Source organism: Rutidosis leptorrhynchoides, chromosome 3 (genome assembly GCF_046630445.1).
Source record: "Rutidosis leptorrhynchoides isolate AG116_Rl617_1_P2 chromosome 3, CSIRO_AGI_Rlap_v1, whole genome shotgun sequence".
Taxonomy (NCBI): Eukaryota; Viridiplantae; Streptophyta; class Magnoliopsida; order Asterales; family Asteraceae; genus Rutidosis; species Rutidosis leptorrhynchoides.
Window position 1 is genome coordinate 65,243,247 of NC_092335.1, and position 72,089 is coordinate 65,315,335.

The 72,089-nt window shown below is 33.8% G+C and overlaps 1 protein-coding gene and 1 pseudogene across 1 annotated transcript; both read right to left on the reverse strand.

Moving 5' to 3' along the window:
- Positions 1-5,330: 5,330 nt before the first annotated feature.
- Positions 5,331-6,167, reverse strand: LOC139900043 (F-box/kelch-repeat protein At3g06240-like). The gene has a single exon (XM_071882854.1). It carries the CDS (start codon positions 6,165-6,167, stop codon positions 5,331-5,333), a length of 837 nt encoding a protein of 278 aa, XP_071738955.1.
- Positions 6,168-7,826: 1,659 nt separating this feature from the next.
- LOC139900044 (serine/threonine-protein kinase PBS1-like) lies at positions 7,827-51,250 on the reverse strand (annotated as a pseudogene).
- Positions 51,251-72,089: the final 20,839 nt, after the last annotated feature.

Consider the following 72,089-nt stretch of genomic DNA (forward strand, 5'->3'; position numbering starts at 1 on the left):
TTATTCACCACCTTACGTCGTCGTCTGGCTTCTGCTGCCGCCGCCGTAGCAGCGGAGCCACCAGCTTCCACCTGAACTCCGGTAACGTTCATCTGCATTTGCATTCCGTATCCCATACGACAACCAAACTCGTCGTTCCGCTCCATACTATTCCCTTTTAATGAGTAAAACGTTACAAAAATGTGAGAGTAGCACTAGCGGTGTGATTTGGCTGTAAATAAAATAAATGGTCTTTCTATTTTTAGCAATAAGTCGGTGAAACATTGTAAATGGTGATGACGCATCCATTAAATTACTTAATTATATATTTTGTGTTAGTAGTGGCCGGGGTTCGAACCGTGCCACCTCATAGTCACAACTGTTGAGTGAGTCAGGTATGCTCTTCATATTATGAAATTGGTACCCGATTGTGAACCGTTCGAAGTTACCGGTTATCAACTTTTTAGTCAACACAAAAAAAACAAAGCTCATAAAAAAATTTGAGTCGAATTTTGAAGAAATCAAAACAACGAAGAAGGTGACGAGTGAAAAAAAATGGTAGTTGTGGGGATTCAATTTAATTACGTTACTTAAGTAAAATTTGATTTAAATTTTAATAACTTTTTAGTAACGTTGAAGACGACCGGAAAGTAGTAGTCAACGGCGGAGGGAGGAAGGGGCGATGGGATTTCTATTCACGTTTCTTGGTGCGCCATATTTGTGGGCCAGGGGGTGACGTCAGCAAAGTTACAATACGGAAATTCAGCTTCTGCCACGTCATATTCCTTCAGTTTGATTACTTGGCACTGTCGGGACCTTTTTATTTCTTCCTGCCTAAAATAAAATTTAGAAAGTCAAACTTTGGTCTATTTAAAACTAAAGAATTGCTATTTTAGAAAAGGGACCTTAGAAATGTCGGTGATATGCATGCTACTTCTCTTTTGTCGATTTTCTATTTATAAAATTAAAAATGGTTGTAGCTAACTTAAATCGTTTGTTATGATAATTCTAAAGTGATAAGATTTTATTTATGGATAGTATGATCGTGACCTGATAATGTTGATCAAAATTTAAATGCAATGATAAAAGGTTTGGAAGAGATTCTTTAAAAAACAAGTCCATCTTGATTTGCGTTCGTCTCTACTTTAACTCAAGCCCATCTTGATCCTTAGACTTGCAAACCATTTTCCAAGAACTCTTCTTTTGACCCCATAAAGTCTTTTAACAATTTCTCAATTTCTTGAATAACGACTTGATAACACATATACATATGCTCAAAATATTTGAATCGAAGCTAAAACAGAACTAATCAACATTTATCATTTTGCATATAAAACATTCTTGATTCTCAAGTAGTTGACTTTGCCTTTGACTTTATCAATTAAGAACTTAGAATCATTTAGGTAATAAAGGAACATTCCAACGAAAAGTAGTGTTTCCAATAAAGGATTAATGTATTATTTTAAAGGTTTGAAATGTTATCTAAAAAAAATTCAAAAGTTGATTTACTTTGTCAACTATACCATTCATCAGCTTTAAAGTTGATTCGTCTTGTCAACTATATCATTCATCAGCTTTAAAGTTGATTCGTCTTGTGAACTATACTATTTATCATTTTTAAAGATAATTCGTCTTGTCAACTATATCATCTTTTAACTTGGAAGTTGATTCGTCTATTGAACTGTACCATTTTTTTTTTTTTTTTAATTTTAAGGTTAATTCACATTGTTAATTATACCATTCAACCACTTTAAAGTTGACCCGTCTTTATTCAAACCTACCGTAAACTTTAAAGTGGATTCAACTATACCATACATTAGCTTTCAAGTAGATTTGTAATGTAAGAGTTATTGTATATTTATATTGTACATGTATATATAAAAGATAAAAGTTGACATTAAAACTACTTGAATTATAACTATCTCAAATTTTCACCCAATTTTTACAACTTCAAATTTTTTCCCAAAGTTAACATAATGAATTCACAAAAAGAAACTGTTAAGGTACGGAGTATTTCTTAGACATGGTGTTAATTTGAGCGTTGATAGTATCTACAAGTTAATTACATACGTTGAAAAATTTTCAATCTAGATATGCATCTTAAATATCTAAAAAAAGAGAGTCACGATATAGTTTATCCTACAAATTACCACAATACGATATGCCAGTGGAAATTACTAGTGATGATGAGCTTTCAAGTAGTTAGAGGTGGTGGAAGAATAGATGCAGAAGCCCCTCTATTCGCTGAAAATAAGTCAGAGTTGTTTCTAACCAATGAGCCCGAATGTCCTCCGGTCCCACCAACAGAAGACAACACAGCAGGTTTTGATGGCGGTTTGGGAAGCTCATGAAGTTCGGTGCTGGGTGATAATAGAGGCGGAGGTGAACGTATTTGAGAAATTTCGGTAGTGGATACAAATTCCCGGAAAGTGCTTTAGTTGGTAGCAATGGACCAGAGTATGCTTGTCTTTTATCATATCCACTACCGAAAGGAACGGGTACTGAACAGAGAAATCGGGGGTGTTACCGTCTTTTATTGTAGATTGGGTTTTAACGGTAGATGTAGATGTTGAAACGTTATCGTTAGCAAAATCTTTTTCGTGTTTCTTGAACGGTTTTTGCAACTTGGTGAAAGGATTGGTGTGAGGGGAAGATGTAGGTGTTTTTGAAGTACAGGGAGGTGTTTTAGAAATTGGAGTTTTGGTATCAACGGGAGATGGTAAAATGTAAGTGTGATTTTCGTTGACTTTGTGCTTCTTTTGACCTTTCGGATGAATCTGTTGACTTTTCTGGGTATAATGGGGCTGAATAACTGCTCACACAATTATGGTTACCAATTACCTCCCCCATACACCACTCATGTGGTATTGGGTATTGTTGTTGTTGTTGTTGTTGTTGTACAATTATGGTTACCAAAATCTACTTGATGTTTATAACAATTCATCTGCAGAGGACGGATGCATACGATATAAGATAATCTTATTTAAAAATAAGATTATGATTATGGATGTTTAATGTTGCATACATCCATTTCTTCTAATGCTTTTGATCATGTTGTATCTCGCTGGTCTACCTGCGATACACAGATATTATTGTACAGTTATAGGTGGCAAAATGAGCAGGTCAGATGGGTTCGGCTCAAATTATCTCATTGAAAATTAAAGTGTCATGTACGATTACAGACATCATTATTTATATATCCTTCGGATAATGATTCAACGTTTTGAGTAGATTGATTTAAAAGGTTTACTTTTAATACAAAAATTCGGGCAACTTTTAACCCATTGAGTTGTTACCTTTTTACCTGTTAGAGATATATCTACCCATTAGCAAGTACATGGTCAAAATACCCGGCCAATTGTACATCAGTACCTACAACATACAAAGGTTTGTAGTCGAAGATAGACAAAAGTAGCATGGCTGATTTCTGTAAAAAGAATATCACCTCCATTGTATACAATGACGTGGCAACATTATCAAGCCCTTGCTTTGTTCGTCTATAGTCGGAACTCAATTCGCCACCATTGTTATTATCGTAACTGTTCATAACTTCACCCTCCCCATCATTCCCATTGTTGAGTCCACTGAGTTGGTAATCAATCTGGTGCTTGTCGGCTACAATTTTTATAATAGGATCGACTGCTTCAACAGCCTTTAATCCATTGCGAAACAAATCCAACTGCTCACCGGAGTAAAGACAAAAATCAAATTAATCTTCATCTTCATCTCCTGAAAAAAACGTGGTCAGAAGATAGTGGCATGAAGTAGTCAATTAGGGTTATGTTTTATCTCTAATGGCTCAAAGTTTCTGGCATATACGAAAAGGTTCCAAGGTGTATCGTGAGAAATTAACACAACCATTAATTGTAAACAAACTTACATACATATCTTATGGAGCTCTGTTTGTGTATTTCCCAAAGTTGATAGCACCCTAGAAAATGTCTTAAGATAAAGCACGAAGTTTAAAATATCTTGCAGATGATGCTAAAAATTGCATTCTGAACATCAAAATTGGTACAGACATGATGTGCGTATGCAACTTTAAATAAGTTGCAGATACTAAAATATCATGTACTATTAGCCGTACAGTTCTTATTGCGTAGAGGAAAAAAGTACCAGGTTGACAGTTGGCATTATTCAAATGAAGTTTAGATTCATAATCACATGATTAAACAATAGTATATGGTATAAACAACTGCAGGAATGGAATAGATAGTCAACTCACACAGATTTAACAATGTATGATACTGCAAGAGGCCCAAGTTCAGCAAATATACGTAAACTATAACTCTTTATTTAAAAATTACAATATGCCATTGCTGAAGAATAAAATCATATGAAAACAATGTTTTCATCTTGAGATGATCATAGGTTAACAAAAGGTAATGCTTCTTCTTCTTCTCACGATATTTAACAAGATTAAATACACCTGTAAATCAAGAACAAGATTAACCTGCAAATGCTTACCAAATCAGTATTCACAAAAATGTTCAAGGTTACCTGCTAAAAAAATCAAACCCATTTAGAAGCAATTTTTAAACATGGTTCCCAGACCCTCCTAACCTCAAGGGACGTGGTTCGAGTGGTAATTTGCCTTGGGGATTAGACAACTACATTTCTGGATGTGTCGAAAATCCCGAACAGCTGCAATTATATATGGTACCTGAGGATAGAACAATCCAATTGTTTCGCGAGTAACTTTTGTCACCTAGCAAAACTGTTAACACTATGAATTATGTGTATTGAATGTTTTGCTTTTAAGTATATATATGTTTATGTTTATGGTGAAAATAAGATGAAATGAGGTTTTCAGAAACAGTTACCCATTTCTTGGTAATTTTTTTTTTTTTTTTTTTATCTTTTTGGTCATGACAGGTTATTAAAAATAAAAGATTTGCAATGAAGGAATCTAGCAAGGCAAAACGTAAGGGGCTGCAATCAAAACGTTGGAGCAAGTCCAGCTTCATCCGATTTAGTATACAATTTGAAATTCGGGTATGTCTCAAATTAAGAATCATTCACCATAAATGTGTATTGATGAAGCAGTCTATAAACTCATTTTAATAAAATGTTCCCTTTTTTTTTTTTTTTTTTTTTTTTTATTATCAAGAATCATACTTCTTACAATGGCAAACACCACATTGGATAAGAATTCTGGATTCTTGTCTTTTATTTGATTAGCATTGATGTATTTGCAATATGTTTCCATTTAAATTAGTTGCGATTTTTAAATGCCTGGTTGATGTATGAGGCTTAAATAATCAAAAGATCCGATAACGCGTTAGATATATACATAACAGACAGAGACATAATGCACCCATAAATGTTACTTAAATAAAACAAGTGTTGCTCTAACCGAAATGTTCAAATGATTCAAGGCTTTCAACAGACGTATTATAAAAAAAGTATTCTTCTGGACAGCCTTCAATTGCTACACTTGTGCATCTTCTTTCATCCATATTGTATATAAAAAGTTCATTCGCCTTATTTATACCCAACAGAATATCTCGATTGCTTACTTGAGCAAATAACTCAAAAGCTAGATCCATGTTGTTTTCAAACATAAAAAGTTTTGTCCAAGACTTAGGAACCCCATACTCCTCCATCACCCACATTTCATAAAAGAATTTATGATGATCTTTAAAAACGGCAACTAATTTCCCACCAAGAGCAAAGACCTGAGAACGCTCAAATGGATCCTGGGAACACTTCATGGATTCGAGTAACTCCATTTCGTGAAATTCTTCATTAGCTAAACTAAAGGTAACCATAGTCATTGTTTCACTTCCGTTTCTTACTACTACCCAGTGAAGAATATTGTTTAAGAGTACCCCTCGTGGTGTATGATAATCATATTGTTTGTAAGGGCATATAGGAAACATGCTCAATGAATTGTTGCGTAAACTATATACGTTTACAAAATGGCTCCGGGGATCAGAATGTGGAACTGTCATACGAGAAATGGTGATTACTTTATAATCATCTGTAACAGAATCATAACCAACACCGTATGCATCATTGTATCTGTCACTAAAATATGGAATTTTCAAGATCTTTCCGGTGGTTGGATTTACTAAACGGAGGTCATCTAGACGATGGACTAAAAGAAGACCGTTGCAAGACCCTAGTATACAATGCCATGATTTCCGTAAATTCAGGCGTTTAGCAGTTAGGGTTGCGGGTGTCATTTGGGCGCTGAGTTTTTTTACATCCAGCGAATAGAGAGAACTACCAACAAACGGAAATAAAATCAAGTGGGTAGGATTAGGATTGGGGTTGTTTTTGGTGTAGTTAAGAGTAAGAGTTTTGATAAAATTGGGACTGGAAATCAAGGAGTACCATCGTTTTGAAACCGATTTGAATCGGCCAAGGGATTTGGGTGGCAGAAAAGGGAGAATTGCTTCGACGAGGTCCGGTGGAAGGTGGTTTAGGGCACACATTTGGTTATTTGGGTCCGACATGGAGATAATGAACAGCGAAAATGTAAGGGTTTCGTATCTTATCTAATCTTAGGGCAGTTAAGTTAAGCAAAAGGAGAGGAACAAGTATGGAAGACTAATGATGGCTTACTTCAATTCTGGGATGAAGACAGAGTAGCTGTAGCAACAGACCGAGAAAATGGACAACTGATGATCAAGTAAGGTGAAGAAGGAGATGAGAATGCCCCCAAATTGTAATTTGGGCTAGCTAGGGTTTTCAGAGTTTTTTATTTAAGCCACAATAGAAAACTACCGTCGTCTTTTACTAGTATATCTGATTAATCGATAACTATTACTCTATTAAATAAATATAAATATTTTAATATATATGTATTTTTAATTGAATTAAACAACATTCTTTTTAATAATATCCTCCTTACACATTTACAAAACATAGCTACACACAAGTATATATATACCGTTGTATATGACATTGCTCATTCAAATAATATCATGATTATGATTCTCAAACTTAATTATCATATCTCTACATGTGTTTAACGTATATTGGCTTATAAATTTCAATCAGTGTAGACGAAACTGAAAAACCTACTGACTAACAATATGCAATTCGCAATGGCTAAGAAATTAAGTCATTGCCGAGATTTTTTTAGGTCTCGATCGAAAGTGCTTAAGTTGAGACCACAATTTTTTCGGTGGTAACTGAAGATCACCCCACTAACACATCGCAAGTTACTTCACCGAAAATGCTTAAGTTGGGATAAAATCATCAATTTGTTTTCTTCACCGTAGCGAGGTTGATTTTTTCCGATGGTTATGAATATTATCGGAGTATTGTTTTTTTTTATCTCTCAGGAAAAATAACATGATCCAACAAATATTTATTGGTAGTTAATCTTTTGTTCGTATTGATTAATAACGTGTTGTTCCTTACACATCTCTTAAGTGTTCAAGTATTTTTGTTAAGTGACTAAACAGCTACTTCTTCATCCCAAATCTATTTTTTTTTTTTAAAGTTAAGAAATATTATTTTTATTTTCTACAGTAGTTTTTATTCATTTTCTAGTTTTAACATCTACTTTTTCCTTTTGTCTTTAATGCATAGAATATGAATTTAAAAAAACTTTACTTTTATTGTCTTAATCAACTCTAGATTTGCTCCCCTGACGAGCCCCCTCCAGCCTACCCGCCCTCCCACTCTCTCTCTCTCTCGTTTATTCAACGAAAAAACTTTAAAACGTGGGCCCTTCCGTTCAGAGGTCCCGAATCAACCTTTTTATGGACACAAACAATTAATTTGAAATATCTTAAAAAGAATGATGAACAATAGAATTGAGACAAAAGGAATATAAAGTTATGTAATAAGATCTTAATCTCTTCTATATCTAAATCTAATTACTTGCAAGATTATAATGGTGTATGGCTTCTTGTTTCATGTCTATATTTTTCTCCCCAATTTCTAGCCTCAGCAATGGCCTTTGCTCTTTCTTCCTCTTCTTCTTTGAACAAATCATCTTCGTCATCACTCGAGTCTTGATTTTAATCACAATTTGTTTGCGGATCAGACAAAGATGCCACGACACCCAACGCATCGACAACTTCACTCATGTCTGGCCGTTTTTCAAGATTATCGTTCAAGCACATCAATGCCACCTCAACAGCTTTTCTTACCGGTCTCTCCCTGAACTCCCCTTTCATTTTCGGATCCGCTAACTTCACATATCTCTTATTGTTTCTCAACATTGGTTCTGCCTAAACAAATACAAGATACAAACAAATTAGTTAGCTATAAATAATGCGAGTAAATTTGTTTTGACTCCAAAAAATAAGCAAATAAGGAAAATCATAGTATGTTTATTCAAACACTAAAGACAGCTTTTTGTGATTTTAAATAATGTTGAGACAAAATTATACGGCTCGTCTCTGTGGTTTGTATGAAATTGCATGAACTTTTTTATTTGCACTCTGAATGTAACTATGAGGACTCGGAGTGCAAAAAAAAAAAAGGTTCAGGTCAGAATGCAATTTCATAATAAACCATAAGGACGGGCCGTGTAATGTTGTCTAATATTGATCACATGATAAGTCACAAATTAGAACCTAATTTGTAGAAAAGATGTACCCATTCGATAAGATATTGCCCTTCTTCGGTAGTTTTGTCTAATGCTTGTCGTCCGGTCACTAATTCCAAAAGAACCACTCCAAAACTATATGTATCGGATTTAATGGTCAAGTGACCCGTGTACCCTTACTCGGGTGCACAATACCCCATTGTGCCCATTACCCGAGTGGATACATACGATTTATCACCTAATGGCCCGAATTTAGCAAGACCCAAGTCTGAAATCGTGGGATGGTACCCTTCACCTAATAAGATATTAGTTGATTTCATGTCCCTATAGATGATACGAGGTTCGCAATGATTATGTAAAAATTCAAGACTTCTAACTGTTCCTACTGCTATCTTCATCTTGTATGCCAATCAAGTGGCTCCATGTATGGTTCAGTGCTCACGAACAAAACTATATGAAAACAACGTTGTAATCATGAGATGATCATAGGTTAACGTATAAACGGTTAAGATTTTCTCTGTCTAGGCTACCCAAGTAAATGCAGTATTTTACTCACATGTATGTGATATAACATGGTTATCCCGTGATCGTTTTCGACCCGTTTTCCAAGCCATTTCAAGAAATATGATACTATGATAGTGATGTTTCTTATGAGGATATAAGGACCCAACCACTAGGCTATCTTAAATCAAGTTATGTAACGACCCGTCAAAATCGCTATTGACGCGGCACGTTAATCATTGATTCCACAGTGAGGTTTTGACCTCTATATGATACGTTTTGATAAAATATTGCATTCATTAAAATAAGTGACTTTCTAAACATAGAAAGTTATAAACATGTGGGCGAGTGCTTAGGTATAAGCAAAACCCCGAAATACATAAGTCTTTAATTTACAGGTTGACACCACAGTCCAATTATTTATTACACAACGCAGTTTTATTTTGAATGCAATAAACTTTGTACAAAGCATGAGAGACTCCATGCAGGCAACAAGCACATCACAGCGGAAGCATTCTAAGGACCTGAGAATAAAACATGCTAAAAAGTCAACACGAATGTTGGTGAGTTATAGGTTTAATTGCTCGAGTCATAAACATTTATAAAGATAGACCACAAGATTTCATCAAAAGTTTATCAATAGATTCTACGTAACAGAGCACCCTGGTAACTAAACTTAACGCTATAGTGATAATTACCCCATTCGTTTTAATACACGCAAACCAACGTGTCTTAAACTCAAATAACATACGTCCGTTAAAAGGTTAGCGCTCTAGCTCGGACGGGGATGTCAAGCCCTATGGATCCATATACAATTATTCGCGCCCACCAGTCCATATCCTATGTACTGGCAGCTACTAGTTACCAAAGCTAAGGGATTTTCGGTTTAACTCAGTGTAGAATTTAGTATGTACTTGTGTCTTATTGCGTTTAAATAAATTGCATGTATTCTCAGCCCAAAAATATTTAAAGTATTTAAAAAGGGAGACTATAAACTCACTGTTCAATATTGAGACTCAATATTGTAGGCAAATTGCGTAGACGTAATGATGGTAGATGACTGTATCGTTTTCACTGTAGCACTGTAGCAAAATACGGTTTCACTGTAGCAAATAGTGTTTTACTGTAGCAAAGTAATTTTACTTGTACATATATATATACATACATATAATTGTTCATGAATCGCCGAGAGTAGTCAAAGGTAATTGTATATATGAAACAGTTCTAAAATTTTGAGACTCAATCTAACAGACTTTTTTTAACGTGCCAAAATAATAAATCGTATAGAGAATTGGTTTAAATTAGTCGAAATTTTCCGGTCATCACAGTACCTCCCCGTTAAAGAAAATTTCGTCCCGAAATTTTGAGTAGTACCTGTTTCATGAGCGATATCAGTGAACAAATGTGGATACTTTTGCTTCATTTGATCCTCACGTTCCCAAGTAAACTCGGGTCCTCGTCTAGCATTTCAACGAACTCTAACTATAGGTATTTTGCTTTGTTTTAATTGTTTGACCTCACGGTCCATGATTTCAACAGGTTCTTCGATAAAATGGAGTTTATCATTAATTCGTATTTCGTCAAGAGGAATTACGACATCCTCTTCAGCTAAACATTTCTTCAAATTTGACACGTGAAATGTGTTGTGAACACTACTAAGTTCTTGCGGTAGCTTTAATCGATAAGCAACTGTTCCAATTCTTTCGGTGATTTCAAAGGGTCCTACGTACCTAGGACTTAACTTTCCTCGTTTACCGAACCGTACTACGCCTTTCCAGGGTGACACTTTCAACATGACTTTGTCGCCCACTTGAAATTCGAGCGGTTTTCTTCTTACATCAGCATAACTCTTTTGGCGACTCATGGCCGTTTTCAATCGCTGTTGTATTTGAATGATGTTTTCGGTGGTTTCATGAATAATTTCTGGTCCAGTAAGTTGTCTTTCTCCTACTTCACTCCAACAGATAGGAGATCTGCACTTTCTACCGTAAAGTGCTTCAAATGGCGCTGCGTTGATGCTCGTATGATAGCTGTTATTGTATGAAAATTCTGCCAACGGTAAGTGTCGATCCCAACTGATTCCAAAGTCAATCACGCATGCCCGTAACATGTCTTCCAATGTTTGTATTGTTCTTTCACTTTGACCATCTGTCTGTGGGTGATAAGCGGTGCTCATATCTAATCGAGTTCCCAATGCTTTTTGTAATGACTGCCAAAAACGTGATGTGAATCGGGTGTCGCGATCAGATATGATGGAGATAGGTACACCATGCCTGGAAACTACTTCCTTCAAATATAGGCGTGCTAATTTCTCCATACTGTCTGTCTCTTTTATTGGTAAAAAGTGAGCTGATTTAGTGAGACGATCAACTATCACCCAAATAGTATCATGACTACTTGCAGTCCTTGGCAATTTTGTAATGAAATCCATGGTTATTCTTTCCCATTTCCACTGCGGAATTTCTGGTTGTTGCAGTAATCCTGACGGCTTTTGGTGCTCAGCTTTGACCTTTGCACACGTCAAACATTTGCTTACATAAGTAGCAATTTCTGTCTTCATATTAGGCCACCAATAGAACTTCTTGAGATCGTGGTACATTTTCCCATTTCCTGGGTGAATTGAGTACCTCGTTTTGTGTGCTTCATCCAGTACTAATTGCCTTAGGTTACCATGTTTTGGTACCCATATCCTACCAGCAAAATACAGGGTTCCATCAGCTTTTACTTCAAGTTGTTTTTCTAACCCTTTGCTCATTTCGCCTTTTTCGTTTTCTTCTTTTAAAGCTTCTAACTGTGCTGCTTGAATTTGCTTTGTAAGATCAGTGCGAATTGTAATGTTCAAAGCTCGGACCCTAAGAGGTTTTACTCTTTCTTTTCGACTTAGGGCATCAGCTACAACATTAGCCTTTCCGGGGTGGTAACGGATTTCACAATCGTAATCGTTTAACAACTCTACCCAGCGACGTTGCCTCATATTGATTTGTTTTTGATCAAAAATATGCTGAAGACTCTTATGGTCGGTGTACACTGTACACTTGGTGCCATATAGATAGTGTCTCCATATTTTGAGTGCAAAAACTACTGCTCCAAGTTCCAAATCGTGCGTCGTATAGTTCTTTTCATGAATTTTTAGTTGTCGTGAGGCATATGCAATAACCTTTGTGCGTTGCATTAATACACATCCTAAACCTTGGCGCGAAGTGTCACAATAGATCACGAAATCATCATTTCCTTCTGGTAATGACAAAATGGGTGCAGACGTTAACTTCTTCTTTAATAACTGGAATGAGGATTCCTGTTCCGTGGACCAATCATACTTCTTTCCCTTTTGAGTCAATGCAGTTAAGGGTTTGGCGATTCTAGAGAAATCTTGAATGAATCTTCGGTAGTAACCAGCAAGACCTAAGAATTGGCGGATTTGTGTTGGAGTCTTCGGTGTTTCTCATTTACTAATGGCTTCGATCTTGGCAGGATCAACTTTAATTCCATGTTTACTGACAACATGGCCCAAAAATTGTACTTCTTGTTACCATAAATCACACTTCGAAAATTTTGCGTACAATTCTTCTTTCTTGAGTATCTCTAGTACGAGTCTTAAGTGTTGCTCATGTTCTTCCTTGTTCTTCGAGTAAATCAATATGTCGTCGATAAAAACAATGACAAATTTGTCAAAATATGGTCTACAGATGCGATTCATTAGATCCATGAATACTGCTGGAGCATTAGTCAATCCAAAAGGCATGACTAAAAATTCATAGTGACCGTAACGGGTTCTGAACTCGGTTTTAGGAACATCTTCTTCCTTCACTCTCAGCTGATGGTATCCGGAGCGTAGATCAATCTTAGAATAAACACTTGATCCTTGCAATTGATCAAACAAATCATCAATCCTCGGTAATGGGTACCGATTCTTGATCGTTAATTTGTTTAATTCTCGGTAATCTATGCACATTCTCATAGATCCATCCTTCTTCTTGACGAACAGAATAGGAGCACCCCAAGGTGAAAAACTAGGACGAATAAATCCACGGTCCGATAATTCATGCAACTGGTCTTGTAATTCTTGCATTTCTGAAGGTGCAAGTCTATATGGAGATCGGGCTACAGGTGCAGCTCCTGGTATGAGATCAATCTGGAATTCTACACATCTGTGTGGAGGTAGCCCCGATAATTCTTCTGGAAATACTCCGGGATATTCTCTTACAACCGGCATGTCATCAATGCTTCTTTCTTCAGTATTGATCTTCTTTACGTGTGCCAGAATAGCATAACAACCTTTTCTTATAAGTTTCTGGGCCTTCATACAGCTGATAAAGTTCAGCTTTGAGTTGCTCTTCTCCCCATAAATCATTAATGACGTTTCATCCTTACGAGGGATGCGGATTACTTTCTCAACGCAAACAACTTCCGCTCTTGTTTTGGACATCCAGTCCATGCCAACGATTACGTTAAAACTTCCTAATTCTACGGGTATCAAATTGGTTTTGAAGGTTTCACCAGCGAGATTTATTTCACAACCATGGCAAATTTTATCGGCTTTTATCAGTTTACCATTAGCTAATTCAATAGTATATTTATCGTCTAGAGGCAATGATGCACATTTTAGTTTAGAACTAAAGTCTTTACACATATAACTTCTATCAGCACCCGTATCAAACATAATAGAAGCTAGTTGATTATTAACGGTAAACGTACCCGTGACAAGATTAGGATCCTCACGTGCTTCACTGGTACTAACATTAAATTCCCTCCCACGTGCGGGTTCTTTGTTCTTCTCCTTATCAGGGCATTGATTTATAAAGTGACCAGACTTCCCGCATCCGAAACATTTCTTGACATCGGTCGGTTTTGTCTTTACTTCAGAAACGGTGGCATAACAATCTTTCGCCACATGTCCTTTCTTGTTGCACTTATCACAGACCACTTGGCAATAACCTGCATGATGTGTGTAACATCTTTTACAGAACGGATGAGGTCCCTTATAGTTTGGACTAGCAGTTGCCCCATCTTGTTTACCTTTAAAAGTTTCTTGTTTCTTCAGTTGAGTACTTTTGCCCTTATAGTCTTCCCATTTCCTCTTTCCTTCAGTTGTCTTGACTTCGGTAATTGGTGCCTTAATCGAACTCTCTGTGATCTGGTCCATGAGTTGGTGTGCCATTGTCATGGCTTCCTGCATCGTATTTGGTTTGGACGATGTAACATTTCCTTTGATATTGATCGATAAACCGTCAATATACATTTCTATCTTTCGTTTCTCGTTTGGCACCAATTCGGGACACAACAAGGCTAGTTCCATGAAACGCTTTTCATAGTTATTGATATTCGCGCCGATAACCTTCAGATTACGTAACTCAGATTCCATTTTTCTGATCTCATTTCGAGGACAGTACTCCTCGATTAGCATCTTTTTCAGTTCTTCCCAAGAGATATCATATGGCGTATCTATTCCTTCTGCTTTAGCATAATTGTTCCACCAAGTAAGTGCACTGTCTTGCAACGTGCACGAAGCATACTTTGACTTGTCTCCATTCGTACAATTACTGATTTTGAAAACGGACTCCATCTTTTCAAACCATCGGGTTAGACCGACTGGTCCCTCGGTTCCACTAAACGTCCGTGGTTTGCATCCTTGAAAAGTTTTGTATGAGCATCCGTTTCGTGAGTTTGTGTTTATGGCTGCTGCTTTGGCTGCTGCTTCGGCTGTTGCTTTTGCTGCCTCGGCTGCAGCAATTCTTTCATTCACACGTTTCTCGACTAGTTGCTCAAACTCAGCATCCGAAATTTGAGACATGTTTCTTCAATAAACACAACAGACATAATTTAATCATATAGAATATTATAGGTAAAATGAGTTGTCAATAGTTAATCGTAGCATATTAATAATATGAACCGATTATTATAAAAGCCTTTTCTTCTTATTAGCATTTTATAATTATTTCTAGGGTATTACCTACCCGTTAAGTTCATACATAATAGCTAGTACAAGGAATTAACTACTAAAATCCTAATAATATTCCACTATGAAAAATTATAGCGAGTTACTACATTATTATGTAATAATAATAATAAGAAGTAGTAATAATACAAATAATCATTCCATGCATTTATTATTAATAAATCAAAATAATACAATACCATACAATACTGATATTTTTCATATGCTTATTTTACATAACAAGATAGAGTAGCACACATAAGCAATAGAATAGCGCATGGAAGATTTATGGTTGCGAGGTCTTTTATTCAGAACTATAAGAAACTTCTTCCCATTTGGTTCTCTCTGCCAATTGTTTGTGTGCACATGGTCCAACAGACATTCTGGCAGTGTATTTTATTTTTGGTTGGGGTTTTGAGGTACCCGTTGCCTCAGTGGGTTTAATACAATAAGGGTGGTTACGGATCGAATGGTCATGTTCCTTTTTAATAATTAAGGACTTTTTATTAATGTGGTTGTTTTTATTATCTATAGCAAGTTGGAATTTCTCCTTAGTGACCTCTTTTATTTCATTAGCGAAATCCTCCTCCTTACTGATTTCGTCTGATGATGAACTGTCCGAGTCATGTGTAGGAGAATATGATGACGAACTGCGAGAATATGTACCGGTGGTCATGAACCGAAATCTGCCAGGCGTAATCGGCAAAACCTGCCCGTCGGCGGTATATCTGGACCAATGTCCATATTTGTTTAGAAATGGATGATCCTCGTTTACTCCAGGGATCATGGGTCCATGCCAACGATACTGTGGCTCCGGAAAACTAAAGCTGGGTGGAGCTGGAACCTCCTCTGGGTTTACCGGGAGTTGAGATTTCCCGGCTAACACAATTTCTTCTTTAATAGGTATTGGAACGCCCTTTTCAGTTGTGGATAGAATAGATTCAGTGTCCGATTCCGAGCCGTACAAAATGATAGGATTAGAAGAAGTCATCTATCACATAATTGAAACAACAATTACATTAGCATATAAATATATCACATATAATGTTTTTGACCAAACGATAAGCAAAAATCAGTAAAAACAGATATGGTCATATTCCAGACTCACTAATGCATCCTTACAATTACCAGTTAAACACACTAATGTAATTTTTGGTTCCCTATGACCTCAAGCTCGGATACCAACTGTAACGACCCGTCAAAATCGCTATTGACGCGGCACGTTAATCATTGATTCCACAGTGAGGTTTTGAGCTCTATATGATACGTTTTGATAAAATATTGCATTCATTAAAATAAGTGACTTTCTAAACATAGAAAGTTATAAACATGTGGGCGAGTGCTTAGGTATAAGCAAAACCCCGAAATACATAAGTCTTTAATTTACAGGTTGACATCACAGTCCAATTATTTATTACACAACGCAGTTTTATTTTGAATGCAATAAACTTTGTACAAAGCATGAGAGACTCCATGCAGGCAACAAGCACATCACAGCGGAAGCATTCTAAGGACCTGAGAATAAAACATGCTAAAAAGTCAACACGAATGTTGGTGAGTTATAGGTTTAATTGCTCGAGTCATAAACATATATAAAGATAGACCACAAGATTTCATCAAAAGTTTATCAATAGATTCTACGTAACAGAGCACCCTGGTAACTAAACTTAACGCTATAGTGATAATTACCCCATTCGTTTTAATACACGCAAACCAACGTGTCTTAAACTCAAATAACATACGTCCGTTAAAAGGCTAGCGCTCTATCTCGGACGGGGATGTCAAGCCCTATGGATCCATATACAATTATTCATGCCCACCAGTCCATATTCTATGTACTGGCAGCTACTAGTTACCAAAGCTAAGGAATTTTCGGTTTAACTCAGTGTAGAATTTAGTATGTACTTGTGTCTTATTGCGTTTAAATAAATTGCATGTATTCTCAGCCCAAAAATATTTAAAGTATTTAAAAAGGGAGACTATAAACTCACTGTTCAATATTGAGACTCAATATTGTAGGCAAATTGCGTAGACGTAATGATGGTAGATGACTGTATCGTTTTCACTGTAGCACTGTAGCAAAATACGGTTTCACTGTAGCAAATAGTGTTTTACTGTAGCAAAGTAATTTTACTTGTACATATATATATACATACATATAATTGTTCATGAATCGCCGAGAGTAGTCAAAGGTAATTGTATATATGAAACAGTTCTAAAATTTTGAGACTCAATCTAACAGACTTTTTTTAACGTGCCAAAATAATAAATCGTATAGAGAATTGGTTTAAATTAGTCGAAATTTTCCGGTCATCACAGTACCTCCCCGTTAAAGAAAATTTCGTCCCGAAATTTTGAGTAGTACCTGTTTCATGAGCGATATCAGTGAACAAATGTGGATACTTTTGCTTCATTTGATCCTCACGTTCCCAAGTAAACTCGGGTCCTCGTCTAGCGTTCCAACGAACTCTAACTATCGGTATTTTGCTTTGTTTTAATTGTTTGACCTCACGGTCCATGATTTCAACAGGTTCTTCGATAAAATGGAGTTTATCATTGATTCGTATTTCGTCAAGAGGAATTACGACATCCTCTTCAGCTAAACATTTCTTCAAATTTGACACGTGAAATGTGTTGTGAACACTACTAAGTTCTTGCGGTAGCTTTAATCGATAAGCAACTGTTCCAATTCTTTCGGTGATTTCAAAGGGTCCTACGTACATAGGACTTAACTTTCCTCGTTTACCGAACCGTACTACGCCTTTCCAGGGTGACACTTTTGATAATGCTAAAAACGAACATGTATTTCATAGCATTATTCCTCAAGAAAGACAAGCTTTTAGTTGCAATTGTTCTATTTACAAGTGATATTCGTTTAAATAATAAAAGGTGAAGACAAAAGACAGATTCGACGAATTGAAGACGCAAACGACCAAAAAGCTCAAAAGAACAAAAGACAATCAAAGAGGTTCCAATTATTGATAAGAAACGTCTCGAAATTACAAGAGTACAAGATTCAAAACGCAAAGTACAAAATATAAAATTGTACGCAAGGACGTTCGAAAATCCGGAACCGGGACCAGAGTCAACTCTTAACGCTCGACGCAACGGACTAAAAATTACAAGTTAACTATGCATATAAATTTAATATAATATATAATTAATTATATTAATTATATATATATATTATATTTATAAATAAAAACCGTCGGCAGAGAAAGACTCCAAGGACTGAGCTGTAAATTCATTCTCCGAGACTCGCGGAGTTTGAAGAGGTTTTCACCGCGAGTCGCGGAGCCCCAAAATTCGACTTTTCCTATAAAAGCAACCGAATTCTGATCGCAATTCATAACTTTCTCTTCTCTCATATATACGTAAAATATATATATATAATTTATATTTTAATTTTAATTTTAATTATAATTCTAATAATAAGGGTATGTTAGCGAATGTTGTAAGGGTGTAAGTCGAAATTCTGTCCGTGTAACGCTACGCTATTTTTAATCATTGTAAGTTATGTTCAACCTTTTTATATTAATGTCTCGTAGCTAAGTTATTATTATGCTTATTTAAAACGAAGTAATCATGATGTTGGGCTAATTACTAAAATTGGGTAATTGGGCTTTGTACCATAATTGGGGTTTGGACAAAAGAACGACACTTGTGGAAATTAGACTATGGGCTATTAATGGGCTTTATATTTGTTTAACTAAATGATAGTTTGTTAATGTTAATATAAAGATTTACAATTGGGCGTCCTTATAAATTACCATATACACTCGATCGGACACGATGGGCGGGGTATTTATATGTACGAATAATCGTTCATTTAACCGGACACGGGAATGGATTAGTAGCCACTAGAATAATTAAAACAGGGGTGAAATTACATTCAAGGGTAATTGGTGTAATTGTTAACAAAGTAGTAAAACCTTGGTTTACACGCAGTCGATAACCTGGTGTATTCATTAAACAAAGTATTAAAACCTTGTTATAATTCGAATCCCCAATTAGTTGGAATATTTAACTTCGGGTATAATAATAATTTGACGAGGACACTCGCACTTTATATTTATGACTGATGGACTGTTATGGACAAAAACCAGACGGACAGATTAAATAATCCAGGACAAAGGACAATTAACCCATGGGCATAAAACTAAAATCAACACGTCAAACATCATGATTATGGAAGTTTAAATAAGCATAATTCTTTTATTTCATATTTAATTTCCTTTATTTTATATTTAATTGCACTTCTAATTATCGCACTTTTATTTATTGTTATTTAATCGCACTTTTAATTATCGTACTTTTTAATTATCGCAAGTTTATTTTATCGCACTTTTATTATTCGCAATTTCATTATCGTTATTTACTTTACGCTTTAATTTAAGTCTTGTATTTATTTTATATTTTACATTAGGTTTTAACTGCGACTAAAGTTTTAAAATCGACAAACCGGTCATTAAACGGTAAAAACCCCCCTTTATAATAATAATATTACTTATATATATGTTTGTATTTTTATAAAAGTAAACTAATATAGCGTTAAGCTTTGTTTAAAGATTTCCCTGTGGAACGAACCGGACTTACTAAAAACTACACTACTTTACGATTAGGTACACTGCCTATAAGTGTTGTAGCAAGGTTTAAGTATATCCATTCTCTAAATAAATAAATATCTTGTGTAAAATTGTATCGTATTTAATAGTTTTTCCTAGTAAAATATAAACTATTTCGTATACCTTAGCTTTGACATCAAGTATTTTTGGCGCCGCTGCCGGGGAACTATCTTAAAAGCCGGAAGCGCAACGCTAATATAAAAAAAAAAAAAAAAAAAGATTTTTAGCTTACTTCTATTAAAAATTCGTTTTTGTAAAAATACGTTTTAAATATTCGAAAATATAAAAAGAAAAACAAAAATATAAGCATTTTTAAGATTTTGTTAAATATTTAAGTTTTATAAGTTTCTTTATTTTTATTTTAGTTTATAAAAATATAAGTTTTATTAACTATCTTTTATTTATAGAAAAAATTAAAAACAGAAAATAAAAAAAAAATAAATAAAGAAAAAACGCGTCAAATTTAAAGCTGTCATCTGAATTTTTGAACCCCGCGACTCGCGGGGTTTTCTGCATTAATTACCGCGACTCGCGGAGGGTACCTGACACACGAACAGAAACCCTAATCCTGCATTTATTACGGTAATTATTAATTAATTATTATTAAACCCTAATTATTATTATTATTATAATTAATTTTATTTTAACTTTTACTTTTTATTTAATTTATGTATTTAGTATTAATTAGTTTTATTAAATTGTAAAATTAATAGTTTTATTAAATAAATAATTTAAAAATAATATTTTTATAAAAATTGTACTTTTTACAACTTTTTATATATTTTTATATTTTGTCCCTTTTTAATCGTTGTAGCGTAATATTTGTATTTTTAGCTCATATTTAATTTTAAACTTAGTTTTTGCTATAGTTATTTTTACTCCTAGATTTTTAGGCTTTGCCGTAGAATTCCTTAAGTGCTTTTTCTTTAGACTAAGATTTAGGTGCTTTAGAATTTTGCGACGCCTTTTTAAGTTTTAGTTTCTTTTTAAGTTATTTCCATTTGGGATTTAGTTTTTCTTGTAAGCTTTAATATTTTTAGACACCTTTTACTATGTATCAATTATCATTCCAATTAGTAATTTCAATTTGCGATTATAATTTTAAGTTAGTTGTAGTAATAAGGTTAGGTTAGTCAAGTATTTTTAAGTTTTGATAAGTTTCTTTTATTTTTCCGTCACCTTTTATTTTTCAACCATTTTTTCTTTTTCGACCTTTTTCGACTAACTCTTTTTCTCTCTTATTTCTCGCCATTCTAGTTTTTAGGACTTAGAATTTTTTCTACTTCTTATCTAAATTTCTTAAAATTACGAAAATTTATTTTAAGTGGTTAAATTAATAGACATCAAAATTTTCTGGTTCGTAGTAATAGTTGGATTTGTACGTGGACCGGGTTATTGGAGCCAAACAGTCCTCAATTATATTGAGACCAAACGAATCCTGCCCCTCTGCTGCATCTTTTGGCTATTCGAAACGTGGGCAAAATCAGAAAAGTCTATTGATTGGATAACTTATTATAATTTTTCTTTCCTTTTTAAAACTAATAGGATATTCAGTGAATGCACCGAGCAAGACGTTCATCACCTTTTGTACGTTCACCACCTGTAACTAGATCAAGACATTTAGCAAATATAACCGCCGTTGATTTTTCTTTAGAATCGTCATCCAGTCGACCAAGTATTTCAGTTCAAATTTCCGATAATCCATTTTTTGAACCCAACATCACAATTGAGAATCCGGAAAATATTCAGGAACGGTTCGTAGATCCTGAACCATTAAACTTTCCTCCGGAGCCACCAATCATTCAAACAGAGATTGTTGAGGAACGAACCATTAAATCAGAATCATCTAGTGATACCGATTCAACAAATTCAATTATGGAGAATCTGGAACCTTTAAGTATGGAAGACCGAATGAGAGCTAAACGCACTGGCCAAGGTCACGCAATTACTCATCCAGACATTAATGCGCCAGATTATGAAATCAAAGGACAAATTCTACACATGGTGACTAATCAATGCCAATTTAGTGGTACGCCGAAGGAAGATCCAAATGAACATCTACGTACCTTTAATAGGATCTGCACACTATTTAAAATCCGAGAAGTGGAGGATGAACAGATATATCTCATGTTATTTCCCTGGACTTTAAAGGGAGAAGCCAAAGATTGGTTGGAATCGTTACCTGAAGGGGCGATTGATACATGGGACGTTTTAGTTGACAAATTTCTTAAACAATTCTTTCCTGCATCTAAAGCCGTAAGACTTCAAGCAGAAATTGTTACGTTTACACAGAAACCAAATGAAACTCTATATGAGGCGTGGACAAGATATGGAAAGTTATTAAGAGGATGTCCGCAACATGGTTTAGACACCTGTCAAATAGTACAAATATTCTACCAAGGATGCGACATCACTACAAGAAAAGACATAGATATAGCAGCTGGTGGTTCTATTATGAAGAAAACCGAAACTGATGCTTACAAAATTATTGATAACACTGCTTCCCACTCACATGAGTGGCACCAAGAAAAAGATATCGTTAGATCATCTAAAGCAGCTAGAGCCGATTCTAGCCATGACTTAGATTCCATTTCCGCAAAGATAGATGCTGTGGAGAGACGAATGGAAAAGATGACTAAAGATATTCACTCAATACGAATTAGTTGTGAGCAGTGTGGAGGACCACATTTGACAAAAGATTGTCTCAGTATTGAATTAACAATGGAACAAAGAGAGAATATTTCATACATAAACCAAAGGCCTGGAAATAATTATCAGAATAATTATCAACCGCCAAGACCGATTTACAATCAAAACCAGAATTATAACCGAAATATTCCATACAACAACCAACAAGGTCCTAGCAATCAACAAGTATCCAATAATACTTACAATCAGCAAAGACCTAATTTTCAAAACAAACCACCACAACAAACCGATGATAAAAAGCCAAATTTAGAAGATATGATGACGAAGCTAGTTGAAACTCAAACGCAGTTTTTCACATCTCAAAAACAAACTAATGAACAAAATGCTCAAGCATTTAGAAATCAACAAGCTTCTATTCTAAATCTGGAACAAGAAGTAAGTAACCTAGCAAGATTAATAGGTGAAAGAAAATCGGGAAGTTTACCAAGCGATACAAATGCTAACCCCCGGAATGAAACAGCTAAAGCTATTACCACAAGAAGTGGTACAACACTTAAACCACCTGAAATACCTGTAACTTCTGATGAAGCCATTCCTACTCCACAAGAACCACCACCTGATCAAGATAAGGAAAAAGAACCGGTAGTTGAAAAAGTTAATGAAGATAACACAGTTAAGGATAAACCTTATGTTAAACCATACCAACCACCACTTCCTTACCCGAGTAAAATGAAGAAAGAAAAACTTGAAGCCGAGCAATCCAAATTCTTGGATATGTTTAAACAGATAAATGTAAATCTTCCTTTCATTGATGTGATTTCAGGAATGCCAAGATATGCTAAATTCTTGAAAGATCTAATCTCAAATAGAAAGAAAATGGAAGAACTCTCGGCTGTTACTATGAATGCTAATTGTTCAGCAGTGCTGTTAAATAAGATACCAGAAAAACTATCTGATCCAGGAAGTTTCACAATTCCATGTTTTCTGGGTAGTCTTAGTTCAATAGAAGCATTGGCAGACTTAGGTGCTAGTATAAATCTAATGCCGTATTCACTATACGCTAAACTAGACCTTGGAGAATTGAAACCAACAAGAATAAGCATACAACTAGCCGATAGATCAATAAAATATCCTAGAGGGATAATGGAGAACATGCTAGTTAAAGTTGGTACTTTAGTATTTCCAGTAGATTTTGTTGTTTTGGACATGGAAGAAGATTCTCAAGTTCCTCTCATATTAGGAAGACCATTCATAAACACGGCTAAAGCAATGATAGACGTGTTTGGTAAGAAACTGACCCTAAGTATAGAGGATGAGAGTGTTACCTTTTCAGTTGATAGAGCAATGCAACAACCACAATCTGTAGATGATACATGTTATTATATTCAAACTATAGATGCACATGCAGAATTATTAGAAGAATTTCCAGAATTACAAGGAACAGGAGAATGTTCTTTAGGAGAAGGTAATGAACCAATTGATGAAGCTGAAATGTTAGCTACACTTATAGCTAATGGATATGAACCAACAACAGAAGAAATTCAAATGCTAAAAGAAGAAGACAGATATCGATATAAATCATCGATAGAAGAACCTCCGAAATTAGAGTTAAAGCCACTTCCAAACCATTTGGAATACGCTTATTTACATGGTGAATCTGAATTACCTGTAATAATATCGTCTTCTCTTACTGAAAATGAGAAATCACAACTCATTTCTGTGTTGAAAGCTCATAAACCAGCCATTGCATGGAAGATTCATGATATTAAAGGAATAAGTCCTTCGTATTGCACACATAAAATCCTTATGGAAGAAGGTCATAAAACGTATGTGCAACGCCAACGAAGACTAAATCATAATATGCAAGATGTAGTTAAGAAAGAGATTATTAAACTGCTAGATGCAGGTTTGATATATCCAATTTCTGATAGTCCATGGGTAAGCCCAGTTCAATGCGTACCTAAGAAGGGTGGCATGACTGTCATTACAAATGAGAAAAATGAGCTTATTCCTACTAGGACTGTAACAGGATGGCGTGTATGTATTGATTATAGAAAATTAAATGACGCCACCAGAAAAGATCACTTTCCCTTACCTTTCATAGATCAAATGTTGGAAAGATTAGCCGGAAATAGTTACTATTGTTTTCTAGATGGATTTTCCGGATATTTTCAAATTCCAATAGCACCCGAGGACCAAGAGAAAACCACATTCACGTGCCCTTATGGTACTTTTGCTTACAAACGCATGCCATTTAGACTTTGCAACGCCCCTGCAACCTTTCAAAGGTGTATGATGGCGATTTTTCACGACATGATAGAAGAATGCATGGAAGTATTCATGGATGACTTTTCAGTCTTCGGTGATACATTTAAATCATGTCTAGTTAATCTGGAACGAATGCTAATTAGATGCGAACAATCAAATCTAGTACTTAATTGGGAGAAATGCCATTTCATGGTTAAAGAAGGCATCGTTCTTGGACATAAAATTTCAAAAGAAGGAATTGAAGTGGATAGAGCTAAAGTAGATGTAATTGCTAAACTTCCACATCCCACCAATGTTAGAGGAGTTAGGAGTTTTCTAGGGCATGCCGGTTTTTACCGATGTTTCATAAAAGATTTTTCTAAAATTGCCACTCCTATGAATAAACTCCTAGAAAAGGATGCGCCATTCATCTTTTCAGATGAGTGTATCAAATCTTTTAATATTCTTAAAGAGAAACTCACTAATGCGCCGATCATGATAACACCAAATTGGAATCTACCATTTGAACTAATGTGCGATGCAAGTGATTTTGCAATGGGAGCCGTTTTAGGACAAAGGATTGAAAAACGATTTCAACCTATATATTATGCTAGTAAGACGTTACAAGGAGCACAAACAAACTATACAACTACTGAAAAAGAACTCCTTGCTATTGTCTTTGCTTTTGACAAATTTCGATCATATCTCGTTCTAGCAAAAACGGTGGTCTATACCGACCATTCTGCTCTTAGATACCTATTTTCAAAACAAGATGCTAAACCAAGATTAATCCGTTGGATCTTACTCTTACAAGAGTTTGATATTGAAATCCGAGATAAAAGAGGAGCAAAAAATCTCGCCGCTGATCATCTTTCTCGTCTTGAAAATCCCGAATTAGAAGTTCTAAATGAATCAGCCATACAAGACAACTTTCCTGATGAATATCTATTGAAGATAGATTATAAAGAAATCCCATGGTTTGAAGACTATGCAAACTACTTAGTTTGTGGATTCCTTGAAAAAGGATTATCGTACCAAAGACGAAAGAAATTCTTCAGTGATATAAAACACTATTTTTGAGAAGATCCACATCTGTTTAAAAGTTGTCCCGATGGAATAATACGCCGATGTGTATTTGGAGATGAAGCTAGTAAAATTTTAAACCATTGTCACACAGGACCAACAGGAGGGCATTATGGGCCTCAACTAACAGCAAGAAAAGTTTATGAAGCTGGATTCTATTGGCCTACAATTTACAAAGACGCACACCTTCTTTGCAAATCCTGTGATGCATGTCAAAGGGCCGGAAAAATAAGTCAACGTGATGAAATGCCACAAAATGTCATCCAAGTATGTGAAGTATTTGACATTTGGGGTATTGACTTTATGGGTCCATTTCCAAAATCTCATAATAATCTATATATACTCGTAGCCATTGATTATGTATCTAAATGGGCGGAAGCACAAGCTCTCCCAACTAACGATGCACGAGTTGTAGTCAACTTTTTAAAACGTCTTTTTGCAAGGTTTGGAACACCGAAAGCTTTAATAAGTGATCGGGGTACTCATTTCTGTAATAATCAACTTGAGAAAGTTCTTAAAAGATATGGAGTAACTCATAAAATCTCCACCGCATATCATCCACAAACAAGTGGACAAGTTGAAAATACCAACCGAGCTTTAAAACGTATTCTAGAGAAAACCGTAGGATCAAATTCGAAGGAATGGTCCATTAAATTGGAGGATGCACTCTGGGCTTTTAGAACAGCCTACAAAACTCCAATTGGAACCACACCTTTTAGACTTGTTTATGGAAAAGCATGTCATCTTCCAGTAGAAATTGAACACAAAGCATTTTGGGCTTTGAAGACATGTAATCTTGATTTACATGAAGCCGGACGTCTACGATTAAGTCAACTAAATGAATTAGAAGAATTAAGACATGAAGCATACGAAAATTCGTTAATCTATAAAGAAAGAACGAAGAAATGACATGATAAAAGAATCAGAAGTTCAAAAGAATTTAAAGAAGGAGACAGAGTTCTTCTTTTCAATTCACGATTCAAGCTATTTCCTGGAAAATTGAAATCAAGATGGTCTGGACCATTCATAGTCAAAAGAGTTTTCCCATACGGAACGATAGAATTAATAAATTCAAATGGGATTGAATTTAAAGTTAATGGTCACAGAGTTAAACATTACATACATGGTCCGATGGAAGTCGACAACGAAGTTAATCACAATTTCGACACCACAGCTAACTAAGTGTGGGGAGAATCAAGTCTTTAAAGGATAATATGTATTTCTGTTAGAGTTAGATTGTCTGTTTTCGTGTAGTTCTCGAAAATGGAACCCGAATGGTCTTTCCCTAGCAGACCCTAAAGAACTAGTCTTCTCCCCCCATTCTGAATTTTTATTTTTTTAGGTTTTTACAAAATGAAGACTGCCTGTGAACTAAACCATGGTCTAATGCTACACGCTTTGATCACTAAAAGAAATAATGACATACTACCGAGTGAAATAGTATCAGTAATCAGAGAAAGAATGGACGGAGTTAGAAAAGAATCCAGATGCGAAGATAATAAGTTACAATTTGGTAAAGGAAAATCAAAATCCGCAGCGAAAAGAAGAGCACGACACTTAGAACGATGTCACAAATGCGGAAAATGGTCACATGGAGGTAAATGTTCAAATAATCAAACCTATTCAAATACCGAATTTGTTACTTTATGCAGAGACGGACCGTTCATATGTTTAGAAGAAAAGATACTGAATGCTCGAGGTTACGCCTATGTAGCCATGGAAAACCAATTAAACCGACTATCTTATGAATGGGATAGATCATATAACTAAGAAATCTATTTCACAGGTATGTCTGTACAGTTTTTATTTTTAACCTTTTGATAATAAACGCTAATTTGTTCGCTAAAAAGTATTAAATTGGTATTGAATAAAATTAGGTTTGGCGACCGAAATTATTGATATCATTCAAAAATTTATTACATCACTGCGAAATTTAACGTTTATTCTTAAGGTATAAATATCTTTAATCAATCAACCCAAAATATTTCAAAAATTAGTCATGAGTTAAATTAGGTCTTGGAACCGAAATTACTTTACCGAAAAGAGGGGCGCATATTTTTGATAATATTTGATTGATTAAAGTGGGATAAAAAGACAAAAAGATTTTTAAATTTATTTTTACCATGTTTTTAAAATTAATATTTAAATCTTAAATTAATGTTGAAAACTTTGTAAAAACAATATATTTAAAATTGTAAATATTTGAAAAATTAATATAAGTTTGGTGTGAATTTATAATATGAATTTTTAAATTAAGATTGGTGTGAATTTTTAACTTTTAAAATATGAATTTTTAATTTTATGCATTTCAAATTTTAAGTTTGGTGTGAATTTTTAATATTAATTTTGAATTTTATATTTAAGTTGTGTGAATTTAAAAACAAAAATTTACTTTATCTCATTAAGTTAAGAATATGATTTTTAAAATTCATCGTAAGTTGAAGACTAGGTCTTTGAACCAAAATTGCTTTATCCGAGGGAGGAACGAGAACTTTTATTATCATTATTTTTAATCTTATTGAATTAGAGTATGCCAAAAACATTGAAAAAACCCAAAAATCTTAGCTTTTAAAACAATCGCTACAAAAAGACAAATTTTAAAATTTTGTCGAAGGACGGACTAGGACATCGATCCGAAACGACCTCGTCCTAAATAACAAGGGAAACAAAATTTTAAAATTAAGTACTTAATTGTTTCAAAAGTTAATGATTATAAAAATATAAAAAAAAAAAAAAAAAACAAACTCCGCGAGTCGCGGAGTTTGAAGTGCATTTCGCCGCGACTCGCGGAGGGATGAAAAATCAGAAAAAAATAAAGAGCTGGAACAGATCAGTCCCAACCCCAAAACAATAAAAACCTGCGAAAATAGCTGCGAAAAACCCGAGAAAAAACCCCAAAAAAAATCACAATTTTTAACCGTTAATCACCAAATCTTTTGCTAAAATCATGTTGAGAAGGATGCTATCTAAGAATTACTCAAGAAAAACGGTAAATTTCTACACCTAAACACCATTTAATTCGAAATTTGATGTTCTTGAGCAATTTTTTTCCCCAATTTGATTTTGATGCTTTTTAGTGTAATTAGGCTTAAATTGTTTATGTATTATGCTTGTATAACCTAGATTGATGCTGTTTAACATGATTAGAAGCCTTAAACTTCAAATTTTGAGTAATCTAGGGTTTGTGTTCTTGAGCAATTTGGGGCTTTTTGATATAAACAGGTTATGGCCGATTTTTGTCATGAATTGTTGCTAAATTGAGTAGTGTAACATGTCTAGGTAGTTAAATGATCCAAATTTTGAGCCTAAACATGATTTTGAGAATTAAAGTGGACTTTTTCAAGTCTAAAATTCATGAACTTGATTTTTGAAAGATAATGCCATTTGAGACTTGTTTAATTGCTAGTAATGATTATTTTGACATGTTATTTGAGTTGAATGCTTATGAACTTGGCGAACATTTTCGTATATGCTTATTTGAAAAAGTGTAGATTTGATGAAAATATGAAAATGAGCTTAAGTTTGATATAAATTGATAATGTCATTGTAATTATTTTGATTGATGATTTTGCTGACACTAATGCATATTTGGATGCACAAAATTTGTGTTTGATGTGTTTTGCAGAATGAAAGGGGTGAATCTTCATCCCAAGCCCGCAATGCTCCTGCTGAGAATTTGGAACAACAGGAGGTGGATAACTACTACAAGCAGGATATACCTCATCCAGTCATGACCTTTTCTGATATGCACTTGGAAGAGTTGCACCCGAACCTGAGATTTGACAGACTTTGGATAGATTATCCAAAATATCAACGGGGTTTGCATACTCTTCATTCCAAGGTTGTTGAGGTACCGAGGGTCATAGAATGGGGACCCTTAGAAGCTGTAGAATTGGCCGGGCCAATTAGGGAATTACTTGTACAGAGGTATGGTAATTCTTCTTTTAATGACTGGGTACATCTATTCACCATACGTAGACCTGTATATAAAGTATGGTGTGAAGAATTGTTATGTAGTATAGAGTTGAATGATCGGGTAGCTAGTTTAACCGATCGTTCTTTTATTAGATTTTTGTTAGGCGGTTCGATGCGCCACATGTCTTTACTGGACATGGCTCAGGCTTTACGTATATATACGCCTGAGGAGTTAGCGTCTGCCGATTGTAGAGGATTGATACTAAACGGTAGAAAGATAGATGAAAATTTTGATACACACGGTGTGTGGAGTCAAATGACAAGCCATCACCGTTTCAAAGGGGGAAATTACTCTTATTTGGATATAGATAGAGCCGAATTAAGAGTGATACATAGGTTTTTAGCTAATTCGATTACACAAAGGGGTAAAAACAAGGAAAAAGTAAATGAACAGGATTTGTTTTACCATATGTGTATTCGAGACCCACAAAGCGCTGTAAGTATACCATATTGTGTGGGTTATTATTTATCAGCTATGGTTCGGGGGATGTGACCGCATAGCATAATAGGAGGTGGTATTTTTATTACTTTGATTGGTGAATATCTCGGTGTGGATATAAGTCGGGGGGGATTATTAGTAGAAGAACCAGAATCCCGCGATACTATAGGTTTAAATGTATACCATGGTGCGAAAGTTTTGAAGAGGCGAAATAACGCCGCAGTACGATACCATGGTAGACATCCACAGGTGGAGAGAAACCAGCAGCAAGGTAATGTAGGAGGGGGGAATGAGATGCAAGAAATGCATAGGTTTATAGCTTCTCAGGAATACGAAAATGCTAGACAGAGAGCATTTGAAGATTGGCAAGTTCATCAGAACCAAATCATAGCTCATTGCCAACATATAGGTAGAAACTATATTCCTACACCGAAACCCATCTTCCCTCCCTGGTCTATAGAGATGCAGCCACCGTATCCTACGTATGACCCTGCCGAAGCATTCTATAGCACCTATGGTTATGCCTGGAACCCCTATTGGTACCAATATCATCCTTAGTTTACTTATTATTTTTTTTTATTTTGTAATTTGTAATTATTGATACGTTTAATACTTTTGTTAATATTGTAATCATTTTTATAATTATCTAACTTTTATTCTTAGATTTTAATAATTTTTGAATGTGGGGTAATATACCAAACTTCAAAAATATGTATATATGTTTGCAGTTTATCTTATGTACACAACAGGGTAAAACAACGCATTTTCAAAGACTGGCATTAAGTTCAGCAAAAGCAACTAATTTTGACGACAAGATGCAAAATATATGTGAAATAACAACAAGACGGAATGAACAAATGATGTGCACCATTTATCATTCAGCAAACAAACGCCAATATATTTGGAAACTTTGGTAAAATTTAATCATTTTCACACAAATCACCCTCAATAATTTAAATTGTTACTGATTTCTTGCAAATGAGGGCATTGCAAGATCTTAAGTGTGGGAAGGGGTTAAATTCTTTCGGATTTTAAAATTTTTTTACTTTATACACTTGGTTACCATTAAAAATACTAGTAAAGCAGTAGTTGTATTAGAATCTAGTGCTCTCTGATAAAAAAGAACAGCCCTAGTCTTATATACTGACTACCCAATTCTAGTAAAATTTTTCAAAATTTTCAATTAAATGAATTCAAAATCATGTTTATACATATTTATGAACGATAAAACTAGGTTTTAACACCGAAATTATTGTTACCTCGGAAAGGACATAAATTAAGAAACAAACTAAAATGTTAAAATTCATTTAAAATGGAATAGAGGACGATAAAAAGGAAAATAAAAGCCAAGTGTGGGAAAATTTACCAAGTTATCTTAAACATATGTCACATATATCTGTAACAAATAACTGAAAATACTTTTGCTTTGGACTAAACTAAACTGTTTTTACCCGATGAAAGAAAAGAAGAGATGGATCTACATGATGAATCAATTCCATCATTAAAAGGAAGTAAAGTCTTCCGAAAAAGACACGCGCTTCTTGATTTAGGTCATGAAGTTGTCGTCCAGACCAGCTGTAGGTTGACGAAAAATCTAGAAAAGTCATCACTAAAATCAGCAGGAAATCCACGGACCTCAGTATTAAACAGGGTCGCCAAGTGGTCAGATTTATCCTAACCATGAGAAGGATTTATCTCGTACAATGGGGGGGCACCATGCAAATTAGCTGGATAAGACTAATGAATCAGATCCCCAGAAAGGATAATCTCCTTAAAGATTAAAAATCAGCTTTTAAGACTGATATTACTCAATCCTAGAGATTGACCTTAAAGATTGAGAATTACAAACTCATGGAATTCAATGATATCTAAACTCGAGCTTGAACGAGAAAATATTTTGATCAAAATTACAAACCGATTTGTTTTCTGAAAACCCTATTTTCAATACGTTCATTACCATTGAACATAAAATCCTAGGAATTCACCTGGAATTCATTAGGTCACCTGAACTAAATCGGGTGTCAACCGTAAGAACGGTGGTTGCATAGCATGGTCAAAGACAGGACCTTGTGCCAGACCGAAAAATTATAAGGGTGAGCTTTACTATTGCTCCTACCAAGGATAGTAATTGTGTCCGACACGTTATAGACCATAATTAAAAGCATGTCAGGGGACATTGCCTTAACAGTTGCTTGTTCAACGCTTTCCTTTACAACCGGACGGTAGTTTACCGAAAGGTAATATACGGGACAAGTAAACTGGACGTGTTGCTTTCCAAATACAAGGTTAGCAAGTGGGTGACACAAAACCGCAAGTTTTGAGCTAAAATTTTCAAATCTGAAACCCACCAAACCCACAAAAATATTTTGCAAACACCGGTAAAGGGTTATTCCGAAAAACTTATCTAGGGTAAAAACTAGATTTCAAAAGATCAAATGTTTTCATAAAGATCCAATTTCCTTAATGGATCTAAATTTTTATAGTCATGTGGGACTGTAAACCATATCGTTACTACCATTGTTTATATCACCGTATAGAAATCACTGATGTACAAAGTGTGAAGAATAAAGAAGTGATTCTAGTATTTCAAGACAATATTGCTTGAGGACAAGCAACGCTCAAGTGTGGGAATATTTGATAATGCTAAAAACGAACATATATTTCATAGCATTATTCCTCAAGAAAGACAAGCTTTTAGTTGCAATTGTTCTATTTACAAGTGATATTCGTTTAAATAATAAAAGGTGAAGACAAAAGACAGATTCGACGAATTGAAGACGCAAACGACCAAAAAGCTCAAAAGAACAAAAGACAATCAAAGAGGTTCCAATTATTGATAAGAAACGTCTCGAAATTACAAGAGTACAAGATTCAAAACGCAAAGTACAAAATATAAAATTGTACGCAAGGACGTTCGAAAATCCGGAACCGGGACCAGAGTCAACTCTTAACGCTCGACGCAACGGACTAAAAATTACAAGTTAACTATGCATATAAATATAATATAATATATAATTAATTATATTAATTATATATATATATTATATTTATAAATAAAAACCGTCGGCAGAGAAAGACTCCAAGGACTGAGCTGTAAATTCATTCTCCGCGACTCGCGGAGTTTGAAGAGGTTTTCACCGCGAGTCGCGGAGCCCCAAAATTCGACTTTTCCTATAAAAGCAACCGAATTCTGATCGCAATTCATAACTTTCTCTTCTCTCATATATACGTAAAATATATATATATAATTTATATTTTAATTTTAATTTTAATTATAATTCTAATAATAAGGGTATGTTAGCGAATGTTGTAAGGGTGTAAGTCGAAATTCTGTCCGTGTAACGCTACGCTATTTTTAATCATTGTAAGTTATGTTCAACCTTTTTATATTAATGTCTCGTAGCTAAGTTATTATTATGCTTATTTAAAACGAAGTAATCATGATGTTGGGCTAATTACTAAAATTGGGTAATTGGGCTTTGTACCATAATTGGGGTTTGGACAAAAGAACGACACTTGTGGAAATTAGACTATGGGCTATTAATGGGCTTTATATTTGTTTAACTAAATAATAGTTTGTTAATGTTAATATAAAGATTTACAATTGGGCGTCCCTATAAATTACCATATACACTCGATCGGACACGATGGGCGGGGTATTTATATGTACGAATAATCGTTCATTTAACCGGACACGGGAATGGATTAATAGCCACTAGAATAATTAAAACAGGGGTGAAATTACATTCAAGGGTAATTGGTGTAATTGTTAACAAAGTAGTAAAACCTTGGTTTACACGCAGTCGATAACCTGGTGTATTCATTAAATAAAGTATTAAAACCTTGTTACAATTCGAATCCCCAATTAGTTGGAATATTTAACTTCGGGTATAATAATAATTTGACGAGGACACTCGCACTTTATATTTATGACTGATGGACTGTTATGGACAAAAACCAGACGGACAGATTAAATAATCCAGGACAAAGGACAATTAACCCATGGGCATAAAACTAAAATCAACACGTCAAACATCATGATTACGGAAGTTTAAATAAGCATAATTCTTTTATTTCATATTTAATTTCCTTTATTTTATATTTAATTGCACTTCTAATTATCGCACTTTTATTTATTGTTATTTAATCGCACTTTTAATTATCGTACTTTTTAATTATCGCAAGTTTATTTTATCGCACTTTTATTATTCGCAATTTCATTATCGTTATTTACTTTACGCTTTAATTTAAGTCTTGTATTTATTTTATATTTTACATTAGGTTTTAACTGCGACTAAAGTTTTAAAATCGACAAACCGATCATTAAACGGTAAAAACCCCCCTTTATAATAATAATATTACTTATATATATGTTTGTATTTTTACAAAAGTAAACTAATATAGCGTTAAGCTTTGTTTAAAGATTTCCCTGTGGAACGAACCGGACTTACTAAAAACTACACTACTTTACGATTAGGTACACTGCCTATAAGTGTTGTAGCAAGGTTTAAGTATATCCATTCTCTAAATAAATAAATATCTTGTGTAAAATTGTATCGTATTTAATAGTTTTTCCTAGTAAAATATAAACTATTTCGTATACCTTAGCTTTGACACTTCTTCCTCACCCACTATATTAATTAATTAATCAATTGTACAAGATTAGTAGCAAAAAGTACCACAAAACTTGCAAGCCTTCCGTCCTCAAATGTGTTGTAAATGGACGGAAACATGTACGAGATACCTGGGCGCCACCCTGGACTAAAGCTGGGCTAGGTGGTGCCATTGGTGTCCTCCTGGACTAGAACTTGGGCGGCTCCTGGACGGGACCATTGGGAGCACTCTTACCTAACTGTCTATTTTGCCACCTGTAAATAAATCAAGTAGAAAGGAGACCTACAATGTAGGTGTTGTTCCAAGGATTCTAATGGCATGAGCTCTTAAACAAGAAGCTGCTTATCGTTCTCTGAGCATCCAATCAAAGTAACAATGTTCGGGTGACGCATGTGACGACCCGGAAATTTTCGACCAAATTTAAACTTGATCTTTATATAATTTCGACACGATAAGCAAAGTTTGTTAGGTTGAGTCTAAAAAATTTTGAACTGTTTAATATGTTCAATTGATCTTCGACAATTCTCGACGATTCACGAACAACTATTTGTAAATAGATATGTGTGAATATATATATATATATATATATATATATATATATATATATATATATATAATAATTGAAAATATAATTCGAAATATTATATGTTGATGTTATTAAAACGAATTGTGTAAAATAAAATAAAAATAGAATATTATAATAATTATTATTTACAACATAACTATATATAAATAAAGTATAGTAAAATAAATATTAAATGATTGTAATACTCGTTTGATGTTCTGATTGATATTAAGCAAACTAAATTCAAACTTATATGATTTTAAAATAAACGGTGATCCGAAAATGAGTTTTACAAATTATAGACTTATTAAAAATGTATTTAGGAACTATTTGTTGAATTTTAAAACTTTTTATATTTTACTTGGGGTTGGGAGTGAATAGTTAATGTAATTTTTATTTAATAGTTAATAACCAAATTTTATACCATAATGATCAGAATAAATAATTATAACTAATATTAAAATTTGGGATTTTTTGAAGACTTTTATACGTCACTGATTAACAACGGAGCCCGAAATGATACCCGTAAAAAGTGTCGGCAGAAGCTAACAAGAGTGTGGCAGCTAAATTCAATTACACATGTTTCTTAATATTATTATATTATTTACTTATTACTACTTGACATATATGTATGGTTATATATATGTTATGCATATATCAACCTATGTCACAACCTCAAGCCACCTACGACCACCTTCATACTCGATCACCACAACACAACCACTTGCAGAACCACCACCATCGCCTCCCATAACCCGTCACCTCCAACCACCCTAAAACCACTCTACAACTACCCGAAACCCCCTCGATCTCTCAACCATCGTGATTACCATCACCATCATCACCGAAAACATACACCACCTTTCACCGTTATTCGGAAGTCACCTTCACCAAAAAATAACCACCTTCCACCTCTCATCACCATCATGAAATCACCAAACAACCGAACACCATCTTCACAAAACCCACATATTTTTTTATGATTCATGCGGCTGTTATGCATATACTTTTTTTGTTTATAGTTTCTTTCGTGAAACCATCGGACAACCACCTCACCATCTCTCTCTCTCTTTCCTCTCCTCTTCTCATCCGAAAACCACCATGGTTCCAACATCATTGACCACCCTTCAACCACCACCCAAAACCATCACAGACCCAATGACTACTTTACTAGTTCAAATTCGAATAATTACTTCATTGAATAATTCGTTTCTTGGTAAGTTATTTAACAACAAACAATAAGAACCTATTATCTCCATTTTTGTACCAAGTCGAGATAAACCACAAGGGTGTTATTCCTTCTTTTACTCAGCCTAATGGAAGGATTCCAAAACCTTCAGTTGATTTTAGTTTGGGTCGATCCGGATCAAGTGTACCGATCGTTCGACAACCCATACCACAATCACCTTTTTATCACCACCACAATCATCGTTGATCCACCACCATTGAAACCTATCTAAACCATCGCCTAGTTACTGTTATTGCAGCCTGTAAACGTCACTAGCACTGCTCGAAGGACTGCTGTTGCTGCACGCTGTTTACCACCGTTTCTGTATAAGCAAACCACTATCCAAACCTGCAAAATTATTACTGCTATAGTTGCTATCTGTTCGTGCTATTATTATTTCTTGTTTCAGTCGACAACCACATCCCCATCACAACCCACCATCGCGAAACACCAAAACAGACACCATCAATTGCTGCTACTGTATAGTTTTCTATTTCTTTTTCTGTTTCGTTAAACCAGCTTCAACTGAAGAAAATAATGAAGAATGATGATGACGAGGTGAAAAAGATGATGATTTTATACTGAAGATTGTTATGATTTTATGTGATGATCGTTACGGTTTGTGATGATGTGATGAATGATGATTCACTTACCTTTTTTCTTTACGTTTTCCCTTTCTGATCGAACCCCACGAACATAATACCTTCCAGCTATTTTTTTTATTTCACGATACATACGTTAAACCTACATGAGTTTGGGCTTGTGATTTTGAACCGTGATTTGCTTATTCAGTTGGGCCACGATTTATGTTGCTGTTGGGCCGGTTAATGGAGTTGGGCCGAGATCCATTTTAAATTTCTGTTGGGCCGAAGAGAATAAGTGAAATATAATTGGGTTTCCCATTATATTAGAAAGGCAGAAATGGATTAGTGGTTTGGGGTGATAGTGGGTGAGCGAGAGGTCTCAGGTTCGAGCCCTGTCTGTGGCATTGTTTTTGGGAAAAGCTATAAGGTTCGTGAATCCGAGGCCAACCCTGCATTGTTCAGTTCCGTCGTATGCATATTTTTACTACAAAATATCGTATAGTGAGTTCATTTGATTACCTTTTACTCTTTACATTTATGGGACTGAGAATACATGCGCTGCTTTATAACTGTTTTACAACTGCTTTATTAAATGCCTTTGAAATCTATATTTTTGGACTGAGAAGCTTTTATAAATGTTTGACGAGATAGACACAAGTAAAACATTCCTCGAATGAATTATTATGCAGACAGAAGTTCTGTGGATTATTATTAAATTAGTTGGACATTATAATTGCCACTAATTGTTGTGAATTTTCCCCTGATTATTATTGCTTGGTAACCTAAGAATTAGAAACGGGTATGACCCTAATTCACGCGAATCCTAAATGTAGCTACCGGGTTTATCATCAGTAACAGCACCAGTATCATCAACAATCCATGCCTCAACATCTCATTCTGTTCCTCGAGTATAATCATCGTTCTACGTATCGTTCTACATCAATTATCTTCGTTCTTCATGGCGATTATGTAATCTCTAAAGTCTTAGAGATTATTTATTCTAGCTCAAACCGAAAAGCAAATGAGATTAATATCATATTAACTCATTAAATCCATGATTACATCTGAAGAAAATATATATGTATATATGTTTTCATAATGGTTGTAAATAAAAATTCTTTTGTACAAGCTGTTAATGGTAAAAATATTTTAACGGGTAGGTAATACCCGAAGAATATTTTGATTTCACATTAATAAGTTAAACTGTACATTCTTCGAATCTGCTTCAACAGTCATTTACTATCCTACTTACATCCACAGATATACGTATCCATTTACAACAGAATAACCATTTTCATTCAAATTTCATATTTGGATTTTAATCTCTTAGAATCCAACAAGTGGCATAATGAAGAAAACATTGGACAAAATAAAATTTGTTAGAAACAAACAAATTAACTATGAGAAATTTTGTTAAGAATCCACGCTAACAAAATCCTAGCTAACTGTTCCTAGCTAACTGTTAATTCCTTATTACATTTATTTATTGCAATTTATTTATCGCAATTTTAATTCTCGCAATTTTATTTATCGTCATTTAATTTCTGTTATTTATTTTACGCACTTTATCGGGACACATATACAATGTTTTGACATATCATATCGGCGTCATCTATATATATTATTTGGAATAACCATAGACACTCTATATGCAGTAATGCTCGAGTTAGCTATACATGGTTGAGGTTGATTCTAAAATAATATATATACTTTGAGTTGTGATCGAGTCTGAGACATGTATACAATGGGTCACGATACGTATTAATGAATTCGAATATTATATATTAAACTATATATGAATTATTGAATTTCTAATTGTGGACTACTAACTGTGGACTACTAACATTGGACAATTTAAAATGAATTAAAATATTGATTATAATATATGAAACTAAACATTTCTTCAAGTTTGCCACTTGATTTCATCTTAAACCTCATTTGTATCTTGACGATTACAATATGCGTTCAAACCTTTCATGAATCTTGAAAACACCTTAATCGAGAGGATGAACCAACCGCAATTCATCTACGGAAGAAAAGATTGATGCATATAGTTATGCACCTGAAAACACTTGGAATCTGAGTAAACGTTTAACACGTATCTGTGCTAGCTCCTTTGGTATTGTTATTACCGAATATAACATTGCAATTCCTTTTCAAAATAGCCAATTTTATCACAGCTCCAACAAGTCAACTTCGATTTCTCAATCGTACTAGTCTTATTATAATCTTGACGTATACGATTGCCCTTTCGTCATCGTTACCGGGGAACCTTTTATACCCCATCACATTAGCAGTAAAATTACCAGTAACTTCATTGATCTTTGACTTTCTGAAAAATCATTATAACACTATCATATACTCATCCGCGTTTTGTAATGACAATTGCCATACCAACTACCGAGAATTAGCAATCAGTATTTCGAATCTCGCAGTGTTTCTACATCAACAGTTATATGTATACATATAACATTTATCTCTTAGAATTATGATCTCCCATTCTGACATTCTGAAAAGCACTCTAATCTACGAATCAGTTCTTTGAATTTTGAAAAAAAAACTGATGAATCAGCGAAAAACTGAAGACTGTTTTAACAATCAAAAGTTTGATAATTGAAAAACGGATTGAGTAAACCATGAAGGAGACTCTGAACAAATCACAATGACCAAACTTGTACATAAAGAATCCTGATGATTCTGTTTCTGATAAAATCTTTAGCGAATACCTTGCTCCTTAATCGCTCTAAATCATCGTGAATGAATTTCTTCATCACAATTTGATTCTAAAATTCTGAGATATTATCGTATCTTTCATTATTAATAGCCTCAATATTTCTGAAGATATCTTCATAAATATTCTTGTCCAATATTATTTATCTCTCCGCGTTATCTGTATTACAATCATAAAGGAAACTGTTTAGTTTCTATATTCTGTAAACCTTCGAGTTTAAAATACGAATGTTTTTGAAGTAGTGTTGGGAACTGAAGCATGAGTTAGTATAATATAATGACACTTGATCAACGTGATTATATTACAGTAAGTCATGCTGAGTTTCTAATGAAATGTGATGATTCATATACCCTAACATCATCAGGTGCCATGTTACACGACTCTTACATTCTATCTAATATATAAACATATCAAGAACATAATTCCTTGATAGTTCTATCTTTTCTCTTGAATTCTAGTAATTTAACCAATCGAGATCGTGCTATTACAATTTCTCTCTTAGAACATTAGGCATGTTCATTCGAAATTCCATACCTACGAATTCTGGACCATTACCTACTGTACTTAAAGGCAAGAGGAAGAAAGTATAGAGTATGGGAGTTGTGGAAATAATGAAACGAAGGGAGTGGATTTATAGTAAAATATCCGACAGAGAAATTGAAACAGATTATTGCATCTAACCAAAGAAGATCCCAACTTTCTTATTTACCTAAGAACCAAATCTTATTACGAAGATTTCCTTTAAATTCCTTGAATTCCGAAAATCAACCGTGACTACGTCACCGGTTAAAGACAAACCTACAATTACTCATTTCACTCTTTTGTGATAGCTTCACTCGTACTCTTCACATAAACGAATTGTTTTATCCATATTACTCAATGATGATAAAGCTCTATTTATCAACTCATATTCGTCATGAAAACATTCTTATTGTTATCCATGACGACCTCGATCAAATTTCGGGGACGGAATTTCTTTAACGGGTAGGTACTGTGACGACCCGGAAATTTTCGACCAAATTTAAACTTGATCTTTATATGATTTCGACACGATAAGCAAAGTTTGTTAGGTTGAGCCTCAAAAATCTCAAAAATTTTGAACTATTTCATATGTTCAATTAACCTTCGACCATTCTCGACGATTCACGAACAACTATTTGTAAATAGATATGTGTGAATATATATATATATATATATATATATATATATATATATATATATATATATATATAATAATTGGAAATATAATTCGAAATATTATATGTTGATGTTATTAAAACGAATTGTGTAAAATAAAATAAAAATAGAATATTATAATAATTATTATTTACAACATAACTATATATAAATAAAGGGGGATGATTCTCACACACACTCTTTTGATCCTCACACACCAATTTAAAGAAATGGAGTATTATTAGAAGAGTAAAAGGTTAAAATAGGTGTGTGAGGATTAAAAAATGGTGTGTTAGAATCATCCCCCATAAATAAAGTATAGTAAAAATAAATATTAAATGATTGTAATACTCGTTTGATGTTCTGATTGATATTAAGCAAACTAAATTTAAACTTATATGATTTTAAAATAAACGGTGATCCGAAAACGAGTTTTACAAATTATAGACTTATTAAAAATGTATTTAGAAACTATTTGTTGAATTTTAAAACTTTTTATATTTTACTTGGGGTTGGGAGTGAATAGTTAATTTAATTTTTATTTAATAGTTAATAACCAAATTTTATACCATAATGATCAGAATAAATAATTATAACTAATATTAAAATTTGGAATTTTTCTGAAGACTTTTATACGTCACTGATTAACAACGGAGCCCGAAATGATACCCGTAAAAAGTGTCGGCAGAAGCTAACAAGAGTGTGGCAGCTAAATTCAATTACACATGTTTCTTAATATTATTATATTATTTATTTATTACTACTTGACATATATGTATGGTTATATATATGTTATGCATATATCAACCTATGTCACAACCTCAAGCCACCTACGACCACCTTCATACTCGATCACCACAACACAACCACTTGAAGAACCACCACCATCGCCTCCCATAACCCGTCACGTTCAACCACCCTACAACCACCCTACAACTACCCGAAACCCCCTCGATCTCTCAACCATCGTGATTACCATCACCATCATCACCGAAAACATACACCACCTTTCACCGTTATTCGGAAGTCACCTTCACCAAAAAATAACCACCTTCCACCTCTCATCACCATCGTGAAATCACCAAACAACTGAACACCATCTTCACAAAACCCACATATTTTTTTATGATTCATGCGGCTGCTATGCATATACTTTTTCTGTTTATAGTTTCTTTCGTGAAACCATCGGACAACCACCTCACCATCTCTCTCTCTTTCCTCTCCTCTTCTCATCCGAAAACCACCATGGTTCCACCACCATTGAACACCCTTCAACCACCACCCAAAACCATCACAGACCCAACGACTACTTTACTAGTTCAAATCCGAATAATTACTTCATTGAATAATTTGTTTCTTGGTAAGTTATTTAACAACAAACAAGAAGAACCTGTTATCTCCATTTTTGTACCAAGTCGAGATAAACCACAAGGGTGTTATTCCTTCTTTTACTCAGCCTAATGGAAGGATTCCAAAACCTTCAGTTGATTTCAGTTTGGGTCGATCCGGATCAAGTGTACCGATCGTTCGACAACCCATACCACAATCACCTTTTTATCACCACCACAATCATCGTTGATCCACCACCATTGAAACCTATCTAAACCCGTCGCCTAGTTACTGTTGTTGCAGCCTGTAAACGTCACTAGCACTGCTCGAAGGACTGCTGTTGCTGCACGCTGTTTACCACCGTTTCTGTATAAGCAAACCACTATCCAAACCTGCTAAATTATTGCTGCTACAGTTGCTATCTATTCATGTTATTATTATTTCCTGTTTCAGTCGACAACCACATCCCCATCACAACCCACCATCGCGAAACACCAAAACAGACACCATCAATTGCTGCTATTGTATAGTTTTCTATTTCTTTTTCTGTTTCGTTAAACCAGCTGCAACCGAAGAAAATAATGAAGAATGATGATGACGAGGTGAAAAAGATGATGATTTTATGCTGAAGATTGTTATGATTTTATGTGATGATTGTTACGATTTGTGATGATGTGATGAATGATGATTCACTTACCTTTTTTCTTTATGTTTTCCCTTTCTGATTGAACGCAACCAACATAATACCTTCCAGCTGTTTTTTTATTTCACGATACATACGTTAAACCTACATGAGTTTGGGCTTGTGATTTTGAACCGTGATTTGCTTATTCAGTTGGGCCACGATTTATGTTGCTGTTGGGCCAGTTAATGGAGTTGGACCGAGATCCATTTTAAATTTATGTTGGGCCGAAGGGAATAAGTGAAATATAATTGGGTTTCCCATTATATTAGAAAGGCAGAAATGGATTAGTGGTTTGGGGTGATAGTGGGTGAGCGAGAGGTCTCAGGTTCGAGCCCTGTCTGTGGCATTGTTTTTGGGAAAAGCTATAAGGTTCGTAAATCCAAGGCCAACCTTGCATTGTTCAGTTCCGTCGTATGCGTATTTTTACTACAAAATATCGTATAGTGAATTCATTTGATTCCCTTTTACTCTTTGCATTTTTGGGACTGAGAATACATGCGCTGCTTTATAACTGTTTTACAACTGCTTTATTAAATGCCTTTGAAATCTATATTTTTGGACTGCGAAGCTTTTATAAATGTTTGACGAGATAGACACAAGTAAAACATTCCTCGAATGAATTATTATGCAGACAGAAGTTCTGTGGATTATTGTTGAATTAGTTGGACGTTATAATTGCCATTAATTGTTGTGAATTTTCCCCTGATTATTATTGCTTGGTAACCTAAGAATTAGAAACGGGTATGGCCCTAATTCACGCGAATCCTAAAGGTAGCTACCGGGTTTAACACCCCCACCCAGAATGTTCACTAGACAGAAGAGCTAGTGGGCGTGGTGTTTAGTACTTCGAAGTTTATATATTTATACAGACGCGATGTTCTGTTTTGGGGATATTATTGATGGGCATTATATGTTAAGGTCGGTTACCATGTTGAGCAATGAAATCAAATTGAATGTTATGTATCGAGAGAATGATTTTTATACACAGGTCAGTGTTGTAAAAGTCGGCCGACTTGGCCGACGCATCGGCCGCTGCGACGTTTTTTTGGGTTCTCCGTCCTGTTTTTTCTGAAAACGACTCAAAAGACGGTCAAAGCTAAAAGTTCGGTCAAAGTCTGTCAAAGACGGTCAAAGTTGGTCAAAAACGGTCAAAATCAGTCAAATTTTCCTCAAGATGTGATATGTTTTAAAATTAGGGTTTGTTTTCATTTTTTGGGCCGCTCTTTTCTCTGTGTCCTTACTGATTATGCACTTGGTAACATTAATTGAGTTTGAAGTTTGATTGTATTTAAGTTCAAGTTCTTATTTAAGAAATTTATGGTACAGAATCAACTATTTTATACATATATAAATATATATATTTAAGAAATTATTAATAAAGTCAACGTTGGTCAATGACCGACGCGTCCCCGACGCGTCCCCGACTCGGCCGATGCATCATTTTTAGGTCTCGACCGATGCGTCCCCGACTCGCGACTTTTACAACCTTGACACAGGTTATGTGTATTGTTTTTATGCACGAGATATGTGTACGGTTATTTAAAAATCGCGAGGCAACCTACGGGGGAGAAACGGATACGAACCTACTCTGCTAAGCATTATGAAAAATGATTTTGTACACGAGATAGGTGTACTGTATTTAAATCTTGTGGTCTATCAAAATGATGAATTTTATTGTTTATGATAAACCTATGAACTCACCAACCTTTTGGTTGACACTTTGCATGTTTATTCTCAGGTATTAAAGAAATCTTCCGCTGTGCATTTGCTCATTTAGAGATATTACTTGGAGTCATTCATGACATATTTCAAAAGACGTTGCATTCGAGTCGTTGAGTTCATCAAGATTATTATTAAGACAATTATAGTTGGATGTTTTATGAAATGGTATGCATGCCGTCAACTTTCGATGTAAAGAAAGTATGTCTTTTAAAAACGAATGCAATATTTGTAAAATGTATCATATAGAGGTCAAATAACTCGCAATGAAATCAACTATTGTGAATCGTTTATAATCGGTATGAACGGGTCATTAAAACGCACAAGCGAAAGCATCGTTATTTCAACCTGAAACTTCTCGTTCATTTGCAGCCCATCTTCAATTAATTTTTTAACAGCCACAACCTAACCATATAATTAATTCCTATATATTAATATGTAAATGTTATAATTCAGTAGGCTTATAACTACCTTTAATGGTTATAAGAACAAAGAGAGAAAAAGAGAGAAGAAGGAGAGAAGAAATATTGATATTGATATTTCAAGAGAAATGGTGCACCTTAAATGGTTACCATACATGTCTATTTATAGTATAAAATATTACTATGCAAGAAATATAATAATAATAAAATTAACATCCAATCTAGATATTTTATAACACAATCTAGATATTTTATAACACTCCCCCTTGGATGACAATTTTATTAGAGAATAACTAGTACTGCCTCGTTAAAAACCTTGCTAAAGAAAACCCATTTGGATAAAACTTTAGCTAAGGGAAAAAGAGTGCAGTATAGAGTTGACTCCCCCTCAAGTAGGCAACGCCTGAGTTGTTACATCTTCTGAACATGCCTCATGCCAATATTATGAACGTGTGTTCTGAAAATAGCAGTTGGCAGTGCTTTGGTATAAAGATCAGCAGAGTTGTTGATTGAACGTATCTCATTTTAATCTGGTTGTCTTTTACGAGATCTTGAGTATATGAGAAGAATCTGAGGTTTTCATCTGAAACTGTATCATCTAAATCTTTTATGTACAAGTTTAGCCCTCGTGATTTGTCTACAGTCTCCTTCATGGTTTGTTCAAACCGTTGTTTCAGTTCCTATTCCCTTTCAGTCTTTTTCTGAGCCTTACCAATATACCATTCTTTTCCATCAAACTTATGACCGTTAAGACCGTTTATAGCTTTAGCGCCTCGTCAGCATTTATGTTTTGTTCTGTCATTTTTGATACTCTTCTTTCATTTGTATTATGTAAGCTGTATTATCTTCATAGATAGTTGTTATGCTTTTATAGCGTTCTAGTCCACAAGAATCAATAATGATTTGTATCATTGATCTTAACTAAAATCATTCCCGAGTAGCTTCATGTAATGCAATCACTTCGGCATGATTTGATGATGTTGCAACAAGTGTTTGTTTTGAGAACGTCATGATATTGCGGTGCCTCCATTTAGGAATACATATCCAGTTTGAGATTTAGCTTTATGTAGATCGGATAAATAATCTGCATCTGTATAACCAAACAAATCTTGTTTCGAGTTGTTAGAATAAAATAATTATAAATCAGTAGTTCCCCGAAGGTATCAAACTATTTGTTTGATTCCATTCCAATATCTTTTGGTAGGGGCTGAGCTGAACCTTGTCAACAAATTAACTGCAAAAGAAATGTCAGATCTTGTATAATCTATAAGATACATAAGAACCTCAATTGCACTAAAATATAGAACTTCCGATCTGTTAAAATTTTCATGATCTTCGCAGGGATGAAATAGATCAGTGTCAATATTGAGTGATCTAACAACAATGAGTTTGTCTTTAAAAAAAATTGTTTTAAAATCTTTTCGGTATAAGTTGTTTGATGTACAAGTAAACCATTAGGCATATGCTCAATTTGCAATCCAAGGTAATACTTGGTTTTTTCAAGATCTTTCATTTCAAAATAATTCTTTAGAAGTTGAATGATTTCATAGATCTCTTTATTTGTTCATATGATGTTAAGAACATTGACATAAACAACTACGATCTCATATCCGAACATTGTTTTTATAAAACATACGTGCAAAATAAGTTTATATTTATACCCTTTTTTTTATCAAGTAGTCATTTAATCGGTTATACCACATACGTCCCGTTTGTATAAACCCACTTAGAAATCTTTGTGATTTAATGGAATATATTCCCTTGGGTTTTACATTAGATGCTTATGATACCTTAACCCTTTAGGTATATTCATATATATCACTATTAAGTGATCCATACAGATAAGTAGTAACAACATTCATGAGATGCATTTAAATAACTACCAGGTTGATTAAGTATCTAATAAGTAATTGTATCCATTACAGGAGGATAATTTTTCCTCCTAATTTATTTCTGGTCTTTGTGAGAAATATTGAGTTACAAGTCTAGTTTTGCCTTGTAACTTCATTTGCACATTTCTTTTCGGATAAAAATTCATTTGTATCCCATACGTTTCACATCTTTAAAAGTGATAACGATTGATCCGAAAACTTTTCTTTTATCGAGCGATTCTAATTCAGCTCTTATTGCTCCTTTCCATTGAGCTCAATCATGTCCATTTTGTATATTCAATGACAGATTTTAGTTCCAGATCATCATCTTTATTCATGATGTCATTGTAACATTATATGAAAATATCTCATAGAGATTTTAGTTTCATTTCGGTTCCATAATATTGCATAATTTATCGCAATTTTAGTATTTACATTTATCAATATCCTATGCAGAAGGAATATTGATTTGTGGTTCTTCTTGAACACTTTCTCTTACCTCATTATCAGCTGATTTTCTTTTTCGAGGATTTTTATCTTCGGAACCAATTGATCTTCCACGTTTGATGCGTGGCAAAGACTCAACAGTGACATTATTGCCAGCTTTTGGAATTTCAGTTCGAGCTGGAGCATTTATCGCTGGTATATATGATTTAGTCACCTTTTTTTTATATCTGTAAGTGCATAAAGTAATTAATTTGCAAGTTCTTGCATATGCATTATTTTTGAACTTTCGTTTCACATTCTTTTGTGCGAGTTCAATATACCTTAATTGATGTTCACATCATGAAGCATCATTTTTTTATTTCTCCCCCTAATCTAGGGAACAATGTTTTATTAAAATGACAATCGGCAAAAACGTGCTGTAAAAATATCACCCATCATGGGTTCAATATATATCTTATGATTGAAGATGTTTTATATCCAAAATATATTGCCATCTTTCTTTGAAGAACCATTTTATTGTGTTGTGGTGATACAATTTGAACATACACTGCACAACCAATGTTCTAAGGTGGAAAATATTTGGCTCTTGGCCAAAATGAAGTAGTAAGTGAAAATATTTATGACTTCCACATGGTATAATGCGAATTAATGTCGCAGCATGTAAATTTACATGTCCACATATAAATATTGAGAGTTTTGTACTCATTATCATTGTCTAGTTATTAGCTGCAAGCGTTTATCTATTGATTTAGCTAAACCAATTTTGTGTATGCACATGAGCAACTGGATGTTCAACAACAATCCCTGTAGATATATAATGATCATTAAATGCTTGAGATGTTAACTCACCAGCATTATCAAGTCTCATCCTTTTAATGGTGTAATCAGAATAATGTGTTCTCAATTTAATAATTTGTGCAAGAAACTTTGCAAATGCCATATTACGGCTTGATAACATACAAATATGAAACCATCCGCTAGATGCGTCTATTAGAACCATGAAATATCAAAATGGTTCACATGATGGATGAATTGGTTCATATATCTTACCTTGAATTCTTTCAAGAAACATTTGTGATTCATTTTCACAATATACTTTTCATTAATCACCATATGTGCTTTCCATTAATCACCATATGTGTTTTTTTTTTTTTTTTTCATAAATCACCATATGTGCTTTTTCATCATATATCATTTTCACCATATACGCTTTTAATCATATGTACTGTGTTTTTCATCATATGCGCTTTTAATCATATGCGCTTTTCATCATATACGCTGCGCTTTTCATCATATTTGCTTTTTATCATATGCGCTGCATTTCCATTTTTAAACACCAATTATGTTTGCATAATTGCATTCACTGATGTTTTAATTGGCATCCATGTTTAAGGACTCATTTGATTTTTTAGATGATGTGATTTCTAATATTTGACAGTGATATACGAGTAGTATAATGTGTTTAAACATATCATATCATTCAATATTCATGTAATTAATCTGAAAATATTATTTTCACATATAATGGTTTGTAATTTCCGAAACTATGCATATCGAATAAATCTTGGTTAATTATTTGTTTGTTTGTATATCATGGGTTTTGTGGAGTACTACAACCACTCATCCATCTCCCTATATTCAAAAGATTTAGTATGCCTGAAATAAATAATGATTAATTGCATAAGTAATCATAAATGTTAGATAACATATAAAGATCCCATCGTATTCGTATTGATCGGAATTAATCTCGACCCATGGTACCGTGTTGTCAAATGACGTGTTGCGTACATAAAGTACCGTGTTGTCAAATGACGTGTTGCGTACAATCATGAGGTCTTATTAACATAAATATAAATGTTAGTGAAGTTAATAAGAGTTAGATTACAGAAAATATAATTCAGGTGGTATAACCGACCATATATAACTTAAATAACATAAATATAAATGTTAGTGAAGTTAGTAAAAGTTAGATTACAGAAATATAATTCAGGTGGTATAACCGACCATATATAACTTAAATAACATAAATATAAATGTTAGTGAAGTTAGTAAAAGTTAGATTACAGAAATATAATTCAGGTGGTATAACCGACCATATATAACTTAAATAACATAAATATAAATGTTAGTAGTCCAAAATTTGATATATTCGAGTCTGAAAATTATTAATAATTTCATACCTTGATTAGTGATTCGTGATCGTTTGAGATATCTTTTAATTACACTAAGCTTTTCGTGCTGATAACGTGTTATAATTCAGTAGGCTTATAACTACCTTTAATGGTTATAAGAACAAAGAGAGAAAAAGAGAGAAGAAGGAGAGAAGAAATATTGATATTGATATTTCAAGAGAAATGGTGCACCTTAAATGGTTACCATACATGTCTATTTATAGTATAAAATATTACTATGCAAGAAATATAATAATAATAAAATTAACATCCAATCTAGATATTTTATAACACAATCTAGATATTTTATAACAGTAAAAACTTAAGAAGTATTAATAAAATGAAAAAAAAAATTACATGAGGCGTCCTTGTGGTATACTTTAGATTTCATAAGGATTTCCTAAGCTTTTCTTTTGACGTGCGGGTCCCCATAATTTACACTCATTTTGCCAGGGGTCTGTGCGACTAACGGTCGTTAAATAAGGTTGTTAATATCATCATTACAGTTGCTCTTCCTTTTTCTTTCCCCATTCTTCTTCTTCTTCACCTTTTACGAAACCTCACCTTTTACGAAACCCAGCTAGAATAACCTACAACTTTTTTTATAATCACCTCTATCAAATTAAAATCAAATATTTAAGAATGAAACAACCTATCCATAAATACACCCATAAATCAAGAACAAGATTAACCTGAAAATGCTTACCAAATCAGTATTCACAAAAATGCTCAAGGTGACCTGCTAAAAAAATTAAACCCATTTAGAAGCAATTCTCAAGAATGGTTCACTGACAAAAACCTGCTAGATTCCTTAGGAATTAGACAACTGCATTTCTGGATGTGTCGAAAATCCCGAACATCTGCAAATATGTTTGGTACCTGAGGATAGAACAATCCAATTGTTTCGCGAGTAACTTTTGTCACCTAGCAAAACTGTTAACACTATAAATTTAGTATACAATTTGAAATTCGGGTACGTCTCACATTAAGAATCATTCACCCTTTTACTAATCCAACTCAATGACTCATACAGCCTAAAATTAAATGGGCGGTCTATAAACTCATTTTAATAAAATGTTTCCTTTTTTTTATATCAAGAATCATACTTCTTATAATGGCAAACACTACAATGGATAAGAATTATGGATTCTTGTCTTTTTATTTGATTAGCATTGATGTATTTGCAATATGTTTTCATCTAAAATAGTTGCGAATTTTAAATGCTTGGTTGATGAATGAGGCTTGAATAATCAAAATATCCGATAACACATTAGATATATACATAACAGACAGAGACATAATGCACCCATAAATGTTACTGAAATAAAACAAGTGTTGCTCTAACCGAAACGTTCAGGTGATTCAAGGCTTTCAACATACGTATTATTAAAAAAGTCTCCTTCTGGACAGCCTTCAATTGCTACACTTGTGCATCTTCTTTCATCCATATTGTATATAATAAGTTTATTCGCCTTATTAATACCCAACAGAATATCTTGATTGCTTACTTGAGCAAATGTATGATAAGCTTCAAATATGTTGGTTAACATACAAAGTTTCGTCCAAGACTTAGGAACCCCATACTCCTCCATCACCCACAATTCATAAAAGTCTTTAGAATCATCACATATAACAACAACTAATTTCCCACCAAAAGCAAAAACCTGGGAACGCTTAAATGAATCCTGGGAACACTTAAATAAATCCGGTAACTCGATTTCATGAGATTCTTCATCAGCTAAACTAAAGGTAACCATAGTCATTGTTTCGCTTCCATTTCTTACTACCCAGTGAAGGATATTGTTTAAGAGTACCCCTCGTCGATTTTGATATTCACATTGTTTGCAAGGAAAATTAGGCAACATGCTCCATGAATTGTTACGTAAACTATATACGCTTACAAAATGTATCATGGTATCAGAATCTTGAACCCTCTTATGAGAAATTAGGATTATTTTATAATCATCCGTAGAAAAATCATAACCAAAGCCATGTGCATCATTGCTGCCGCTAGAATATGGAATTTTCAAGGTCTTTCCGGTGGTTGGATTTACTAAATAGAGGTAATGTAGACGATGGGCTAAAAGAAGACCCTTGCAAGACCCTAGTAACCCAAAACATGATTCCTGTAAATTCAGGCGTTTAGCAGTTAGGGTTGCCGGTGTGATTTGGGCGTTGAGATTTTTTACATCGACCGAGTAGAGAGAATCACCAACAAACGGAACTAAAATCAAGTGGGTAGGGTTAGGATTGGGATTGTTTTTGGTGTAGTTAAGAGTAAGGGTTTTGATAAAATTGGGACTGGAAATTAGGAAGTACCATCGTTTTGAAACCGATTTGAAACGGCCAAGGGATTTGGGTGGCAGAAAAGGGAGAATTGCTTCGACGATGTCCGGTGGAAGGTGGTTTAGGGCACAAATTTGGTTATTTGGGTCCGACATGAAGATAATGAACAGCGAAAATGTAAGGGTTTCGTATCTTATCTTATCTTAGGGCAGTTAAGCAAAATGAGAGGAACAAGTATAGAGAGATGATGACTTACTTCAATTCTGGGATGGACAGAGGATCTGTAGCAACAGAGCGAGAAAATGGACAACTGATGATCAGGTACGGTGAAGAAGAATATGAGAATGCCCCCAATTTGTAATTTGGTTAGGGTTTTAGGGTTTTTTAAGCCGCAATAGAAAACTACCGTGGTACTTTATTAGATTTTAAAATATAACACAGAAAATCGTTTTATAGCACGTTTCAATAAAGTATCTGTTATAATTCAGTAGGCTTATAACTACCTTTAGTGGTTTGATTCTTGATGTTATAATTCAGTAGGCTTATAACTACCTTTAGTGATTTGATTCTTGATTTAGAATACTAATAATGAAGTGTAAGAACAAAGATGATAATGGAGAGAAAGAAAGAAACACTTTGTAAGTGTGAGAAATGGTGCAAGTTTAATGCTTGCATTCATGAGTATTTATAGCCTAAAATCTCAATATAAAAATACATACTTTGTGTACCAAAATTGACTATATGTATACACCAAAATTGACTATCCATATCTATATTATTATTATTATAACACTCCCCCTTGGATAGCAATTTTATTTTGTTGAAGATCAACTATAAATTACTGCCTCGTTAAAAACCTTGCTAAAGAAAACCCAGTGGGAAAAAACTTTAGCTAAAGGAAAAAGAGTGCAGCATGGAGTTGACTCCCCCTCAAGTAGACATCGCTTCAGCTGTTACATCTTTTGAACATGTCTCATGCCAATGTTATGAACGTGTGTTCTGAAAATAGCAGTTGGAAGTGCTTTCGTGAAAAGATCAGCAGAGTTTTTGCTAGATTGCACATATCTCATTTCAATCTGGTTGTCCTTAATGAGATTTTGAGTGTATGAGAAGAATCTAGGTGGTATGTGTTTTGTTCGGTCACTTTTGATATACCCTTCTTTCATCTGTGCTATGCAAGCTGCATTATCTTCATAGATAGTTGTTGGACTTTTATCGCGTTCTAGTCCACAAGAATCAGTAATGAGTTGTGTCATTGATCTCAACCAAAAACATTCTCGAGTAGCTTCATGTAATGCAATCACTTCGGCATGATTTGACGATGTAGCAACAAGTGTTTGTTTTTGAGAACGCCATGATATTGCAGTACCTCCATTTAGGAATACATATCCAGTTTGAGATTTAGCTTTATGTGGATCAGATAAATAACCTGCATCTGCATAACCAACCAAATCTTGTTTTGATTCGTTAGAATAAAATAATCCTAAATCAGTAGTTCCTCGAAGGTATCGAAATATGTGTTTGATCCCATTCCAGTGTCTTTTGGTAGGAGCAGAGCTGAACCTTGCCAACAAATTAACTGCAAAAGAAATGTCAGGTCTTGTACAATTTGTAAGATACATAAGAGCTCCAATTGCACTAAGATATGGTACTTCTGGTCCAAGAATATCTTCATGATCTTCACATGGACGAAATGGATCAGTTTCAACATTGAGTGATCTAACAACCATAGGAGTACTTAATGGTTTTGCCTTGTCCATATTGAAACGTTTCAAAATCTTTTCAGTATATGTTGTTTGATGTACAAGTAAACCATTAGGCATATGCTCAATTTGTAAACCAAGGCAATACTTGGTTTTTCCGAGATCTTTCATTTCAAATTCTTTCTTTAGAAGTTGAATGGCTTCATAGATCTCTTTATTTGTACCTATGATGTTAAGATCATCAACATAAACAGCTATGATCACATATCCGGATGTTGTTTTCTTAATGAAAACACAAGGGCAAGTAAGATTATTTGTATACCCTTTGCTTATCAAGTAATCACTTAATCGGTTATACCACATACGTCCCGATTGTTTTAACCCATATAAAGATCTTTGTAATTTAATCGAATACATTTCTTTGGGTTTTGCATTTGATGCTTCTGGTACCTTAAATCCTTCAGGTATCTTCATATATATATCACTATCAAGTGATCCATATAGATAAGCAGTCACAACATCCATGAGATGCATTTCTAAATTTTTAGAAACTGCCAGACTGATTAAGTACCTAAAAGTAATTGCATCCATAACAGGAGAATAAGTTTCTTCATAATCAATTCCCGGTCTTTGAGAAAAACCTTGAGCTACAAGTCTAGCTTTATACCTTGTAACTTCATTTTTCTCATTTCTTTTTCGGACAAAAATCCATCTGTATCCTACAGGTTTCACATCTTTAGGAGTGAGAATGATGGATCCGAAAACTTTTCTTTTATTGAGTGATTCTAATTCAGCTCGTATTGCTTCTTTCCATTGAGCCCAATCATGTCTATTTTGACATTCAACCATAGATGTTGGTTCTGGATCATCATCATTATTCATGATGTCATATGCAACATTAAATGAAAATTTCTCATCAAGATTTTTCATTTCATTTCGGTTCCATAATATTTTTTGAATATGCATAATTGATTGCAATTTCTGTATTGACATCATCAATCTCCTCTGCAGTAGGAGTACTGATTTGTGGTTCTTCTTGAACACTTTCTTTTACTTCATTATCAGCTGATTTTCTTTTTCGAGGATTTTTATCCTTTGAACCAATTGGTCTTCCACGTTTCTGACGTGGCAAAGATTCATGAGTGACGTTATTGCCAGCTTTTGGAATTTCAATTCGAGCTGGAGTATTTACTGCTGGTATATATGATTTTGTCACCGTTTTTGTATCTGTAAATGCATCAGGCAATTGATTTGCAAGTTCTTGTATATGCATTATTTTTTGAACTTCTGTCTCGCATTCTTTTGTGCGAGGATCAAGATACTTTAATTGAGGTTCACACCATGAAACATCATTTTCTTTATTTTTCATTTCTCCCCCTAATCTAGGGAACAATGTTTCATTAAAATGACAATCAGCAAAACGTGCTGTAAAAACGTCACCTGTCATAGGTTCAATATACCTTAATATTGAAGATGTTTCATATCCAACATATATTCCCAACCTCCTTTGAGGACCCATTTTTGTACGTTGTGGTGTCGCAATTGGAACATACACTGCACAGCCAAATGTTCTAAGATGGGAAATATTTGGCTCTTGACCAAAAGCAAGTTGTAGGGGGGAATATTTATGACTTGCACTTGGTCTGATGCGAATCAATGCAGCAGCATGTAAAATTGCATGACCCCATATAGATACAGGGAGTTTTGTTCTCATTATCAATGGTCTAGCGATTAACTGTAAACGTTTAATCAATGACTCGGCTAAACCATTTTGTGTATGCACATGAGCAACAGAATGTTCAACAACAATTCCTATAGACATGCAATAGTCATTAAATGCTTGAGATGTAAATTCACCAGCATTATCAAGTCTCACCCTTTTAATGGTGTAATCAGGAAAATGAGCTCTCAATTTAATAATTTGGGCAAGAAATTTTGCAAATGCCACATTACGGCTTGATAACAGACAAACATGAGACCATCTGCTAGATGCGTCTATTAGAACCATGAAATATCTAAATGGTCCACATGGTGGATGAATTGGTCCACATATATCACCTTGAATTCTTTCAAGAAACATTGGTGATTCTTTCTCAACCTTAAGTGGTGAGGGTCTAGTTATCAATTTTCCAAGAGAGCAAGATGTACATGGAACCATTGTATCATGATGGATTTTTCTATCCTTTAGTGGATGTCCATGAGTACATTCAATAATCCTTTTCATCATTGTTGATCCTGGATGGCCTAATCTGTTATGCCATAAACTGAATACACCAGGATCAATATATTTTTCGTTAACTACCATATGTATTTCTGGTACATTTATATGTGTATAATGTAATCCAGAACTAAGTCTTGGCAGTTTTTCAACCACATGACTCTTGTCAGTGATACTTAAATATTTCTCATTTTCTGTTGTCACTGACTGATAATCATACCCGTTAAGGTATATGTCGGAGAAACTCAATAAATTTCTGCTTGACTTGGGAGAAAATAAGGCATCATTTATTAAAAATTTTGTACCATTTGGTAGTATGAAATTTGCCTTTCCTATCCCTTTTATCAAGTTAGCAGGTCCTGATATTGTATGTATAGTTCCTTCCGTTGGTTTTAGATCAATAAAATATTTCTCGGATTTAAGTATAGTGTGTGTAGTTCCACTGTCTGCTATACAGAGATCTCCACCACTTGATTGATGTTGTATTCCAGCAAAATTCATATTGAACTTCATATATAAGAAATAAATAGTGAGTACATTAATATTACACAATATTTTAAACGCAAATAGATAGTACTGAAACATTTAGCAAACATAATGACAAAGACAGACGATATTAAATCGTTTATTTTTCAAAAGACACACAACTTAAACATTCAAGAAATCTTCATATAAATCAGATGGTTTCTCAGTGACTGTTGGATCAATATTATCCACAAAATTTACTTCCTTTTCTTTACCTTTCAGCGAATCCTGATACATCTTAACAAGATGTTTAGATGTTCGGCAAGTATTAGCCCAGTGGCCCATTCTACCACATCTGTAGCAAGATTCTTCAGAATTTTTAGAAGAATTTTCTTCAACATCTTGTTTAATGGGCTTGTTTTGTGGTTGATATTTATATTTTCGTGGATTACTATTTCTTTGACCACCACGGCCACGACCACGACCACGTCCACGCCCATTACCATTACCATAAGGATGGTTTCTACCATAGTTATGGCTTTTGGCATGATGATGGTGATGGTTATTATAACCACGACCTTGCCCGCGTCCTTGTCCCTGTTTATAATTATTTGCAGTATTTGCTTCAGGGATTGCAAGTGTACCAGTAGGACGGGATTGCTGATTTTTCATTAATAGCTCATCATTTTGCTCTGCAACTAAGAGATATGAATTAAGTTCAGGATATGTTTTGAACTTTAGCATTCTCAAATTTCTTTGCACTGTGATGTTTGCAGCATTCATTGTGGAGAAAGTTTTCTCCATCATGTCTGCATCACTAATTTCATGTCCACAGAATTTAAGTTGTGAACATGTATTATACAGAGCTGAGCTGTATTCATTTACTTTCTTAAAGTCTTGGAACCTTAATGTTCTCCATTGTTCCATTGCAGCTGGAAGTAAAATTTCTCTTTGATTATTGAATCTGCTTTTGAGACCTTCCCATAAAACATGGGGATCTTCTACAGTCACATAATTATTTTGTAAGCATTCATCAATATGTTGATGAATAAAGCAACATGCCGTAGCTTGTTCTTTTTCAGAACAAGTGTTGTTTTCATTTATGGTTTCAAGAATGCCCATTGATTTAAGATGCATTTTTACTTTTATAACCCATGGCATGTAGTTGTTTCCAGTTGATTCTAAAGGAGTAAATTTAAGCTTTTCCAGATTCGACATTTTCTATTATCAAAAATTAAAACAAACATCATGATAAATTAGAGTCAATTTATATTCATAAGTATATAAACATTAAACATAAATTTAATATAACATAAATGATAAGTAGGTGACAGTGTCGACCATGTGTAAGCAATCATAAATAAATGTTATATAACAAAAATATAAATATTAGTAAACATAAATGAAAATTTGGCGACAGTGTCGACCATATATTTTTTCAGGTGGTATAACCGACCTATATCATTCTGGTGGTATAACCGACCATATATCATTTTGGTGGTATAACCGACCATATATCATTTTGGTGGTATAACCGACCATATATCATTTTGGTGGCAGAGCCAACCATATTTAGTATTAAGATTATCGTGCTGATAACGTGTTATAATTCAGTAGGCTTATAACTACCTTTAGTGGTTTGATTCTTGATGTTATAATTCAGTAGGCTTATAACTACCTTTAGTGATTTGATTCTTGATTTAGAATACTAATAATGAAGTGTAAGAACAAAGATGATAATGGAGAGAAAGAAAGAAACACTTTGTAAGTGTGAGAAATGGTGCAAGTTTAATGCTTGCATTCATGAGTATTTATAGCCTAAAATCTCAATATAAAAATACATACTTTGTGTACCAAAATTGACTATATGTATACACCAAAATTGACTATCCATATCTATATTATTATTATTATAACAGTATCAGATTAATCGATAACTATTATTTATTTAATTTATTTAATATTCAATTATTTTTTATTTTAACTTAATTAAAACAACATTCATTTTAATAATATCCTCCTTACACATTCTACAAACCATATCTTTTTTTAACAGCGATTGGCATCACCAGAGGGGGACTAAACCACCCGTTGCGATCATATCTCGTTTCGACTATGCTGATGCAGCGATAATAACCCCGCCCTCATCGCTGCCCGAGAGGAAACCTTGAAACTGATCCAAGGGCACGGTCAAGTAAAACCCCCCTCCCCTTTACCCCCCAAACGATATGGGAAAGGTGCCATGGGTGGAGACTTCATGGCAGGGATGGAATTGTGTTTTTAATATGTAGGCAACGGGGGTCGAACTCCTGACCTCCCATAAAGTAGGCATGCCACCAACCGCTGGACCACATCACAACTTCTCTACAAACCATATCTACACACATGTTTAATTATGTAAGGGTAAAACGGTAAAAGGTATAAGATTTTTTCTGTTCGGGCTAGTTGAGAGGGCGAGTAATGCGACTTCAAACTTTGATGTACGCAAATAAGCATGATTACTCCCTGGCTGTTTCCAAGTATTCCTTGACCACCACAAAATTCTCCTGCTTGATAGGGTTCGAACGTGATACATCTTGGGAACTCGAAGCCCTGACCACTAAGTCAATCTTGTGGTGGTCACACGTGTTTAATGTAGAGAGTATATTTGTTTATCAATCTTAGTTACTTTAGGCGAAACTAAAAAACCTACTAAAATAGTTCAACTCAAATAACGAATAATTCCCGTCTACGCAAATCATAATGGCTAAGGAGTTTAGTCATGGCCAATATTTTTCAGGTCTCGCACTAAAAGCTTAAGTTAGGATCACAATTTCTTCGGTCGTAACCGAAATTCACTCCACTCGCGAATCGCAAGAACCCTTTTTTGACTCATCACGTGACTCATCAACCATAAAAGTTCTTTTTGAATCAATCCTGAAGTATACTTTGAACTAGTATAAACATTATCCAATAGACCAATACAACCTTGGCAAAACATCATTTTAAGCAGCTAGATGCTTCAATAGTTCAATAAAACTACCACGGTTTATTGAATTAGATACTTATCATGCCCTCGAAATGCGCAAGTTTGAAATGTTAACCAACAAACTATATCAAATGAAGCTTTTAGTCGTGGACAGTTATTTGAGACCAACTCTAAAAGCTGTTTTTTCAAAGTTGTTTCCAATAATTTCAGGTTGATTCAATAGATTTTTGCTATCATAGTAAAGCATCTTTATTTATGTTGAGAACTCTTAATATGCTCAAGGAATGCACATCTTTTTCCGTCATAAACTTTTTTTGCTAAGATGTATTTTTACAACGTTACTTGTTTCGTCACCACTTTGGGTCATCCTTCCTTATATATATATATATATATATATATATATTGATAATGCTAAAACGAACATATATTTCATAGCATTATTCCTCAAGAAAGACAAGCTTTTAGTTGCAATTGTTCTATTTACAAGTGATATTCGTTTAAATAATAAAAGGTGAAGACAAAAGACAGATTCGACGAATTGAAGACGCAAACGACCAAAAAGCTCAAAAGTACAAAAGACAATCAAAGAGGTTCCAATTATTGATAAGAAACGTCTCGAAATTACAAGAGTACAATATTCAAAACGCAAAGTACAAGATATTAAATTGTACGCAATGACGTTCAAAAATCCGGAACCGGGACCAGAGTCAACTCTCAACGCTCGACGCAACGGACTAAAAATTACAAGTTAACTATGTATATAAATATAATATAATATATAATTAATTATATAAATTATATATATATTATATGTATATAATAAACCGTCGGTAAACAAAGAGCCAAAATGGAGTGAGCTGTATTTACAAACTCCGCGACTCGCGGAGTTTGAAGGCAAAAAGGGCCGCGAGTCGCGGAGCCCCAAATTCTGAAACTCCCTATAAAAGCAAACGAATTCTGATCGCAAAAACCAACATATATATCCATCCTCTCTATATCTATACGTAAATATTTATATTTATATTTTAATTTTAATTTTAATCCTAATAATAAGGGTATGTTAGCGAATATTGTAAGGGTGTAAGTCGAAATTCTGTCCGTGTAACGCTACGCTATTTTTAATCATTGTAAGTTATGTTTAACCTTTTTAATTTAATGTCTCGTAGCTAAGTTATTATTATGTTTATTTAATCCGAAGTAATCATGATGTTGGGCTAATTACTAAAATTGGGTAATTGGGCTTTGTACCATAATTGGGGTTTGGACAAAAGAACGACACTTGTGGAAATTAGACTATGGGCTATTAATGGGCTTTATATTTGTTTAACTAAATGATAGTTTGTTAATTTTAATATAAAGATTTACAATTGGACGTCCCTATAAATAGCCATATACACTCAATCGGACACGATGGGCGGGGTATTTATATGTACGAATAATCGTTCATTTAACCGGACACGGGAATGGATTAATAGCCACTAGAATAATTAAAACAGGGGTGAAATTACATTCAAGGGTAATTGGTGTAATTGTTAACAAAGTAGTAAAACCTTGGTTTACACGCAGTCGATAACCTGGTGTATTCATTAAACAAAGTATTAAAACCTTGTTACAATTCGAATCCCCAATTAGTTGGAATATTTAACTTCGGGTATAAGGATAATTTGACGAGGACACTCGCACTTTATATTTATGACTGATGGACTGTTATTGACAAAAACCAGACGGACATATTAAATAATCCAGGACAAAGGACAATTAACCCATGGGCATAAAACTAAAATCAACACGTCAAACATCATGATTACGGAAGTTTAAATAAGCATAATTATTTTATTTCATATTTTATTTCCTTTATTTTATATTTAATTGCACTTCTAATTATTGCATTTTATTTATTGTTATTGTATTTAATTGCACTTTTAATTATCGTACTTTTTAATTATCGCAAGTTTATTTTATCGCACTTTTATTCGCAATTTCATTATCATTATTTACTTTACGCTTTAAATTAAGTCTTGTATTTATTTATTATTTTACATTTGGTTTTAACTGCGACTAAAGTTTTAAAATCGACAAACCGGTCATTAAATGGTAAAAACCCCCCTTTATAATAATAATATTACTTATATATATATTTGTATTTTTATAAAAGTAAACTAATATAGCGTTAAGCTTTGTTTAAAGATTTTCCCTGTGGAACGAACCGGACTTACTAAAAACTACACTACTGTACGATTAGGTACACTGCCTATAAGTGTTGTAGCAAGGTTTAAGTATATCCATTCTCTAAATAAATAAATATCTTGTGTAAAATTGTATCGTATTTAATAGTATTTTCTTGTAAAAATTAATAGTATTTTATACCCCTCTGCTAAAACATCATATATATATATATATATATATATATATATATATATATATATATATATATATATATATATATATATATATATATATATATATATATATATATATATATATATATATATATAACAACATACCCAATCCCACATATATGGGGTATGAGGGAGGTGAGAAGTAGACAATCATTCCTCTATACTAGAATAAAGAGAAATCATTTCTCCACCCAGAGTGAAACACTCACAAGAGTAGGGAAAGTCATCACTCCCTCTGTTCGACGGATAAAGAGATTGCTTCCAAGAGGACCTCCGGCCCAAAAGGTAGGAGAAAATAAAATAAAACAAAAACAAATAAGAATATAAATAAATAAAGTAAATACTTTAAATAAAATGAAATAAACAAATAAATACAGAGAATAAAACAAATACATACATGATAAAAAGTAATAAAAAGGAGACGCCATGAAAATGTTAGAATCAAATTTCCATGGGTTTTAAATCAAGTCTGGAGTTCAATTTAGCTACTAAGTGGCAGTCAAGTCGCCAATAAATCGACGCTTGATGTTGCCTCGTTTAATAAGGCCGTAAAAAAACTAGGTAACAAATAAAATTATATAATATATATATATATATATATATATATATATATATATATATATATATATATATATATATGTGGAAACGTACCTTAGATTGTTGTGCGGAGTTCCAAAAATAATGCTACACTAAAAGAACGATAAACATATATGACCACATACCAACAACCAGAAACACACCTAGACGTACATGTTTACAAACATAAACCTACCTACATACATACATACATACATACATACATACATACATACATACATACATACGACCCTACATACCTAAATCCGTGCCTAATCAATACATAAAACATACATGCATGAAACATACATTCGTACATACATCCATACACACAATCACGCACACATACATATACACTAAAATACCTACATCCATAAACATACAAAATACATAGAAACAAACATAAGCATACTTCCACACATATGCACCCATAAAACAACCATAAACACACATACCCAATATCAACCATACCAAAGCATGCATGCATCCATACCCTAATCCCTAGGCATGCGTACATACATGCACATACCTCCATACAAACACAAACAAACATGCACACACACATACCCAATATCATATAAGAAGATACATACATACATAAACATTCATACGTAGATCACTATAAAATAAGACACATACACACATTCATTCATACCTGCAAGCACACCTACCCACAAACACACATACCTGCCAAAGCCTACTCATATATTATAATTCTAGCCCTCCACGTATTCCTATCAGAAGTCATATCCTCGGTCAATAAAAGCTTCTTCAAGTCGAGCTTTATTCTATCCCCCACCTACGTGTAGGTCTACGCCTTCTCCTTACACCGTCAACTGTAAGTGCCTCGACTCTCCTAACAGGTGCAGTAAGAGGTCGCCTCCTCACATGCCTAAACAATCGAAGCCGTCCTTCTCTTAGCTTATCAATGATGTTTCTAACTTTCAGGTTCTCCCTAAAAACACTATTTGAAATCATATCCAACATCGTTTTACCGCATGTCCACCTAAACATTCTCATCTCTGCCACCTCCATCCTTCTCTCTTGCGCCTTCGTCATTGGCCAACACTCTACATACATACATACATACATACATGCATACATGCATACATACATGCATACATACATACATACATACACACATACACACATACATATATATATATATATATATATATATATATATATATATATATATATATATATATATATATATATATAGGGGCAGGATCAATGGGGAAGTAACCAATCGGGGGGATGCGGGGGGAAGCAACATATTTTTTTTTCTTCGTTTTTTTGAATTTTTTTTTTCCGGCATCAAGATCACACGAAAATATGAACATTTAGAAGAGACACTTCGTGATGAATGTTATTATTTAGGCGGGAAAACGATCGACAAAAATAACATTCAAGATAATATTGTTCGTGACGAATATGAACGTTTTTTTTTTCTTCATATTTTGTGAAGTAAAATTTAGCCCGATTTAGAGTTTAGGGTTTAGGGTTTAGGGTTTGGTGTTTTGGGTTTATTCCATAATCCCAAAACACCAAACCCTAAAGCCTAAACCCTAAACTCTAAACCGTTCGTGTTAAAAACTCAATCTAAATCCTAAATCTAAACCCTAAATCTAAACCCTAAACCCTAAATTTCTAAACCCTAATATCTAAACCCTATAAACCCTAATATCTAAACCCTAATATCTAAACCTCAATAGCTAAAATCTCAAAATATGCTATAAAAACACGATAATTGTTATATATTACTTCTTCGAGCGTTTTCCCGCCAAAATAAAAACATTTATCACAAAGTGTCTCTACTAAATGTTCATATTTTCATCTCATCTATAATGTTCGTGAACAAAGTTTTTTCAAAAAACGAAAAAAAAGTTTTTCCTTCCCCCCGCTTCCCCCCGAATGGTTACTTCCCTCTTGATCCTACCACTATATATATATATATATATATATATATATATATATATATATATATATATATATATATATATATATATATATATACATATATATATATATATATATATATATATACATATATATATATATACATATATATACATTATACATTAAAGAAAAATTGAGATATACTTTTTTAGCATTATTGAATCTGGACCCTTAGATTAAAAAAAATGACCTTCATTACCCTTACTTGATAACCATTGGATCAACCTATAATCTTATAATTATTTGCATTCTCACAAGACTTCGCATAATACCCTTACCCTCAGATGGAATAAAATTACTGAGGACCTGTTTATTAAAGCCTTAATGGGCTGTATGTCCTAGAAAACTTATTCGGTCAACTACACTTGGTGTTTATTAACGACTCTTTGGCTCACCAACATATCCATATGGGGATTATTGGTCAGTCAAAAAAGGTGTGTCTCCTGCATATAGCCATCTTTTTACATTCATTTTCCAAACATACCCTCATCCCTCCCAACTAAAATTTCTCTCTTTTTCCCTCATATCTCTATTATAGATTCTTCGTATAATGATTGTAACCCTTATAAAAAATAGATCCCCTTTTAGCGTTTTGTATTAATGATAAACTTTTAAGGTTTTGTGTTTATCATCGATGTGATATTTTTAATACAATGAATTTAATGTATTGACGGAGTACAGATCTCACATATCAATCTATATTGTTTGTTGATCTATGTACAAGCAGGTGTATAACTAGGGTCTCTTCTTTTACATGATAGAGCACATGATTGAAGTTGAACAAAGAATCTGGTTTTGGGTTTGTGGCATCTGATCATTATTGGCCTACAAAAAGAGTGAATTTGGAGAGAAATTAAATAAATAAAAATTTCCTCAGACGATGTTTAGTCGATAATTAAATAACAAGATTAATTTTTCCTTATAATTAAAACTCGTGTCAATACATGTTTTGGTTTAGGGGTAAAATAATCAATCTCATCATTCAGGTTGTTTATTCAGCACTAAAAGTAACAATATTCTAATTACTGCATATAGTCATCTATATCTATATTGTCATTTATATCCCCATATAATTTAATAAGAAAAAAAAAGTAAACAGCCCTGAGTATTGCATCTAAATAGGGGTCACGCCATTTACGGCCTTCACCTCATTATCATCAACCCTAACAAAAAGCGGCTTAATTAGATCTAAAGAAGCAGAGACACGATACAATCACAAGAGATCGATACAATCGCATGCGGACGATCTTCAAACTTCGATTTTCCAGAATTCATCCACAGGTGAGTATTCTTGATGTCGTTCTTTAATTTTAGGGTTTTACGATTCTGCCCACGGGTTAGTTTTTCAAATTTTTTGTTTCAATATTAGGGTTTTACGATCTTCATGCTTTATGTTTGATTGACAAATCGAGTGATTTTGTGGTTGTCGGAGTACAAGATCTGTTAGATGAATGGAATAACTGAATTCTTGCTTAACAAAGGGTACGGAGTTCCTCTTATTTTCTATTGGTAAAAGTATTAATTTTTAATATAATGGAATTAGTGATGCACGCCTACTGTGTGATAAATTTTTTGATTCTTATATTATTTTGTGTGGCAACTGGGCTGTGTTTATCTTCATTCTTCTGTCGTTGATTATTACTGTCACTCAGTTAGTCTATTATGGAGTATATTGTGTTTGTATATTTACAGTGGTATGCAATTGTAAACAATCCCATGGTTGTTATCTATAGAAGTATCCATTGGTATTTGTAATCTATTACCGTTTGTTCAAGATTAAATTGGATGAATATCGACATCATCGCTTATAAATATTCATATTGTGTCAATTAACAATAAAAACAATGATTATTGTTAGCCTGGAATAGAAGTCATATTGTTTGAATTGTGGTTGATGTGAAAACCTGGCAATATTTTGATTTGTCTGACATAAGGTAATTATTATGAACCCTATATATGTTAATTCATGATGATATCATGAATTCTTTGTTAATTACCTTTTAGATTTAAAAGTTGTGGTATTATCAGTTGTATAAGAGATAATGATAATAATGATATAGGTAAGTTAGCATTTAGTTTAAAAAGCTTCAGATGGATGCACTTTTAAATCTCTCGAACTTTGATACTGCGACGTGTTGTTGATATATTTGTGATAGCCAGTTTATAATCAAATATCCTTATTTGATGTTTGAATTCACTTTGATGTCAATGAGATAGATCGTAGTATTTGAGACAACTGGTTTATAGTTGAATATTCTTATTTGATGGATGAATTCACCTTGGGTTAAAACTAGCCTACCGTATTTAAAATTTAGCCACAAATTCCTCAACCGATATGTATTTCAGTTTCGTCTTGGACTTTGTATACTTCAGAATATACCCAATAACTCTAGGTGGGATAGTGGGCGGGTCAGGGGATTGAGTAACACACATGTAACTTTTCTTATGGGTTGGTTGAACCGAAAATAAGTAATCCAATTGTTTAACACTTAAATCTTTGTGGCAAATTTCGTTTAACTTTTATTGCTTGATTTTTGACGCATCGTATTAGAATGATACTTTGATTTTTCAATGCCACTTATTTCATGGTGTAGAACACCTACTGATTAACCATCACATTACTATTATTTTAATGGTACAACATGTCTGGTTTTCTTGCTTATATATATCATGTGTTAATTGTTATTTGTCGGGGTAACGAGAACGTATGAGTTAACAGGTCAACGCTGGTCACATTAAAGTTCATCATTACGAGTGTTTGAAGCTTGTGGTAGGTTGGTACAGATGTTTGGATTTGTAGAAGCCATTGTGTGAGAACTCACCAAATGGGTCACATTTCAATGTGTGTCAAAGTGGTTCAGATTGAATTGATTTTTCACTTATCTATCTTTCAGATGTTAAGATTTATTAACACTCTATGAGTGTGTGAGGCTGCTGGTAGGAAAATGGCATCACGAAGTTCACCATCAAATAGGGTATTTTCATGTATTCGATTTGTTACTTTAATTTGTATGCTAAATATGGCGTCCCATCGAGTGTTTTTTCGTATTCTGTAAATCAAATTCTTTGGATCTGTTTACTTTGCGATAAAAGTTAATATTTCGTGTTTTAACTATTGTTTTGTTTAATCTGTGTGAACCCTTTGAGATTTGCCATACCTATCTTTTCATTTGCTAGGTAATGACGTGAAAGAGGTATGTGTTACTTGAATTTTTTTAACAAAAAACCTAAATGCTTTGTTTAAGGACCCATTATGATCCCACCTCAAAAGTCAAGTACATGTTTTATGTCCCAAATATAAGTTTCATGTCTCTAATTTCTGACTCATTGTTCGTAGAAGCTAGAAAATGACTGAGTAGTATAATCATATGATTTGCATACGCCATTCTTATTGTAATGTTATCAATTAATTATTATAATTTTAGTTTATAGTTTATAGATTATTGAATTTATATCCTGCTATCATAACTTGCAGATAATCGATTCCATCGGAAGATAACACAAGTCAGTTGTCGGATATGATATGTTATCAATCGATTCACTATGATAAAATTGCACATCAGTGATAAAACAAAGGGTATCAATCCAACTCGATTTACCATTATTTGAATTAAACCGTATATATGGTATCCATATAAATGATGTTTACTGGAAATATATTTTTATACAAATATGGACCCAAATTTGTAAATCTGTATTGAATGATTATTCTAAACATCATAGTTGCTATTATAAACAATTTAAACTGTTTAGATATTCCATTCTCATTAATCTATAAGTTTACTGCATATAGGATGGTGTTTTATTGTTACTACTATGCACGTACCATCGAATTGTTTGTATTAACATGGAGTTATTGTACATGCATACATTGGTCAGTGAGTTAGATGTGGTCTATGGGGGTATCCACTCAAGCAGTCTGTATGACTACGTGTTGAAGCAACCGTGCACCGATCGTGATGCAATTAACGCATATGTTAAACCAATAACTTTCTAGACAGCTGCATATGTTTTTTATGATCATAAATAAATTTGCTCATAAATGTTACAAATAAGATTTCTCATTCAATTTTGATCTAATTGCAATACTGCCATTGGTAACAAAAATGGTGAGGATAACACAGCTGACGTGATTGCACTAAAAGCTGAGACCGAAGTAAAAACACGTTTTTAAAGTTTACAAAGCCGGAGGTGTATGTTGTCAATGACCGGTGCTCATTCAAAGAAGGTAATATTCTTATTATACATACGCAAATACACATGTATTAACCGGATGCGTATTTGATTTTTTGTTAAGCTGCTTCGTATATTTTGCTGTACAAAATAGGTCTTCTGTGTTTCTTATGTATAGTTAGGAGTGTACATATGGGTTATGGGTTTTAGGTTCAATGTATAGCTCCATCCCATGCATGCTGTAGGATTGTTTCTATGTAACTAATTATTTTTATTTAGTAATATTATATACTTGCTTGCTTCTTTTAAAAAAAAAAAATACACTCAACATCTATAGGTTAGTAATTTAAATTGAGCATGTCTGTTTTGGGATAAATGATTGGAATATTGAATAACAGAATATAATGTTTTCTCTTAAATTTGATTGTGAATTGTGATTTTGATTGTATTTGTGTAGGTTGGATGGAAGCAAGATGATTCAATTATTGAGGGGTAAACGGTTGGTTTTTGTTGGTGATTCGTTGAATAAAAATATGTGGGAATCGTTGATATTTTTTTTAAGAAATTCAGTAAAAGATCAAACAAGAGTTTATGAAGCGAAACGTCTGGGAGGGCATCGAGGGCATCATTTTAGAACTGAACCTTCGTATTCGTTAGTGTTCAAGGTAATTTTGATACATTTTATTGATATTGATTGTGGTTCCGATGATTCGGATGAATGGAAAGGTGAATTTTTTTTTTCGGCATTCCAAATATTGAGGGATGGGTATGTAGCGTAGAAATAGTTGTGATATGGATTTTTTTTTTTTTTTTAGGATCGGGTGCAATTAGTGGGTATGTATCGATTGAAAGTTCTTATGAGGTAACTAATTTCTCTTAGGGACCAAGATTTGACCTTTACGAGGTAACTTATAATTTATATTCAACCTTTACATGCATAGTGGTGCCACTAAGTTGCTTCCTTGATATTGTCATTAAAATGAGATACCCGATTTTGTGATACACATGATTATAATCTTTTTTTACAAGTTAATTGCATATTTTGATTAGTCTTTTTATGCGAGTTATACATTGCTTATTTATTTTTATTTTTTAAAAAGGTCTTTTTTGCGGGTGTTTTTGTCAATGTCATTCACCCCCAATAAGGTTGGCATTGTGGGTGGGTCAAATCTAAGTATTCTATACTTATGATCAAGGTAAACTGTAGAATTTTAAAGTTTGAATTTTATAGACTTGTGCAAGTTTGAAGTTTGTATATTACTTTCTTGGTGCTGATTTTGTTTTGATTAAGATCAAGATTAAGTTTTATATTCATGGTAAGATACATCAAGTTTGATTATTGAATTTAGGGTTTTTATAAATATTTGATGAGTTTATATTATGATTTTGGTGGTGTCCTTAATTAGTTCGTTTACATGATTATATCAGTAGGAAGATGCTCACAGAAACTCACACTTACGAATCAGGTATCCATTGATTGGTGTTTTCGTTATTGATCCAAGGTTTTTTGGGTCTTCTTTTTCATATATGGTCAGTCTATAACAATACGCCTTATATCGTATAATCGAAACGCTAACTGCCCACCAATATGTCATCTCTTGCATCCAAGTTTGAAAAAGATGCGAGACGGGGTCGAGACGGTAGAGACCTTAAAACGTCGCACGGAAAAAACGGGGTTGAGATGGGGTCTAGACGGATGTTGACCAACTTTGACTTTTTGTATATATTTCAAACATAATTATTTCAAAGTAAACATAGATATTTGCCTTTAATTCAAAATATTTATGTTTGAAAGGTTTATTTTTGAAATTTATCTAAAATGTCAACGTTGGTCAAAGATTAATATTGACTGTTTCGGCGGTTTTTTACCGTCTCGACCGTTCTTAACCGTTGTTGACCGTCTTTCACGGATGGTGTTGGATATACGATCAAAACATACTGACAAAAACTATAACATCTGGTAAATTTCTGAACTTTTTTACTGATTTAATTTGGGTTTAATTTTATTTGTTGTAATCAATTATACCCTTTTAACAGATCACTCACTGTATCCCAACAAGTATTGTATGTGTTTGGTCTTTATATTTAAAATTTCAATGATCATTTATATGTTTTTAAGATTAGTTAACTTAAATGGCGTTAAAGTCGCATTGAAACTTATTAGATCTCCCCGCCGGTGACCTGCAATATGACCCGTCGGATTATGACCGTCTCCGACAAAGTTTTCGATCACCCATCTGAGTTATCACCAACATCATCACCTTCAATCCAACATGACTGTTTGATCATTGTAGCTAACCAGTTACCTATTCGGGTTAACCCAAAAAACCGATAGTTTGAAAGGCTGGACTTTTAGTTTAGATGAAAATTCACTTCCTTTACAATTAAAAGATGGTTTACGAGATGATGATATTATTAGCTGGTGTTTAGATTGAATTTTAAAGAAAGATGCACACCAGGACCATTTCACAGTTAAATTTTTTTTAGTAACACAATAAGTATGATGCAAAGATGCACTAAATGTATCTAGAACAAGCCCAGTCTGCCCGTTTTGCCACCCTTGGTAGTAGTATTTGGACTCAACTCAAAAAAATCAGCTTGTCACAAGTCAAATAATATTTGAACCTATTACTTTTGATGTTTACTTCACTGACAGTCAGACATAACAAATGTTGCAGGTTCATAAAACACAGACAAACTTTCACGGGAAGTGTTGGATATACGGTGGAAAACTATCGGGATGCTATTGCATTATTTTTTATTTAGATCATTTGGTTATCCAAACCTTTTCCTGACTTTTACGTGCAATCCAAACTGGCAATATATCACGAGAACTTTGAATGATATCCGGGATAAGAAAATATTTGATCAAATGAGAGCAGGTGTGTCATTCTATTACTCATGCATTTTTGTGATACTTGATGTTTAAATTAGAGGTATTTAAATACTTTGCTTGCAACCCAATTAGTTAGTTACATGAGAAACTTTAATGAATATAAAAAACTAATTATCTAAACTGAATACAGTTCATATGTGTGATGGTGTTAAGGTACATGTGACACATGGAAGTCATTTTGATTGGTGTCTATGTTGGTTTGTCCTCTTAGACCACCAATTTTAAAGCATAAAGAAGGCCACATTTTCAGGTGTGGGCATTACTGAATCTTCAGTTTAATTTCTATATCTTTTGTTTTATACTGTTCATTTGTTTATTGTATTTTGTCTGCAAATTCCCAAATTTCATAAAGACTCAAATCAATACAACTGATGGCAAATTGGTAAGCTAGGCGTTTTGATTGAATTATGCTTGGTAATTTGTTTTTACTAATTTAAGTGTTATTCAGGAATATTTTCACCCTTCGGTAAATGTTGTAGGGTCATTGGATATAAGCTCCTTGGTGTGGAGCTATTCAGGAATGTTTATTTTTATCATCTATTCGTATCAAGATCGAACAGGTTTTGATTTACTTAAAAATTAAATCGTTCCGGTTTAATATCACACAAAAGAATTCACTGTTTTCGGGTAAGATTCCAACAATTTAAATATTATTATTCTTTAACAACTTGTGAGCGAGTTTTCAAGTATCATACATAGGGTTGCTACGATGTTTTAAATATCATTAGTCCACCTGTATACAATGCTATTTGTTGAAACTATTTCCCCCTCCTTCCTTCTACACTGACATTGACTTCGTGATATCATTGGTTTACTTCAGTCACAAACATAATAGTGCCCAATGATTTATGTCAAACGGATTAATAAGAGCATAGTTACAAGGGAAATGGGTTAAACTGATTAAAGACTCATGATGTCTACGAAGTCAAATTTGATCATATTAAAATGTCCCATTTTAA

Excerpts from the sequence above, each read along its gene's own strand:
- LOC139900043 (XM_071882854.1), bottom strand. The coding sequence starts at position 6,167 with ATGACACCCGCAACCCTAACTGCTAAACGCCTGAATTTACGGAAATCA.